This window comes from Castanea sativa, chromosome 7, assembly GCF_040712315.1.
Source record: "Castanea sativa cultivar Marrone di Chiusa Pesio chromosome 7, ASM4071231v1".
In the NCBI taxonomy this organism is placed as follows: domain Eukaryota; kingdom Viridiplantae; phylum Streptophyta; class Magnoliopsida; order Fagales; family Fagaceae; genus Castanea; species Castanea sativa.
In genome coordinates, this window is record NC_134019.1 from 18,460,819 (window position 1) to 18,519,620 (window position 58,802).

The following is a 58,802-nucleotide window of genomic DNA, read 5'->3' on the forward strand; positions in this document are numbered from 1 at the left end:
AATAAATGGCTTAAAACCTATTTAAAAACTTTTATTTAATTTTTTTTTTTTATGTACACACGCACATGCATAAGTGAACAAGCATATTAATCTTAAGAAAAGTTAACAAATACCCACATTGGTTTATATAATATTTTTAAAAACTTTTTATGAAAAAAAAAAAAAAAAACTAATTTTTTAACAACTTTTTATATTTTTCATAAAAATAATATTAAACTTTATTTAAAATAGTTCATTAAAAAATGTCTTAAAGGCACCAGTTAACCGGAGTTACTGGATCCTTAATCTTAAATTACAAATTTTTTTCTTTTTGTTTTTTGATCGGTTGGTTTTAATCTAGGACATATTAAATTTCTCTCACCCCTACCCTTATGTTATAGCCCGACAGACACCCTGAGATTAGTTAAAACATTTAAATCTGTATGTCATAAACAAATATTAAGTCAAAAGCTCTTCAATTAACGTGACAAGGTATTAAAAATTTTAAAATTAAATTCTCAAGATGATGAACACTCGTGGTGAATCGCTTAAAATTGAGCATGTACTTCGAAGTTGGAAATTATGGTCATCACTAGACTACTCGCTAGTTGGTTCTCTTCTCCTCTTTTTTGTCTAGTCAGTCTGTTTGTCTTGGTGGGTCCTACTTGTAATCTTAGGTGGCAAAAATTTACTGGTCACTGGCTCATATTGATCAGATTAATATTATAGAGTTTGAGTGGATAGGACTCGGGAGCTGCACCCTCTTCAACTACCAAAGTTCACACTCTCTTCCCATTACAGAGTTACAGTTACCTTTGCTTGTCTTCCCAAAGAGACCCAAGTAACTGTCACTCTTATCTCTTAGGCTCATCACATATACAAAGCAAAAGCAAGAGTGAGAGTGAGAGAAAGAGTCTCAGAAGTATGTCACTTTTCCAGGTGAGACGCTAACCCTGCAAGCTACTTCTCTTTCTTGAACCGCACAAACTCTTATATATATTCTTCCTTACTGCTGTTATTTTTTGTCATTTTTTTTAGCTCCCAACTTTGGTTATTTTATTTTATTTGAATTTGTGTATCTATAGAATGTTAAAAGATTATGTTACCATTGTCTTTGAAATGAAACCATTCCATTGTATTCTTTTAGGAAACGAGTGTAACATGTCATGATATAGACTTATTTTTAGTGTTTATTGGAAGATGATAAACTGAATAATTATGCCAAAGAAAAAAGAGAGAGAAAGAAATGAGTGTAACATGTCACGGGATAGACTTATTCAGTGCTTAGCAAAGTTCTCAGTGAAGGATGAAATTATCAAATTTAAGCTCATTAAGATTGCCTGGCTTGGTTTTCATTTTTCAAATATCTGTATTGACGGTTATTTTTGTTCTCAAATTTGTATTGATAACTACATTTTAAGTGGTATTGTCTATTAAAATGACAATTTTGTTTGTAATTACATTTTTTTTTAATTAATGTAAATAGTAGTGAAACCAGAGTTCAAGCGTAAATGAGTCCGGATGGTAGAGGTTTAACCATGGCAGAAAGGGAAACCAAAAGTTCTGATGATCTGGATTTTACTAAAAAAGTAGGCATTTGTGGGTTCAATGCGAAAATTGTTCTGGGTTATATATTGATTGATGACTTGGTGCTTATGTTGCTATGTAATGTATGAATGGGGTCATTTGGACATAAGAACAGGGCGAAAATGTGTAATTTGTCCATCTTCAAGTAGCATTCATCATTGAAGTGGACATTATTGTTACTACAATTTCTAATCTGGTGTTTTTTTTGAATTGTCAGTGTTAGTGGGACACATAGCTGAATGGGATTAAATGTATTCCTCCTTGTTTCTAGACAATATTGGAATGCATAGATACCAATGGCCACCATATATTGTAACCTAAACACAGGGTCTGGTCTGAAGAAACTCAATGAATACCTTCTGCATCGGAGTTACTCAACAAGGCAAGTTTCATCTTCTTCTTTTTTTTGTTTAAATCCCAAACATTCTGTAATTGTTCTTATGAGACATTGATTTGTGTGGTATTTCTATTATGTTCTTTGTCCTTAACGATTCAAACTACAAGATATCAATGATGAGATAGTTCATTTGTTATACTTCTGAGCTTCCAAACTTCAAATGATGATGTTTCTGCCGCAACTGAAAAAACAAAAAAGAGGGGGGTCTTATTAAGTGATGACATGAAATACAAAAAGGAAATAGTCATGTATATATTCTGGAAAGTCCTTAGGCACTAAATTTAAAATTGGAAAAAAGGTGTAAGTGTAACACACTAACACTAAGAAAGAAGCCAAAAGCTGACTGTTTTATTTCATTATAAAGCTAACCAATCATAAAAGGATGCTATGGCGTTGTTCATAAGGATAACGTACAGTTTCTAAAATTTTCAAAATGCCATAAGCATAAAGCATCAGAAAGAAAAACAAAATATGGTGAATCATGCAAAAAGGAACTTAAATGAAACAAATTTTTGTAGTACATGGGAATAAAAACGAACTGTTTGCAAAAACATTGACTAAAATGAAACATTGTATATGACATTTATCTTAAATGTCATTTGAAGATGCCAAGAAGTTATCTATGAGTTCTTGAATAGCATCTAAGAAAATTGAGTTCTTTCTTATTCTTCAAAGTGTTGAATATAGTTTAAAACATTGTAGTTGAAGTTTGAAGATACTTTTAATTTGTGTAGAACTCATCCAATATGGCCTATTGTACAATAAAAGTACAAGGTGTAATGCTTATGATCTAATTTTTTGAAACTTATTATTCTTTTGCTGGCATGCCTGAATCTTCCTGATTATTATTTGATTTTTATACTCCAATTTACTTTTTGGTGGAAGAGTGAGAGGGGAAAGTGAGCTCATTTCTAATTTTTCTGCATTCACTGACATTTCTCATTTTTTAGGTATCATCTAAACTCCAAAAGATCATCAAGCCTCTTCTGTAACAGTAAAAAGCATATCCATACCACTTACAGAAGAAAATTTAAAATAGAAAAAGGACACCAATCTCAACAGGTACTTTCAGAGAGAAATGCAGACTATTCTAGCACGACTACTGAAGAAGAAAAAGAAAATGATGTTTCTAAGGCAATTTTGATATGGAGGGCAGTTAAATTACCAATATATTCTGTTGCTTTGGTTCCTCTCACTGTGAGTTCTCTGACACTTTGCATTCTAATCATTTTAGAGTGTAGTTGTTAGCATTACAGCAATTTTATTTTATCAAGTGAATGTGTTGTTTTTCCCCTGTTAATTTTAATTTTAATTTTCAAATTCTTATGATGTGATTATAGAAAATATTACAGAAAAATAAGCACATGAATTTTTTAAGGATGACTATAATGGAAAACAGAAAAACCAACCCCATAATAATTTATGACGAGTAATACGAATTGAAATTTAAATTAGGGAAAGTCATTAAAGATGGTTTGGACATAACAGAGGCTTGAGAATAAACCAGTGTGATATTGTGATTATATTAATGTGAAAGGAACAAAAGGAAAAGGGAGACAGATAATTATGTGGGTAGAAGTTAGAAGGAAGGAAATGGATGTTAAAAGAGTAAATAGGGGTATGACCTTGTAAAAGGCTGAGGTGGCATAAAAGGATCCATGTAGCTGACTCCAATTAGTTAGAGGATTAAGAGTTAATTGAGTTGGGTTAAATATATTTGTATAAATTTATTAAAATACCCAGTATCCTTCCTTCTTATGGTGAATCCTAAATCAAGGGTTTTGCTAGCAAAAGGACAGTTTTAAAGTTGGTGGGAATTTAGGAAGATGACTATTGAGATATGGAGGGACTGAGCCTGTAAATTCTTCTTTTTTCTACACACTGCAAATATACTATTATTTGTCTCTTTCTGAGAAATATGAAAGAGATATTACTTAAGGCCTTCAATTTCCAGTGCTGATTTGGTGAAACATTCTTTATCAGACCCTTCAAATTTTGTTTGTTGCACACTCCCACACTAAAGCAATGAATTCTAATTGTGTTATAGACATTGGAATCAAAATTTCAGTAATGCACTCGTCTATCTTGGTGTTTTTCCCTGCAGTTTAATTGTATGCACTTTGTGTCTTACTCTATTTTGTGTCCACAAACAGGTAGGTAGTGCAGCTGCTTATTTTCAAACAGGCATATTCTCCGCTAGGCGTTATTTTGTTCTCCTGGCTTCCTCAGTTCTTATTATCACATGGCTTAATTTAAGGTGAGTGATATTTACTATTTCAGGTAGTGAGTTGATTATGACTTGAATCTGAGCAAGCTTAACTGTGAGAGAAACTGCTCATCTAGTAGGGCTTGGAAGATGATATTATCTTTCTTTTTGTTTTTAATCATTTTTTTCTTGCTTTTACATACATTTATAGTGTGAGGACACATACATATGGAGTATGTGATGTTTTCTTAGCAACCATAATGAGTCCTTTAGTTTTTGTCTTGCCAAAAGCAGCTGTGCTTCAGTCTGCTGTTGGTCTTTGAGCTTCTTGCATTTAGGTCGAGTCCAATGCTGTTTGCAAACCCAAAATAGCTTTATCTATTCTGCACCTTTCAAAGCTCAACATTCCAGAATTTATGAGATATGGATGACTGAAAAAGAGTATGAATTAGGCTCAGCTTCTTGGAAAGGGATGTACTTAGATCTTAGCAAAACTCTTTTTGCTGTAAGAAATCTCTGGTTTGAAGCTAACTCTTTCTTTGTGACAATGAAAAGATGATGGGGTGCTCACTAATTAATTAACTATAGTGCCAAAGTGTACTACATGATACTAGTTCACCCTATTTCCAGCTTTCCTTTCTGCTTTTCAATACTTCTTGAGTATTTTATCTCCCAACAACAGTCTGGCTATATTATCCTAATTGAGTACCTTACTATAAGCTTCAACCAAGTCTCAGGCCTCCTATATATGAGCATTAATAACATGGAGGGCTCCATCCACAATTCCTGATAGTCCATTACAAGCTAAATTAGAGTCTTTTTCTATTCTTAAATGATAGGATGGCCTATATCTATGTTTCCTAATGATCTCTTAATAATCTGTACATGCTAATTAAGTCTTTTACAATTCTCAAGCTATAGGTCTCAAGTCTCAACAAATGGCCAACTTTGTAGCTAATTGTTATATCCTGGACAGTTTGACTTCCTGTAAAACTCCCATTTGACTTATACCTCACCTTCAGAACCTTTTCCAAATCCACACTTCCCCCCAAAATTTAAAAAAATAATAATAATAATAGTATACATAATTATTGCAACTTTTAAAGGTTTAGCCTAAAAAATATGGGGGTTTGGCCCCCTCAAATGTTTAAGTTAATCCAGTGGTGCTCTTAAATTTGTAGGAGTTGCCCCCACCCCCCCATATTAACTTTAAAAAAATTAGGGCAGCCACCTACTGTGTGTGTAGTTCCACCCCTATCCTCTTCAATCTCTTCATCCTTATGAATTATTGATCCAGGGGTATTTTACGATCACACAAGGCCCCTAATGTGCTTATCTGTTTCATTGACTCTGCTCTTGTCCTATAATTCACATCCTCTTCAATTTCTTCATCCTTATGAATTATTGATCCAAATTATTAGTATCTCTGGCCCATCAAGTATTGCAACTCTTACATCATTTTTTTGCTACTTTTACTATAATTGCGTTTCATGTACTATGTTTTAGTCCAAATTAGTCCAACACTTCCAAATTCTGAAGCATCTATCCAAATTTCTAACTTGACATTAACTCCATGTCTAGTTTCATCCATTGAAACTATATCAAGAGAAAAATACTGCATTAGTTTGTAGAGTCCATCTAGTTGGTTTAAGTCAAAATGCCAACACAACCCGTTATCTTCATGACTGAAATTTGTTGACTCCTTAGTACTAATTATCTTTGTGATAGAACTTTGTTAACTACTATCCTTTGGCCTCTTCAGCAATGATGTTTATGATTTCGACACAGGAGCAGATAAAAACAAAAGAGAATCAGTTGTAAACCTCACTGGAAGGTAAGAGTTATTTTGTTTTCGGATTTTTTTTTTTTTCTTCGTTTTAATGTACAATAACAATTGCCTAATTATGCTCTATAATGCATTTGGGAAGCCGTACAGTAACATTACTTGCTGCTTATTCATTTCTTGTTCTTGGCTTTGTGGGGCTGACATGGACATCCGTAGAGGCAGGAAATATGCGTTCAATAATATCTCTGGCATGTGCGATTATTTGTGGTTATATATATCAGGTATAGACATGCCTATTGCATTTTTCAAAGAAAAAAATAATCCCACATTTTAGTTGCAGGAACTGATAGTTTAAATGTCCCATTCCCCCTCCCATTGGAGCCAATACTCTATAATCCAAAAAAAAATTTCAAGAACTGAGGTTCAAATCAAACTCCTGGCTTTTGAGGTATTTGCTTCACAACTGCTAATGCCTCCCCCACAATACATAGGAAAACCAGAATTCCACATATGTTTCCCAAATGGTTGGGATCAATTTGTGGCGGTCTTAAGTTCAAATCTTATGAGAAATGAGAAACAAAGGTTTTCACATCCGTTCCATATCATCTCTTTTGCAGTGCCCTCCATTTCGGTTAAGCTACCAAGGATTGGGAGAGCCCCTGTGCTTTGCAGCATTTGGGCCATTTGCTAGTACTGCTTTTTACCTCTTACAAGGCAGCACAAGGTTATTTGACCTATATAGTCACAGGCCATACCTTTAGATTTTTGTTTTGCACAGTTAAAATAATGAATTCAGGTGGTTTTGACAGTCAGATGAACTATCTTCCCTTAAGTGGTACAATTCTTTCTGCTTCAATCCTTGTTGGCTTCACAACATCCCTAATTCTTTTCTGTAGTCACTTTCATCAGGTATTTTACTTCTATAACAGTTTATTCTGCATTTAACCCTCCTTGATTGACTGTGTCAGCTGACATGAATTACCAATGTTTTAGGTGGAAGAAGATAAGGCAGTTGGAAAAATGTCCCCTCTGGTGAATATTTTTCTAGCTAACCTGTTAACGTTTTAGAAATTTTGACAGAGAAACAAATAATGGCATTTTATCTGTATTACAATTTATATGCAGGTAAGGCTTGGCACCGAAAGAGGTTCGGGCATAGTGAAGGTTGCTGTCATAGCACTTTACTTCTTGTTGTTTGCCTTTGGTCTAATCAGGGCCCTTCCTTTTACTTGTATTGTAAGTCCTTCAAATTGGTAAAGTATACAAATTTAACTTTGGCAGATTGGCAATTTATTTCATTTTATTTCCTCTACCTCTTACTTTCTGCCTGAATGATTACTCATTTTAACGATATTCTCATCGTTGTTTTGCTAAATCATGGTTTTTCCCAGCTTCTCTGTGCTCTGACATTGCCCATGGGAAAACTGGTAATTAGATATGTTGAAGATAACCACAAGGTCAGTAGTAAACTTCTAAGATGCTTGAGGTTTCAAACCTCTTGTTCTGATCTAACCATAATCTGGTTTCACAATCATGTCTTGCCACTGGGATAAGAGGAACATAGTGGTTTAATCGAAGATGCAAATTTTCCTTAAAACTACAGTCCACTAGCCTCTCAATCATATATTTTTGGTTGAGCTATGACTAAGAAGCATATGGCTGGTGACAGATCTGGAAGCAAAGGAGATAAATATTCTATTCTTTATCCTTTGTCATACTAACTTCAATTGGGCTTTGACTTCAGTTAATAAAATTTTCTCTTACAGGACAAACTGAAGATCTTCATGGCTAAGTACTACTGTGTGAGATTGCATGCTTTATTTGGAGCTGCATTGGCCGCTGGACTAGTGGTGGCTAGAGCAGTCACTAAATAATATGTTCCAAGGCCTATATTCTCTTGAGATTTTTTCCATGCCTTCAATTTCAAAATCATGATAAAGCAAAGATCCTATTGAGGGTTATGAGATATAAAAATTTGTTGTCAAATAACCAGTCTCATGCATGCTAGACAGTTTGCTGGACTTACAGTGTTTTGGGCTGTCTTACAGTGTTTTTATAGTGATTTTAGGGTAGAAACCTTTTTGTTTCTCTCTAAAGTCTCGAGTCAAATCTGGCACCAACAAACATGTGACAAAGTTGTGTCATCCAATTTTTAGCCATTCTTTGTTGGAGTTCATTTTGCAACATTAAATTACCAGAAGAGCAACTTTTAGTACATGTTTCACATCTTAACAAACTGTATGATAATATAACCCTAAAGATGACATTACCAGAAAAACATGAAACTTAAGGGTATAAATTGGATGCCCGAAAATATAGCATTTGGATGACCAAAAAATAGTGTAAAGAAACACTAAATTTAAGGGTAGCAATTTAGTCTTTTATTTTATTATCAATTTATTACACACTTGATTTAAGTCAAATTTGACAGAGAGGCAGTTGAGTAAATTTTTTACATGGACTATGTAGACAGAAAAAAATCGTGACACCTTTTAGTTTTCTAATTTGGGCAGTCATAACACCTTTTAGTTTTCTAATAAGTTGTGGTAATTGCTTAACTTTGCCAAGGAATGACCGTATCCGCTAGCTAGGTTGTGGATTTCCTTTCCCCTTCAACTGAACAAAATCCCAACTACCCCCTAGATCATCTGAAAACTCATACTAGGTTCGAAAAGCACCTTATGGAATGAATTCCTAATATTTTGGTTGGAAAATGCCTTGGCCTTGATACAAAGTTTATAATGAAGGGAAAAAAAATCAAATAACATATCAAGTTGTGATTCGTGAAATATAAAGTAGAACACAAAAAGTGAAACAGAAAAATAATGCAAACAATTAGGAGAGTCATACCCTCATTAACTGGTTTAAACAAATCAATGACTAGTAATATGGATTATGGACATGCTCTCCTTTTCAGTTCACAAAGTTATGTTTTCTGTCTTATGCCACCTTTGTTGTCTAGTGGTCTGTATTATAAAGCTAAACTTTGCTTCTATTTATAGGTGGAGATTTAAGGGGAAGCTTGATCCAACCTTAAAGGATCTGATGATACATGTCATCATATCATTCACCTCATAAACCCTACCTTAATCCACATTCGTCCTCAATGAGCTAAGCCTCAAATGGTATATGGTGTAAAGAGTGATAGGTTCATCTTGGACCACCTTGATCCAAATCTTTTGTCACACACTAACTCATTATTGGCATGATATTGTCCACTTTGGGTTATCTCTCATGGTTCTAAAAGGCCTTATACCAATTAGAGTCCAAGGCCTCTGTATAAGGCGTAGACCTCCCCCTATTTATGAGCTTAAACATATTATGGCTCAAGTGGCCCAAACTTATTATAACCCATGTATTTGTAGAACAAGTAACTTAACATTGGGTAGGTTAGTCTAGAGTTATTAAAGTATTATCTAGTATATAAACTCTACAAAAACTTTAAAATAAGCGATGTGGGACTTAGCCGAAATTTGGTTCTCCCTCACCTCACCCCACTTAATAGGTCTTTTGGCCTTCTGAGTCCCCTTAATCCACCCCACCTTAAGGTCCACTTGTCCCCATGTGGGACTTACCCATCATCCCGTCACGTAGGTCTTCATATAAGGCCCAAGACCTCCCCTACCTAAGGGATGTGGGACTTAGTCCAATGCCAATGATACAATTTGTCACGACTCAAAGAAAAGTGTTTGTTACATATGCGCTTATACCCCAAAACAACTAGCCTAGTCACAATTGAAAGTCCTTATAAAATCAATTGAAAGTCCTTATAAAATCTAAGGCATCACATCTTTCATCCAACGAGTCTCAAAGGGTGTATGGTGGAATAAAACAAGAAAGCCGCTTCTAAGTATACAGTCAACCCGGCTTGTGATTTCTTGTTGGAATCTTATGTCCAAAGTGAAACTGGTAAAATTTATTTACAAACCCCATTTGTTTTAGCGAAAAACATTTTTCTATAAATTGTTATTCTCATTTTCAAGAACTTAGGACAGCTTGAAATCGTTTTTTTATTGTAGAGAGAAAACACCACTTATTGAGTCTCAAAATGTTTTACGCTATGCTCTTTAAAGAGCGTAAAACAATTTTACCTCCAAAGAGAACAAAACCCTACTATTGTTTCCCCCCCCCCCCCCCTCTCCCCCCAAAAAAATAAATAAATAAATAAAAATCCACCCCTAAACCTACATAATCAAGAAAATAAACTTAAAACCTCCAAAATGACCAAAATATCTTTGAAACCTCTAATATTACTGAAATACCCCCTTAAACCACTAATATTACTAAGAGACCCCCAAAATCATCACAATAACAATAATTGCGAAATCTCCAAAATGACCGTGACATGCCCTCAAAACTTCAGAAATCTCCAGTTAAAGTTCAAATTCCTTTTGTAATGCCAACTGGATCCTTAATAGTTAATATATTTAATTTGAACAAAAACAAACAAAACAAAACAAAACAAAAAAATTGATGCCAAATTTTCAAATCTTATTTAGCCGTACCAGTTGCATCAATCCATGTGTTTCTTATACTCAAGAAAAAGTCAAGTATTCGTTTCTTATCATCTAAAAATAATAATGAGAATAATAATACTAAACCAAAGAATGGGTTTTAAGTTCCATTAAATTTTACCGTCTTGAATCCTAAAACAAAATTATAAATGATCCATCAAACGCTGAGGATGTAGTAAAAATTTTCAGATCAATATTAATTTCTTTCGGACATAGCTTCCTTGAAGCTATCTACTGCTATGGTAAAGGAGCTTTATATTAACAACACTACAAACAACATATTTCACAAATTTTTTCACAACTTCTTGGTGTGAGAAATTGTGATTAGTTCAACATCACTTTTATTGGAACCAGTGGTATCACTTTTGCTTTACATCAACAATATCATACAACCAAATTTGAATAAAATTGGAAGGTCCGCTTATAGAGATTTCAACAATATCATAGAAGAGAGTTTGCTCTTCCATTCCTATCCATCAATAATTATCTTCTATATCCACATATACATCATCTCTCTCACAGCATGTGAACCTCGCATGTGAGAGAAATGATTCAATTAGTTGGATGTATAACAAACCTTCTCCACCCTAAAGTCTAAACGTTGGTAGGAGCAAAGAAGTGCATCATAATGATATTCTTGGCCAAATGGTTAGGTGTGAAATTTGTGGGAATTAATTATTTCTCCTAGTTATTGATCTCAAAAGAGGTTTGAATTCAATTTGTAAGGTTGTTTAAGTTGAAACACTATTAATAGACGTTCTTCATACAAACTAGATATGCACACCAATTGATTCCAATAGCCAGTTATTATCCCAGATTGTATGGATTTAATTGGATTTAATTGTATAAGTTGTATTGTGAGGACATATACTAAACCCCATAATGGATGTCTACTAAATATATTGTGACCAGATAAAAAATTATGCGTTGTAATTGTAACTTGACTAGTTCTTTTTGAATATGGCACATATATGGGTATGTTTCCTCGTGTCGTGACAAATTATGTCAATTCCATATGTTTCCTCACGTCGTGACAAATTATGTCAATTCCCTTTCCAATTATTTGCCTTCATCGATTCAAGACCAAGATACACTTGAATGTACAAAATTACGTGAAATGTTTACCCCATAATAACCTGGAATTAGCCAGGTGAGTAAGTAGCACCAATTGATATTGCAGTATTAATTGTTTATACTACATACTAAACCTTGAACAATAAAATTCCGAACATTCTCCTGTCGAGTCAGGATGTTATTCCAACGGGACTCACTTTATTAAACAATGCATGGACGAGCATTCACAGTCTCAGACAAATTAACCATGACTTACATAAACAAGAACAAAAAACACACAATCAACCCTGCTAAACATCTGGAAAATTAACCATGAAAACTACTTAAGGATGCAAAGCCTGAAAGTACAGACTATTTGCCAAATATAATTCTTTATGAAAAATCAATCTACAAAGCTATTTGCCATCCACAAGAAGCCCCTGGGAATTATAAATTTCATAGATTCAATCTTCCCATGATCTCAGTCACCAGTGTATTGCCCCTTTAAATAATTAAATCTCATACAATTATATAGAGTGATCAGACCATGAAGGTGAAACTGAGCAAACAGCCACTTTATTCTTTTGTACTAATGTAAACAGTGGTGATTGCAGCAGTTATTGGTCTATATATACGATCATCCTATCATATGCAGCATCACATACTCAGATGACTGCCAGGGTTCTTAGCCCTTCAGATTCGGCAGTAATATACTGCTGAAAGATCATAAAATCTAACCCAAGTAACAACTCTTTTGATGGTGAGAAATTTTACCTTCTGATCACTCAGGCATTCACAACTCACCATTACATTGTAGTATGTCACATATGTCACATCTATCTAGATTTTGTTTCTTTAAACCTTTTTAGTTCAATGACCATACCCATAATCTTTATCTCCACAGAATTAAGAGTCATGAAGATTTGAAGAGTGACGATATCCTAAAAACAATGCTGAGATCACTCAATTCACACAAAGCTAGAAGAGCAAAACCAGTTTTTGAAAAAATTTATATTTAGATTGGTTTCAGATTCATACTCCTATATATATATATATTCTCCATGAATTATTGCATTTCAATATAAATGTACTGTAGCCAACCAAATAAACTTTGTTTTGAATCACTGAAAAAAAAAAAAAAAACCCTGAAGTCATAAGGTTACCAAGTTACATTAGCTTATATCAAAAATGTATTTTTTAGATTGAATGTTGAAATGATTCTTTCACAACAATCATTACCCAAAGTCAAGCATCTGCAGCTCCAAAAGCAAACTCATGAGCAACTTAACCTGTTAACCATATGCTTCATGAGTGCAATTCACATTCTTTACTTGTCAAATAAATCCTCTACTAAAGAAAGCCCTGTGTGACCCAAGTCCATCAAATATATGAAGCGAAACAGCTTCCTATAGATCCCATACTTAATCCAAGTGTGTGTAAATGGAAGTATAACAAGAATGTAGGCATTAACACATACAGAAAACCCTTAAAGGGATTTCTCCCACAAAATTTATTTTTATGTGTTCCACATCCCACTTCAATTTTTATACTGACTTAAGATCATAATTTTGTTATCCATCACATAAAGGCATTCCATGAAGATTATAACTGGAAATCCACAGAATATTCAAGACCATAAACAATATATAGCCAGGGAATTTGCTGTTTTATAACACTTTAAGTTTATCCACCGACTGAAGTAACACCAAAGAGAGGAATCAGTAGCATCAGCTTCAATTTGTACATAATGAGTCCATAAAGTCTTCCTTTTCAATTATTAATGAAGTTCCAAACACATTGTTTTCATATTTCCTCTAAATATTTTATCACTGAAGACCCCATCCTCAAAGCTTTCAGTCTTAATACCAATTCCTTAATTAACTCCAGAGTACATATGACCAATTGGCGAAGTCAAACTCTCCTCTGGAGGTCTTCAATTAATGAGAAGTCTTTCCGTTAACAACAAACTCGTCTTGGTAATGGATGAAGCAGTAACTCATGACATCCACTATATCAACCTCCAAAGGAGCACTCCTAATTGAGAGGCCAGCTTATGTATGCAAGATGTACTATTTGATACACATTCACAAAAGGTCTTGGAATGACCACAAGCAAACTCACCTTAGTAATATGAGCTTGAACCCCTACCACTTGGGTAGTCGTCATTCAGGCGACGAGTAGAGTAATCAGCTGGGTATGAATCTTCACCTAGCTGCAAATTTGATCATGTTACCCACATAAGAAAATTTCTAAACCAAGATATCAAGACAAGTATATACAATAACACAACACAAACTGTACATCTGATCGAGACGACACATAATCTCTGGATATGTAATCCCTTTCATAACTGGAATAGACTCTTTCTGCATCCCTCCTACTAATCTCATCTGCAAGAAGTGAAATAACGAACAACATTCAATATATAGCTATCGATGGGAAAATAATATACTTGTAGACATGTGAGTTTGTGTGAGTATTTTCAGGTACCTCTTCTGTACCCCATTGTTGATGGTTTAGTCTCATATGGTACATGAGAATGCCCTTCAGATCTCCGACCACCTTCATCGTAACCATGACGAGACCCACGACCCAGCCTAACATAATAGCAATAAAATCAGCCATAAAAATAGCATTGCGATGTCTCAAAATAAGTGTACCGTTCAAAAAAAGTCAGCATTTAAGGAGACATAAATCAACATTTTCACACTACTAAATGAATCATATCTTCCATATTTTACCACTATTTTTGTTGAACTCCAAAATGTTTGCTATTGGCAGTAAAATTAAATGATTGGAACCAATGTTTTTGAAATTAGATTATATTACATAAAGGGCTATTAAGGGAACTGAGATAAGTATAGCATTCAGCTTTCAAAATTAAGTTAATTAACATTTCCAAAGGGAAAACCTTACATAAGTTTCTTCGAGACATTGGGAATAATAATTATAAAGTAATAACAACAATGACAATTTTTTGTTGCAAGTAACAATGACAAAATTAAAATAATAAGAGAAGAAGGGTAAAACTCCCAAGCAACAAACAACCTTGTAGAGTTGCTTCCATAAGAATTATCACCATAAGGCAAGTCAAAACTGCTTCCCCCATAGTCAAAACGAGCTCGTGATTGCCTAGCTGAAGGTTCAGCATAACGAGGATGATCTTCCTCCTATAAAAGTAAAAGGGTTAGACTAGGGTAAAAGGGGGAAAAACCGCAGCAACTGTACAAAAATTTTCAAAAAGATCACTCACAATGGCAGAATGGGGACGCTTTGAGGTGGGAATAGAACTGTAATCACTGATACGACTGTCATGATAGTTTGAGGGTTGTTCCATGTATCTGTCATAGCCATAATCATCATAAGGGACAGGCCTACGGGCAACAGCACGAGAACCACTCCTTGAAGGACCTCCCAAGTACCCAGATCCACGTGAAGGGTATGCATCTCTATAAGAGTGACTATCCATAGTAACTTTACCAAAATCAGATGGCCTAGAAAATAGTTCATCTTCTTGAATGTAGTCCCTTTTTGAGCTGGTCTTTCCATAAGTTTGAACTGTCAAAAAGAGAGTCAGGGAGAGAAGAAAAAATAAATAAATAAATAGAGGGAAAAAATGCTAGTATTGTTATTATTACAAATAGTAATTATATACCAGTGGACCTTCTACCATATGATCTCTCTGGTGAAGAAAATCGCCGTCCACTCCCAACTCCATGTGATACAACATTTCTGTCCCTTGGACCATATGCTCGATTAAGACCACCATCAATTGCACCACGACTTTGAATGCTTCTCCCAACACGATCTATAGACTTGTGAGGATCAAAGCGAGAGCTGCTAGAGCCCCAAGGACCCCTGCTACCACGATCACTGCCATGTGCAATGACATAACCTCCCCGAGCCTGTCTAGCAGACTTACCTCTCTGCCGTGGCCTAGACAACCTTGCCCTAATCTTTATCTGGAAAAATTGCAATTATTTTAATGAGCCTATGATACTTGCATAAGTTTTAAAAAGAGTCTAGCTTGCCACTGCATTTTCCTAAATTACAGCGCCATCAAGTCCAGGCTGTCCAGCAAGTTATACTCATGACAAATGACATTAAGGAAATGTTAAAACATTTAGAAGTAAAATAAAAACATAAGATTAGATGTAAAAGACTCAAAAGTTACAGCGATTTAACTGTGTACCTCGTGATCTTTTACCTCTTTCTAAGCAATTTAAGTTATTTATGTAGTTCTTTATCTTGACTCACCCTCCAGTTATCACATCCACTGCATGTGCCCCACCAATAACATTAAGATCCCAACTCTTCTAACATTTCAAAGTTCACCTTTTTGTAGATATTTGATTTTCTTCAAAACTATGGTAAAGTTCAGTAAAGGTTCTGATTTTGTTGCACAAGCTTGATTCAAGGCAGTATTATAGAAGCATGAAACAAATCATGTTAATTTCTCCTACGTTATTTTTCCCCTAAAAAGGTATTTTCTACCTTCTATCAGTGGATAGTTTATTATTTTCATTTTACATTATTAAATAAAATAAACATTTATGAAGTTTCTACAACATGAATGTTGAATAAGAAAAAAACATTTTCCACAATGATGCTTAAAGATTGTGCAAAATACATAGGATTAAACAATAAACAGCAGCATACCTTCCTATCTCCATCACCAACCTCAGCAGTATTAACACCATCCACGCAAGCCACTGCAGCATCATGCGAATCGAATGTTATAAAACCAAAATCGGTCCTTTTAGCAGCTGGCATATTTCGAGCAAGTTCCACCTTTTCAATCTTCCCAAACTTTTTGAGAATGTTTTTGACACGATCCTCATCCCAAGCAGGAGGCAAACCATCCAGGAATACTGTCTTTACCTGGAAAAGGAGAGAGAAAAAAACCTATTAAAGCCACTGCTTAAAGGTTCAACAAAATCAAATTAGTATAGAAATCACATTTCTAGTTTCAAATTATAACAACAACAGGTTGAAAGTTATCATTGTTCATCTGAGTAAACTATTGTCACTAACAAGGGATTAGCCTAAATTTGGAACAACTTGCATTGTACTGGCATTATAGTGAGTTGAGTGAGTACAAAAATATTTTTAAACTACATCAAGAAAGGCCTCAAATTCCTTAGTGAAAACTTACAGCATATATGTATGAAACCTTAATGTTAGAAAAGAAAAACTAGCTTAAACATAATAGAAGAAAATCTAACTTATTGTAAGTACTAGGATGACCTCCAAAATAGGTGGAAGATAAAATCTCCCCAAATTCAAAGCATTCTTCCATTCAAAGAATACACCACAATTCTTCCTGTATATGAAGTAGCCATTCAACTTTGACTTGTTTCACAAACTATAAGCACACTTACACCACAATTCTTCCTGTATATGAAGTAAACCATTCAACTTTGACTTGTTTCACAACCTATAAGCACACTTATATTTAAGCAATAATTTTCAATGTCTAAACAGGAGTAACAAAAAACAAACAGAATACAACAACTTGCTTGAAGAGGAAAAAAAATGCTCAAAGAAGTTCGTGGAGTCAAAAACTAACTAAGGCATGCCAATTTCCTGTATTTGTGGCTAGCCATGAATCCAACATATTCAAACAAAAACAAGCACACACACATAAAAATACATATGTAAATTTTAGTTTTAAGAGAAGCAGCTTCCAATTTTGTAACTAACTCCTAGTGTGCACAAGAACCTACACAAATGAGGGATTAAGACAAGAAACAAGTACATACATGAGACATAATTGCATCATCAGGTTCAATGAAGGTGTCTGCAAATGCGACCCTTGCCGTTCTATCTATACCAAACACAACATCCCTCCTTTGCAATCGCTTGCAAGCGTCCAAGGCATCTGCCCTGCATGGGAAATCTAAAAAAGCAAAGCCCCGATTCAACCCCTCATTTTTCATGTCCTCAACTAGTGTCAAGTCTTCAAATTTATCAACTCCATATTGTGCAAGCTGTTCTTTCAACTGAAATAAAAGGACAAAAACCAAACATACTCAATTCACACAACCTAATTGCTAAGTGAAAAGTATGGCTTCAAAGACACAAAGGTAAGAAGAACATAGATTACTCACAACATCCTTTGTCCATGTCTTGCATATGTTACCAACAAAAAGAGTGTCACTATCTTGACTTGGAGCCACCCCACATTGCTTCCCATTAACCTGACAGTTGAAATTTCATAGTCATACATGATCAACTTGTTGATAATCACCAAGGCTCCCTTATATTAATTATCAAGAAAAAGAAACACATTCTATTGAATATAATATATAGTCTTAACACAAAGAATGTTATTGTACTAAGTATCTCCATAATATGCTATGATTTTTTTTTAAGGAAATAAATAAATAAATAGGTCATTCATGGTGTCCAATGGATGAGACCTATTATACCAAGAACCACCATTCTCAAAAATAGAAAATTTCGCAAATAATACAAGTCTTAAAAAATAATTGCAGGATAAGTTTCCTAGAAACATTCAAACAAATTTACATTTGATAGCACCTCAAGTATATTGAATAACAAGGAAAAATGAAATAGAAAAGATACCACTGGATGCTTAAGTTCATGGATAGCTCGTCTAGCCTGCTCAATGGTTGCAAACCGCAAGAAAGCAAAGCCCTTGTTCTTTTGAGTTACTGGGTTCTTCAAAAGTCTCACTTCAGTGATCTCACCAACCTGACTAAAAACCTTTCTAAGATCCTCCTCAGTAGCATCTCGATCCAATCCCCCCACAAACACCTCGAATTCCTTACGCTTCCTCCTCTCATTAACCACATTATGGTGCTCTTCCTCATAGTCCACTTCTTCCACAAGCTCATCTCCAACATCGTCCTCAAACACCTCTTCCTCCACCTCCTCTTCTTCCTCCACCTCTTCTTCGATCATGTAATCTCCACGAATTCCCGCTACCCCATCTTGCTCATCCCCACCATCCATCCTCACAACCCCTTCCCGCCCACCACTATTCTCGTCTTCTTCATACCGCCGATCATTATCTTCAAGCTCCAATCTTTCTGATCTCTTGTCCTCTGATACAACAAGGTAATAATACACCACCCTTTGTCACAAACCAAATTTTACACACTTACATATAATACATACCAAAAGTTACAAAATTTGATCACAAATCCAAATATTAACAACTACAATTATAAATGCATTCCCACTCAAGCAAAGAAAATGAAGTATACTTTATAGTTTATACATTCATTCATAAAATATATATGTAAAATAACACTAATCTTGATATAAATTCAACAAAAAGGTTGCTAAGACTAAAAATATTGAAACTTTAATCAATAAACCTCAAATGGGTATCTATATAATAGAAATTTGGACAAAGAATACCCTTAATTAGTACTCCTCAAGCAATAATAAAAACAAATAAGTTGACTGTGTAGTGAAATAATGAAAATTAATCAATTGGGTCAGAGTGGAAAGTGGTACCTTGAGTAGGAGGAGGAGGAGAAGAGGGTTGCCGTGAAGCCGGGTCGTTGCGCCGCGGCGGCAGAGGCTCTTTCTTGACAATATTGGTGGTGGCTGTGGCTGTGGCCGTGGTGGGTCGTTTCAGTGTCCGTGGAGGCATTTTTTTTTTTTATGCTTTTTTTGTGGTTTTGGGTTTTGGTTTTTGAAGTAAAAAAACAGTGACACAAATTAAGGAAACAAGAGAAACGGCTTTGATAATTATGAAGCAGAACTGGGTAAAAGAAGTCTTGCTTTGTTTTGTCTTGTTGGATTGATATGAACTCAAAGTATATTGTCTGATTTTTCTGGGAAAGTGTTGAGGAAGAGGAACAAAAGGGCAGGGAGTGAAGGGTCCGTTAGACTTGACTTTTGTAGATTTTTTTTAGTGCTATTGAAAGCGCTGGGACACTTCGCGGTTTTATAATTAAATTCCAAGAGGACTTTGCTCTGTGTCTTTCTGTATGTTTTATTGAAAGACTTGGGGTTGACTAGATTGCGTGAATCTGAAGCCCAATTTCGAAAGTACATGGATGTAAGCATTGGATTCTCTTCACCATTTGAGCTTAAAAATAAATTTAAACAAATAAATAGAGCTAAGAAATAAAAGAGGAAAGTTAGAAAAATGTTATCTCGCCCACTAGTTGTTACTTGCTGTTATTGGTGGTATATAAGTAAGGAAGTTATTTAAGGGATGAGTTCAAATTATAATCAATAACTACTAACCACTTGTGTCTACAACATTTTCATAACAATTCCAACGTGACAAGTTGCTATTAGCTATTATTGGTGGGTAAAAATGTAATTTTAATGGTCAGTTCAAATTAGAACCAATAAGAACTTACTACCTAAGATTTGTTATGAAAATGTTATGGTTCTCTTTTGAAAAAGCAGTAAATTATATTATTTAAAATAAAATAAGGCAAAATGTAGTGTGAAATTTGCAAACTGTGCATAAAAGAAGTAAAAAACTAGCTTATAATTTAGTGCCAAAAAATGCACACTAGAGTCATTTGGATTTAAGTATTTTCCTAAGCTTATGAACACGACAAAGAGCCTTGTAGCTAGGAATGTGCATTAATCCCCTCAATCTATTCAAAGCATCTAACCCGCTTTGACTATAAGGATATGAATGTGATTTTCAAGCGGGTTAGATGGGTTCAACTATTAAAGCCACTAATCGAATTGGTGGTGGTTTGAGTTTTTTTAATACTACCAAGACCCAACCTGACCCTTCAATACATAATACATATATTAACCTCTTTTTAATATGTATCTCATATTAATATTAGTTTTTTCTTGACTCTAGAATTTACACATGTTTATATGAAAATGACGATACTTTTCCAACAACGTTGATAAGAGTAAAGACTCTGTATGGTTCTAGTGGTTAGAGTAATGCTGATTTGGCAGTGATTAGCTATCAAGTTAGTTGATGTGCAGTTAGTTGTTGTGCTGAGGCAAGTTAGTTACTGGTAGTTAAGATTGGGAATGTATTGTAATTAGCTAGTACCTATAAAAGAGGAAAACAAGAATGTAGAGTCAGCTTTTGGAATATAGAATTAAAATTAATATCCTCTCCCTAATTCTCTTCTCTCCTAATCTCTCTATTCTTCCTTATCTCTGGAAACTTTGTTCTTCTTTTCTTAATTCTCTTAAGAACTTGTCAATTCCTATCAATTTGGTATCAGAGCCAATTCTGTCACTATGGTAGAAACTCAATCTTCTGCTTTTCTTAATGAAAAAATCAGAGCTTTGTCATTGACAATAGAGCAACACGACCAAGAATTTTGTATAGTTCATTAGAAGCTAGATGCAGTCACAAGTATGTTGCAGACCCTATCAGAAACTGTGCGAGGAATTTCGGAAGTTGGTAATGGTTGGCAACAAAGGGCTACATCTCCTCCAAGAACTTCATCTCCAATGATGGTAAATCATCAAGATTCTACTCTGGCAACTATTCCTAAAACTGTGAGATTGGAGTTTCCGAGGCTTAAGGGTGAGAATCCATCAGGTTAGATTTACAAGGCCAACCAATTTTTCCAATTGTATAATACCCTAGTCAGCCAAAAGATTCTCTTAGGCTGCGTTTGGTTCGACGGTAAACACTTTCAGGAAATTATTTTACACGTTTGCGGGTGTTTGGCAACACCTAAAATTTTGGTCAAACTGAAAATCAGTATCATTGACCGTAAAATAATCCCTCCCTACCCGTAAATCATTTTCCATCTCTATTTTACCTTCAAATAGAAATTTTCTAGAAAATCCAGAGAGACAGCACGAAGAGAGAGAGAGAGAGAGAGAGCACGAAGAGAGAGTAGAGAGAGCGAGATCGCGCCCCAACCCGCACCGGCGAGTCGCGCCCTAACCCGTGCCGGTGAGATCACGCCTTCACCTCTCTCTTCGTCGAACCCAGTCGCCAAACCCAGTCGAACCCAGTCTGATCGTCGAACCCAATCGCCGCTCTCTTCGTTCTTCTCTGACCGGATTTGAGCAGTTTTTTTTTTTTGGGTTTTGTTGTTCTGTATTGAGAAATCTCTCTTCGTTCTTCTCTAACCGAATTTGGGTTTTGTTGGTCTGTATTGAGAAAATTTAATGAGTTTTTCTTTTTTGGGTTTTGTTGTTCTTGATAAAATTTGATGATTTTTTTTTTTTTTTTGGGTTTTGTTGTTCTGTATTGAGAAATGATATTTGTTTGGAAGCTGAGAAAATGTGAGCAACAAGTAAAAAATGTATTTTCTATAATATTTTTAAGATCACAACCAAACACCTAAAAATATTTTTCAAAGTATTTTTTAAAATGCTACCAAACACCTAAAAATATTTTCTTTTTCCGAAAATATTTTCAGCTGAAATCATTTTACTCTCAGAAAATATTTTACACCCAACCAAACGCACCCTTAGCTTCATATCATATGGAAGATAAGGCTTTGATTTAGTTCCAAGATGCAGAGAACGCTAGCCAATTCACTAGTTGGAAGGCTTTTGTTAAAGCATTGCATGTGAGGTTTGGATCTTCTACCTATGATGATCCTATGGAAACTCTAACGAAATTGAAGCAAGTAGGGTCTGTATCTACTTACAAAGGACAATTTGAAGCATTGTCTAATCGAATTAAGGAACTATCTGAGAAACACAGACTTGGTTGCTTCTTGAGTGGATTAAAGTATGAAATTCGATTGCTAATTAGACTGTTGAATCCCCAAAATCTAAATTATGCTTTTGGCCTTGCCAAAATACAAGAAGAATATCTTTTTGCTTGCAAGAAGAATGTCAGACCATGGGGTGAAGTGTCCAAACCTTCAATTTTGGGTCTCTCATCAATCAAGAATGACATGAGGACTACCAAACTCCCTATCTAGAAGCTTACTTCTATGCAGGTTGAGGATCGAAAGAAGGGGCTATGCTTCTATTGTAAGGATAAATGGCATGTGGGACACCAATGTAAGGCTCCAAAGATCTTCCTTATTGATGGGTTTCAGCTGTATAATTAGGGAAGTGATCAAGAAGTGTCTTTGGAAGATGGGTCAGTAGAGGAAGATGCTTCAACGAAATTGCAGCAACAGATGGCAGGTTCTATAGAAATCACTCTCTATTCCCTACTTGGAAGCCCCTCTCCAGGTACAATGAGAGTATAGGGGCGAATTAATCATCAAGATGTGATCATCTTGATTGACAGTGGTAGTACTCACAATTTCTTGGATGCTTCTTCATGGTTATCCTTGAAATTGCCATTGTCTACTCAAGACAGTTTCACTGTAAAGGTTGCTAACGGTGATATGCTCAGAACATAGGGTGCTTGCCATGATGTTAACCTCAAAATTCAGGGTCAAGACTTTTAGGTTGATTTGAATGTCTTATCCCTAGGTGACTGTGATGCGGTTCTTGGTACTCAATAGTTATATACTCTTGGGCCCATACAATAGGATTTCAAGAAATTAACAATGGAGTTTAATATTGGAGGAAAAGGGATTTTTCTTACAGGATTACAACCGTCAGGCCTCACTCTTCAAAATGCTGATCAATTCTTTAAACTAGTTATCAAGAAGGGATTATTGCTGCAAATCATATCCTGTCCTACTTCACAACACCAGTGCAACCACATGGGATCATTATTGATTTACTACAAGAATTCAACAAGGTTTTTGCAGTACCTACTGTTCTACCTCCTCTTTGAGGCCATAAGCACCAGATTGTCATAAAGGAAGATACTGAACCTATCTGTGAAAGGCCCTACAAGTATCCCTTTTATCAAAAAACTGAAATTGAGAAAATTGCACATGACTTACTTGAAGCAGGCTATATTAGAATTAGCCATAGCCCTTTTTCATCACCTGTATTCTTAGTAAGGAAAGCTGATGGGAGTTGGCGTATGTGTATTAACTATAGATCCTTGAATAAGGCCACTATTAAGGATGAATACCCTATTCCTATTGTAGATGAATTACTTGATATATTGTGTGGTGCTATTATCTTTTCTAAGCTAGATCTCAGATTTGGTTGCCATCAAATCATAATGAAGGAATGTGATATCCATAAGACTGCTTTTAGGACACATGAAGGGCACTATGAGTTCTTAGTCATGTCATTTGGCTTAACTAATGCACCATCCACCTTTTAGTCACTAATGAATAAAGTGTTCAAACCTTATTTAAGGAAATTTGTTTTGGTATTCTTTGATGATATATTGGTGTTTAGTAGTTCTATAAAGGAGCATGTTTCTCGTTTGAGGGTGGTATTGATTGTGTTGCTTGACAACCAATTGTAGGACAAAGTTTAGCTACAAAACCAATCGTAGCTTAAGGCTACAAACTGCTCTAGTAAACTGACATGTGTAAAAAATAGCATGTGCATTGCACATGCTTACTTACGTAAACTTAACCCAACTAACCTAGTTAACTACACCACCTATTAAAAAATAAAAAATAAATAAAAACTAAAAACCTAAAAAGGAAAAAATGTATAATCGTTCTCTATCTCTCTCTCTCATCAAAGAAACTCAACTCCCAAAACTAGAGACCCAAACCCTCCTGTCTCTACCGTCGGCCGGCCAACCCAAACCCTGTCTCCACCACCGGCCAACACAATAAAGTTGTTAATAAAAATAATAATGACAAGATGGGACTTTCACTAGAAAATGCTTCCCAATCCAAATCCAAAATTGCAATCAGAACTGAGACCAAATAAAGGATGGCAATTTATGTATTCACGAGTCGTCAATCACATTTACCCTTCATGAATTCTAATGGCAATGTGAGTCCAATTTCAACCACTTAAGTTTCCTTATCATGAAGAACAAGAACATTATCCTAGAGGTGAGATAACCTGCAGTACATTCTAATCACATACTTCACCTAAGTACCTTAATTCGAACTCTATGTTCAGTAACTACAAATCCAACTCATGTAGATGTGAGGATCTGTGCTATTCCAAAACTACATCATAAAAAAATCACTTTTGTCAACTAAGCTTCGGAGTCCTTAGTTCTCCACTATTAAGGTTCAGGAAAGAAAAACAAAAAAGAACTTTGACAAATCTTCAACTTCTCGTCACTTACACAAACAAGGCCGAAGAAAGATAGAAAGATTCTATTATTTATTCTAAGGTGTCTACAAAAACAAAAGGATCTCAAACTAATTTGAAGTTGGCCGGCGGTGGAAATAAAGGGTTTGGGTTGGCTAGCTGGCGGTGGAGACAGGAGGGTTTGGGTCTTTGGTTTGGGAGCTAGCCGGGTTTCTTCAATGAGAGAGAGAGAGATAATACATTTGGTCCTTTTTTAGGTTTTTAGTTTTTATTTTTTGTTTTTTTAATAGGTGGTGTAGTTAACTAGGGTTAGTTGGGTTAAGTTTACTTAAGTAATCATGTGCAAAGCACATGCCATTTTTTACACATGTCAATTTATTAGAATAGTTTGTAGCCTTAGGCTATAATTGGTTTTGTAGCTAAACTTTGTCCCCAAATATTGTATGCTAAACAAAGCAAATGTGTGTTTAGGTGTGGAGAGCTGGAGTATTTGAGGCATTTGATTTCAGGTCAAAGGGTTAAAACTAACCCTAAGCAAACTAAAGCCATGCAAAATTGGCCTATTCCTACCCCAGTGAAAGCCTTGAGAGGGTTTTTGGGTTTGACTGGGTTTTATAGGAAGTTCATCAAGGACTATAGGCTTATTGCAGCTCCCTTAACTACATTACTTAAGAAAGAAGCTTTTCAGTGGTCTCCACAGGCTGAATTGGCCTTCATAGCTCTCAAGGTGGTTGTGTCTACTCCACTTGTGTTGGCATTACCTAATTTTACTAAGGCGTTTGTGGTAGAATGTGATGTCTCAGGTATGGGGTTTACAAACCCAAATTAAGAACACAAACCCAGAAATTTAAAAAAAAAAAAAAAAAATCTCATCCAGCGCCACATTATATCCCTCCACCTCAGAAGAATCATTTTTCACAATCAAATTCAATATCTGCTTAAACAACAACAAACCCTTGTTCGACGCCATATTATTCAATGTCCCTTCAGATATATCCGGCAACGATTTTCTCTTCACGCATTTAACGTGATCGCCCACCACATACACCTTGAAAATCACTCCGCCGTGGTTTACAAATTCTTGCATCACAAATGGTTTTTTCAATTTCAATTTCTTCAACCCGTTCTCTTTGAACACCAAGAACACCTTGTGTGACTTGGCACTGCCGTCAACCGACACTATTTTTGCTATGAACGGAAACTTGAACCCTTTTTCTCCAAACGAATCCACAAGATTCTCAGACTCTTCCAATACTCTTTGATTTGGAACCCCAAAGGTTTGGTTCCCTTGAGGGATTTTCAAGCTGGTGACCACATCAAGCATGGAGACACGGTTGTGGAGATGGTCGATTGCTTCCGGCGGGTCGATTACGATGACGTTTGGGTAATGGAGAGAGAGTTGCTACACTTGGTTGTTCTAATTGGAGCTGTAGATTTTGTGAATGATGCAATCGAACGGTCCCTGCTGAGCTAAGGGTTTGGTGGGTCGATTTCGATGAGATCGATACTGCGTTGTTTGGAGAGATTGATTAAAGAGTTTTGGATGAAGCGTTGGCCATCCTTAGGGGAAAGAGCGTAGCCTATGCAGTACATTGGAGAAGAAGATGGAGTTGGAGAAGACATTTTTTTTATTTAATTTGTGTTTGGGAGGAGAGAAAGTAAGAGAGGGAAATTTCAATTCGTAAGAGTTGATTGAGAGCTCAGTTTCAGTTTAATTTGTGTTGGTTTTTTTTTTTTAATTTCTGGGTTTGTGTTTTTGTTTAAGACACACTTAGATCTTAATTTACACTTAGATCTTAATTCATGTGATTTTTGGTTTTTAATTCTGTTTTTAATTTTTTTTATTTAGTTAAAATTAATTAATTAATTATTTTTAATTTAGATGCTAACATGACATTTTTTAATGCCAAAATAAATTTTTTTATTATTATTTTAATAGTTTCGTCTGCCAACTAAGATTTTGCCGTTAGGGCACTGACAGAAAGGACTTAAATGGACGGCGTTTTTCTAAATAGGGACTAAAAGCGGTAAAAATAAAATCTAGGGACTAAAACGAGAATCGCCTAAAAATGTAGGGACAAAAATGTGATTTTTGCCTAAAAAAAATTTGTATGAACACTTTAATTTTTTTTATTTATTTATAAAATAAGAAAATGCTAAAAGGATATTAAAAGAAATTAAAAACAAACGAAAAGAACCAACATGTATTGTGCAAAATTTTATCCACAAAAAAAAAAAAACAAAAAACAAAACCAAAACCAAAACCAAAACCAAGCCAACGTGAACGTATGGTGCAAACCAAAAGAAATTTTATTTAGGCAGAAAAAAAAATGGAAAGACAAAAAGTAGATGAGAGAGGTAGGTGGGTGCAATAAAGGTAAGGATATTTGTATAATTTATTACCCATATCATCTTTTCTCGTTAGTTGTTCTCTCAAATTGGGAGGACAAAATTATGTGGGCCCAGAAGGATTATTTTTCACACTATTTTCTTTCTCTCTTGTTTTCTCTCCTAAATCAAACAAGAGCAAATTTCATTTTTCACCTTATTTTTTCCTCCTTCTTTTCCATCTTCCCTGTTTTTACCCCAACCAAATAGGCCTTTATTGTTATAGCCAATCATTCAAACTCTTTAACTTGCCCAAACCAAAGAATAAAAACAAGTATGGGTAAGAGTTTCTTGGATTAATGAAAAGAGGGTCAAACCATTCCCGATTTTTCTAAAATGGTGGCCCACTTCTCTAGTTGAATAGAGTCCATGACTCACTACTCGAGCTAAAGAGCTAGGGACAAGATCGTTATCTTCTCATAATACCAATATTTTCCTTCTTCTTTTTTTATTTTTTTTTTAATTTTTAATTTTCGTCATTAAGGTCATTCTACAACTAGATGAGCCCATGATGAGGTGCATACTCATTTAAAATTGTAAACATCATTGCCCTCTGTATCTATTTAGAAAGTTGTTGATCTTTGTTTTGATGCAAGAATTTAGTTTTAAAGTTTAAACTATAAACTCAAACCTTGGGTAGAATGATATACATTGATAATGCCGAAAATCGTCAGTAAGTCACACAGTCTTCACGTGCTCCCGATATAGAACCTACACAACACAAAAGCTTAAGACCTTAAGAGGAGTATCGGTGTAGTAACGGCCAAATATCTTCCAACGGTCAAGTTAGAGAAATCTCTTGTTCACAACTCTAGAGTGCCAAAGCTGGGAATGAATTATGTGTACCTTGATTTATGAGGGTTTTGGGGTATTTATAGTAGTGTGGAGTTGACATCCGTGCCTTGGCTAAAAAGTTCTTTTCTTTCAAGGAAGAACCTCTTGGATTTTGTGTATCTCCTAAAGTTCATTTCCTTATAGGAGTCTTCTTGATTAGGGTTAAGCGTGTGGTGCAAGAACTCTCCTTATACACGTATGCGTAGAGATCAAGTAAGGCTATAGATGGAGGTTCGTTTACCTTCTTCAGCTTGTTCTCGTTAGTTTACCACATCGTCCCTTTATTAGGGTCGTCAGCTTATGGCATCGTCACTTTATTAGAGTCGTCACTTGGTTAGGGTCGTCAGCTTCGTTATGAAGCTAAAGACTTCATGATGCAATCACTTGTGGCAAGCGATGCCAACGGGATCATTGGGTTTGTCGCTTTTTTTCCTTGCCATGGTTTAACTACAAAATTATCCTTATCATATGGTAATATATAAGTTGTCCTTTCAACATGTGCACAATCATTTCAATAACCATTAATTTTCAATACTGACGTGTAGTCTATTTTGCTTTTTCATTATAGAACTTACATGCAAAGTAATAGCTCTTTGAAATAGGTTCATTGTGTATAATAAAAGTTTCGCTATATCAAAAAAACAAAGTTCTTCAATCTAATTCGTTCCAAATATTATGATGTTTTTTATTTTTTATTTTTTTTACGTACTTCTTATGACCATTGTGATTACATAATGAATTGCTACAATATATATATATATATATATATATATATATATATATATATAACTTTTCATGAAAATAAATAGGCATTACATGATTCCTTTGAAATAACTTACAATATGAATCAAGAATCATAATTAACTTTAATAGAAAGTCACTTAAAAGTCATCATATTTGGTCCAAAGTTGAGCATTTAAAGAGCCCTATGTTCGAACCAATGCTAATTGTTTTAACATTAAAAAAAAAAAACTAAATCATATGGTTGAATCAATTTTTCAAAATAAAAAATTTGCTTTTTTAATAATTCGTGCATGATTCAATGCATGATTCAAAAGGGGTGACGATCGCTGATGATACTATTCATTATTTTTATGCAACTTATAGTGGAATGCTAGGGATCAAGGTATGAGAAAACATGTAATGGTAACTGTGCTGACAATCTTCATCATGCTTGTACTAGGTCTAGTGTAATGTGATGAGGATAGTTACTTATTAGTTTGTGTCAAACGGTGTGATCGTAACTGCAGAAGATGGCGATATCACCTCGAGGAATACATGATGTGTATTGCTAGATGTATGCCAAAAATGCATTCTCCGTTTATCAAAATTCAAATTATGAAGCCATGCATGATCACCAAGTTTGGATCTTGTACAAGTTATTAGTCATTCTGTGAAAGTTTCCATTAAACACTTTTTTTTGCCTCTAGACTTATCTTTCTTTAATGGGGTATGTGGGGATGTTGAAGATGAAACCTACCCGAGGGCAATCAAAGCCGTGTCATAGACCGGTCACCGGAGAGAGCACCACCTCGGCGAAGCTGACCATCTTGGGCAAGAACGAGCAACACCAAAGAGAGAGTGAGTCTGAGGAAGTATATTAATTACGGAGATTAAACGTTATCCTTGGGAATATGTATGGGGGTATATGGGTTGTGATTTACCATAAATAAAGAGAAATTTTTAATTGAATTATTTTTTTTCTTTATTGTATTTAACCCACCACAGGCATGGTGGGATATTTATGGAAGAAGAAGAAAACTTCTTCTTTGGAGCCTGTCTTATTTGATTGATGCGAATGATAGCAAAGTAAATCTAGCTCTAGATCACTTTGAGTTGAAAGTGTTATAGTTTAATATTGTGTAGATTATGATATTGAAGAAAAGAAATAGGTTTCTGTTTTAAAACTTGCTCCATTTAGAAAGTATACAAAACTTTTGTTGGTATATAAATTAGGGTAAAATGAAAATTGCATCTTCTAAGTTTGATTGGGAATTCATTTCAGTTTTCTAACTTTATTTTCGTTCAATTGAATTATCTAAATTTCAAATTTATTCAATTCAAGCATTTCTTCCAATTTCGTTAAAAATAGCCATTAAGTATGCAATTAACTAATAAAAATAGTTTTTTTTTTTAAATTCTCACATGAAAATCTATAATAAAAAAAATATTAATTTTATAGATTTTTTTTCATACAAGAAAATTATTTTTTTAATGGCAATTTTTTAACGAAATTGGATGGAATTTTTATATTGAATAAATATGAAACTTAATACACTCAATTGAATGAAAGTAAAGTTAAAGTATTGAAATAAATTTCAATTAAACTTAAAGGGTGCAATTTGCATTTTAAACTATAAATTAACACAAACTTAAAAAATAATAATTTAAAATTAATTTAGAGAATGTAATATATATGTGGTTAATATTGGAGGCTTTAGGGGCTATATTAATCAACGGTGAGCACTTAAATAATGACAATACCTAAACACCTTGTAACTGAATTGTCACCTCACTATAGTTCGAGTTGTGGAATTAGCAACACATTGTAATTATCTCTATATAAAAAAAAATTAAAAAGAATAATAACCGTAGGTTAGTAGGTAGGAGAAGGGGTTGTCTTGGTTGTTTTAAGGGTTGAGTTGCTTTCCAACCGCTGAGATTGCTTTGAAAGATTTTCAGTGACACATTGGAGGACCAAAGAATTAAGAGCATTGGCATCACCAAAACCCATATCTGGCTAAATCTACCTTCAAGCTCGCACCACCAAGCACCACCTTAACCACTAAATCCACCAAACCGAATCACCAATCAGTAGCCACCATTAAAAACCAATCCACCACCATAAATTAGCCGTTTACTGCCATAGCAAACCCAAAAAAGCCAGCCGATCAGTCTTAGTCATTTTACAACCTAAAGAGAGAGACGAGAGAGTGAGAGAAAGGAGGGAGGCAAGAGATATTGAGAAAGAGAAGTGGGTTTAGTTCATGGATTTGCAACTTTGCTTTTCTTTTCTTTTCTCTTTTGTTAATTGTATTTTTAATACAGATGTGGATTTTTTTAGATTATTTTAATGTTGTCTAATGTTAAAATAGAACAGAGGACTCTTGTAAAATGATGTGTTAGAATTTAAAATGATACTAACTTTGGTGGCAGGACAAAAAAAAAAAAAAAAAACAAAGAGATTTTCTTGAGTTCTAACAAGGAATCAAGATTGTTAACCTGCTCCATGGTTAAATGAATGGATTTTGAAAGATTTATAGCTTGTCCTGACCAGCTGGTATATTTTTCAAGGCTAGTGACGATGGATTCAGCAATATTTTGTGGTTTTACTGAAGATGAAGATGAAAGATCATCTTGCATATTGCATATCAATCATAGATGCAATATTGCATCTATGACCGAGGATTGATTTCCTGCTTTGTTACCATAGTTATAGGCTTCGTACATTTAAATAAATCACCTTTACAAGAATAGAGTTTCAACATCACTTGTGCTCCGAAGAAGATTCAATGGATGTTCTGAAATATCAACTGCTTTCTTGTATTTCAAACAATTGATCATATTGAATTTCTTCATCCCTATAACTTCGTCATCACTTGAATTATCTAATAAGCTTAACAAATTTTTTTTATTCCTTTACAATTAGATCTACAATGTCCAACTTTTCGACACTTTTAACATATTGCTGATTTCTTCTTCGTCTTTTTTATTGTATTTCTATAGGGTTCTTTTATCATTTTGACTTTGATGCATAATCAAGTCATACCCATCTCCATAGTCCATACTGAATCTTGGGAATCCTTAAAATCATCTAAGGCATGCACATCCCTTATCAGTGGAGATAAAAAAGTTCAGGAGTAATCAACAAAGTTGCAAAAGCATACTATTTTAAAGGATGTGTGAATGAAAAACTATGACCACCATACATTACCAAATATTTACTTTGACGAGCAAATTCCAAAGGAAGAAAAAAAAAAGCACATCCACAATAAATGCAAGAACTAGGAGTCAAACACTTTTTAATGAATTGAAATGACAAACATGCATGAAATATCAAACCAACTCTGACAAAATGCATCAGTATTACCAGAAAACAAACATTATCATGTAAAACTACCAAAAACTTAGAACTGAAGACCTTCACCAAATTTCATATCCTGCCTATCCAGCAGAAGATGGCTTAGAAGCAGCAGAAAGCTTGGATCTCCTTTCTGCTAAGTTCCCACTACGATGGCAAGAAGTTCTGATAGTCAGCTGCAACTGCTTTGGACTTTGCGATTCTCTTCTTCTTCTCTGTAATCCTACTACGCTCCAACCTCTGTATCTTTGGAGCTTTACTGACTTCCTTCCCTGCCAAACAAATCAATAGTTATAGTTATTTACAGTCAAATCAACTTTGAGTCTAACTACCAACCCTCAGCCACCTTCTCAACTCCTCTCCACTCCTAACTTCCATCCCTTAGCAACTTTAACAAGAATGTTGGTATATTAGTCAAGAAAACTTTCCGATAGCACAATGACTATTGCAACCAATCATTTCTCACAATAATCAAGTAGATTTCAAGGTGACTAACTATTTATCCCTACGTAAGGGAGAACTAATTTCCATTGGGAAAATAAATAGGCAAGGCTTCATTATTTAACGTGTTATTTAGGCTTAAGGCAATATACAACTCACTAAAAAGAGACATCAAAATCATTTCCCAGGGCCAAAATACTTAATTTATAATTAAAAAAATAAAATAAAATAAGATTTCTTCAGACTAAAATCATCTGCACATGTCTAGCATTGGTTAGATTAATTTTTGGGTTAAAGGCCTAAAATATCAAATAAAAAATAAAATAAAGCAGCAACTAAGCCAAAGAAATATTAATTAATTAATATATACATATATATATATATATGTATGTATATTTAAAATTAGGCAAGCCACTGTACCAGCTTTTGTTGTGAAGGTTCGACGGTAGGTGTTCACATATTTCCGCACATCATCCTCCTTGGAGCGGTTGAAAAGCTTGCGAATCTTGGGTCCCCTCTTTGGACCCCTCATCCTTGGTTTTTCAGTATCAGTTAATCCAGGCAGATCATTCTCACCCTTCTTCACAATAACCAAGTTCAAATGCATCTGCAAACTAACTTCCTCCTCTCTCCATTGCATCTTCCATAACCACAGAAGCACGGGGTGCCTGTATAAATAAAAGGCAATGTGATAAATCCTTTGTGCGAAAGTGAAATGGCAATACAAGCTAAGCCAACAGAAAGTTGAGCTAATAAGGCTTCTAAAGGCCCATATGGAGACAAACAAATGAGGGAGCAATAAGAGACCAATTACAAGACATCAATCCTTTCAAATTTACAACCCAATTCAAGGCAAAGTCATGTCATTAAACAATAAAATCATCACATAAAATAAAAAAGAAAGGTCGCAACCAAAAGATAAGTGAACAATAGCTCAGAAATGAATCTGTTATGGCAGGAGGGATGTTGAATACACATTTCAAAAGCCATAATATATAAAAATGAGAATTAGATGCTATGCAAGACCATGAAACATTTCACCCACCCCTATGAAGCAAGAGACAAACACGAATGGGACAGGACTCCCTGCTTCATTGGGAATCCTTGCTTGTCGCAACCTCCCATGATTTTGAAACATAGCCCTTGAACTCCTGTCAAACAAAACATGTCTATTAAGGTGAATATATCAAAGATCTGTGCCACTGTGAGGTACAAATACTAATCCAACAGGGTTAGGAAGAGCTTACCTCACCCAAAGAATCTCCACTGACCTCCTTTGAGATCCTCTTGTCAAAATATGCTCGGCTGTTAAAGAGTTTTACATAAGCAACCATAATCTTTCAGAAAGCATTCAATCACTTTTGAAGATATCTTGAGAGAGAAATGAATTTCTACATACATCAAGTTCATTACTTCATATTACATGTCATTACACAAAGGTGGCAATATTTTTGTCATTCATATGATGAAACCAAATAGTGATATTGAATTCAACAGTCAAGAATTATCATGTCTTTCACTTTGTAATAATAATGTTGACACAGATCCACTAATGATATAAAGATACAATATTGTCTTAGTTTTCTTTCCCACTATTTGCAAAGAAAAGGCATTACATGCGATAGGTAGGGGAAAAGGACCCTGTGTGAGACAAGTTGGCAAAGCCATTCCTGGCACTTCCACATATCACAGAGAACTTGTTTAACCCAGCATGACTCAAATACATAATAAAAGGCTCAAAAAATACAACCCAACAAAGAATCTCAACCTCCAACTATTCACCAATTCGGAAAAATGAGGTCTATATCATATAAAAATTGAAGTTCTTGAAGAAAAAGACTCTTAACTGCATAATTAATGTTACAATATATCACAAGCGCCCATCAGTGACAAAGGTGGGGTCTTCCTTTATTGAATTATAAAATAAAAAGATTTCGTACATGTGAATTCATTGCTTAAAGCAAATGGAACTCAAACATTATGCATGCAAGCAGATCAAACTAAATAATTTCCCAGCAAAAAGAACGGGGAAAAACAAAGATTCTCCTAACAAAACAGTGTCAATAAATATAGGGTTTCAAATTTCAATATAATATTTTGGATTATCATCTAACATTCTGAAATTCCCCACCTGCTGAACTTACAAGAACCATTTGATATGAACTAAAAAATTTGAGACACAATTGAAATGGCTAGAAATTAAAATAAAATATATAACAGATTTGGAATTCATAGAAATTTCGTAGAAAATTAATAATTTTCAATCCAACTCATTATTCACCTCAAATATATACAAATATTTCACAAATATTTAACCAATGAAAAAATAAACAAGATATCTACATAGAATGATAGAATACAAAATTGATAAGGAGAGATCCTCGCCATCACTCACTATCCCTGGGTGCAATCAGTTTGAGGCAAACACCAAAAGTCTCCACTAGTATATCTGAATCTGGTGCCATGTTACCAACATGTGCATCTGTGAAATTCTGATTCCTCTAAAGTACTCAAAAGCCTAAAAAGGATATTTTCATTGCCATTGATTTGGGAAGGCTTCTCGGTAATTTGCATCTTCACCCAATGTGAGCTGTCTTGTTGTTGAATCCTTTGCCCATGAATTCAAAAGCCTCTGAGCTATCCTATCTTTTGGTGTCACTTTCTTGTGCAGCATGGATGAGAGTGTTTCCTTCTTGTTTCTAGCTGACGGTTTCTCACCATCAGTCACCCCCATATCTTCTCCAACAGATGCAGATCTTGAAGTTGATGTCAAGGCAGCATCCCTTAGAGCTGTTTCATTGTGCTCCCGAATTCTTGCAAGTTTTGCATGCTTCAGTGACTTTTTATCAATTTCTCTCTTATTTGCTACTTCTTTATCTCTCTCACGAACATTCTTCACAGCTTGTTTTGCTAACTGCTCAATGGAATCAATCCCCAAATCAAGAGATATCTCTTCTTTTAAAGAGTTCTGATTGAGTGGCTTTCCTTCATCATCTCGAGGTATAATAGGTCCATGAAATGGCCAAACTCTCAGGTCTCTTCTCTGACAAAGCCCCCCTTTGCTCAAAGGAGCCCTGCAGGGTTGAATGTCAGTTTGCTGCTCTTCATAAAGAGTTGCATGTACATTCAGTTCGGGCATTTTCTCAGCTAGAATAACCGCGTCATAATCCACCCTACCCCAGTGACTTTCAAGCTCCAATCCCCGCTGGTTAGCCAAAACCTTCCTGTTTGAACCCCAGTTATCCAAGAAAGAGCCCCACTTCATCACAGGAGCTTCAGCCAGAAGCTTACTTCTTAAAGGGTCCAAATTGGTTTCACCGCCTTCAGGACTGAGAATCTCATTGTCATTACAATCTTTTTTACTGCTTTCAGGAGTTCTATTTTTGAACTTATTAGATGTTACTTTCATGGAAAAATCTTCATCTTGCTTATTGGGCACAGTAGATCTCTCGCTCTCAAGTGAACCAATCTTACCCTCCTCCCAGAAATCATCTTCTTCTTCATCACGATTTGCAGTGTTTGGAAGAGCACAACCTGATTCTTCACACTTCTTCTTCACCGATTTGAGACGATTTTGGATATCAATTAACTCCTTTAAAGCGGAATCTCTGAACCTGTTGTCTGCCACTTCAACCCTTAGAAGAAAAGAGATCCATTCTTGAACTGAAACCAAATGCTTTGTCTCTAGAAGCTTGTACAGCTCCCTTAATGCATCAAAAACCACTTTATTGTCACTGTTCTCGTGAACCTTTTCCCCTTCTTTTAAAGTATTGAGACGGATTTGCAGCAGTTCAGAAGAACGAAACTCTTCGAAATATTCATCATCTGCAGGAGGCAGAGGCGTAAACTCCTCATTTGTACGGACTATGTCTAAGCATTCCCCAATCTCGTCAATGGTAGACATGATCTCTTCCTTAATAGATGAGAAATTGTCCTTGAACATTTCAAATTTCTTTAGCAAAATCTCTCTTGACCGCCTTTCCCGTTCTGCTCTCTCCTGCTGAATCCGAGCTGCATTGGCCTGTAGATTAGGAAACTGCAACTTGAGGGTGTTTTTAAGGTAATCAAACCCTAATCTGAGCTGCCTGTAATGAATCCCAAAGGAAGAGTTCCACTTCTCCAAGAATTCAATTGCCTTAGAGCGCAAAATGGAAGCGACAGCAGGAGGAGCAGGGAGAGGCAGAGTTCTTCTGAATCCAACACTCAAACTCAGCACCTGATCCAAGTTGTCAACAAGAATGCTTCTGAAAAGCTTCGAACGCATGAACAGTTCATCAATTATCAGGAGTGTCAGGTACCTTACCTGTACCAATCAAATATTGAAATTCAATTCATTACCAAAATGTTATACTAAAACCCACTAATAAACCAACAAATCACCCCCTGCCCTAATAATCATCGTAAAAACAAAAGTGAAAAAAAACCCACAACATTAACAACAACAACCAAAAAGCTTTAGCCCCAAATTTTAAGGGTCAACTATGGATCATCAACAAATTGGTAAGGATTGGCCACATATATTATCTTCATTAATAGATTATATATCTAATCTATTCTTTTCCTTAACAGATTATATAGCATGGTTAGCCTAATCAGGGATGATACCTCACCTCAACATAAGTAAATATCAGAATTCAGAAAAATAATTTAAATCTATCTTAATTAAATTAAAACAGCATAATCAAATAAAAACATACCTGAGAGTGGTCGCGCTTCATGAGATCCAAAAGGGTATTGGCGGCAAGTTGGAGTTCCGTATCCAAATAGCAGACTACGGATTTGATGGCCTTAAGGAGACGTGGGTCCACCTCAGCAGCTGTGGAGTTGGTCGCCTTCTCTATCAGACTCAACACCTTCCCTCCTTCTCTCTCTCTCCCCTCTTCCATTTCATTTACTAGCCTAATACCCATACTATGCACGGGGTACCCTTCTATTCAAAGAAACCATCTCTAGATAGAAGCTAAGATTTGAAAATATTTGACCCAACACACTGACATATTCCATAAAATTTCAATTCCTATGAAAATCAAATGCCTTTATCTAAAATCTGAAATTCTCAGAAAGAGAGACAAAGGATAGATACAGCCAGTTTATGGTATATTAATAAAAGTTCAGTTCCATACAAACCAAGAAAAGAAGACATACTGGACTTCAGCCAAAAGGTTCTCTCCATTCAGCATTGCAGTTAGTGGGGCTGCCAGAATATAGAAAATAAAAGTTAAAAGGTGAAAGATGAACTTCAAGCAAACTTTAGGGATGAAAATAATATATCTTTGCCTTTTTCCCAAAAATTTTGAAAATTCAATATAAAACAAACAATTAGATCAAAAAGATTTCTTGAAATTTATTTCTTTTCCCTTGTTATCAGTAAAAAAAGACGCAAACAAAAAGAATTAATAAGTCATTCAGAGGAAGAAAAAAAATCCAAAAAATGACATATAAACACTAAAAGAAACTTCATCTAACTTTCGACATGTAACAATAAAAAATCTATTCAAAATTTTTATGAAATCATAAAATTAAACATGATTATGGTGTTTTTCAACCCACATGTTGATACTAATCACATCAACTTCACATGTAGAATGTTGGATGCTCCTTTCCTTCTTCCACCTTCTGTCTTTGCATTATGGTCTCCATAGAAACCCCAACATATAGTGTTTGTTTGGCTAGCTTATTTTTTGCCAACTTATTTTACTATTTAGCTTATTTTTGCTACTATTTATAGATCTCACTGCACTTTTTGGTACTATTCATAGGTATCACTGTACTGTTTCAACTAACATTTACCTTTATCTACAGTATTTCAATTTCAGTAAACTAAGCGGATCTCAAACAGACTCATAGTAGGGATAAGACAGTCGGACAATTTTAGAAAGTAAAAGCAAAAATACTAACACTATATATTAATATTTTACAACATAACTAAGCTCAACCATGAAGAGCATCTCCTCCAATGCCTCAAGCCCTGTCTTCCCTATCTTCAGCACTACCAGACACTACAATAATAACCACCAGATTGATAACCTCTTAACAACTGCTCTCTCCATGACCACCCCAAATCTCTTTCAAACCATGCTGCCAGCACTGCAATGACATCCACCACCCCTAACTCTATCACCAAAGCTATTATCATTAATGTAACGCTTCTCTTATTTACATATGTGCTGACTAACTATGATTTGTTTTACACATTAAAACAAAAGGCAAACAAATAAATATTTGAAGTAATAATAAAAAACTTTCAAAAGGGTTAACTAATTGGTGCCTTCACACAAAATCTTGCCTCTGTGTTGCAAAATAAACAGTAAGTGCAACAGCAACACAGAGGACTAATATATATTATCCCAAGTTCTAATTACGATTCTAATATCATAACATGATTGAGAGTACTAACAGAACATACCCCAATTTGTAAAATTAAACCTAGAGCGACTCCGGTAGTCTGATAGTGGGCGGAGGCCGTGACGGTGATGGCAGAGCTTGTGGTGGCGCCCCTCAGACTGTCTCTCACATCACATCTATCTAACGGTTATTCGGACTTACCGTCTCTCTATCTATTGTCCTCTCTCCTTCTCTATCGGCTTATTCTAAATATTTGATCATGCCTTAAATTTGTTTACATGGTCAACCTGATACTTGCTTGTTTTTTTTTTTTTTTTCAACCCTTCTATGAATGACCAACCATACTAGGCTTCGATTCTTCAAAAAAAAAAAAAAAAAAAAAGCATACTTGGCTTCATTTCACTAGGAGGACTAGTCTTATTATAAGTTTGTCATCACTATTTTAAAAATAGACAATTGAAAATAGAAAACATCAATTTTTTTAAAAATTTCTTATAAACATGATTGCACAATTATTCTTGATTGACGGTGATGACGCACAAAAATTGTCAGTAAGCTGATTGTCCTTAATTGCTACAATGGATACCTGAAGAACAAGAAACCAAGAACCTAACAGAGAGCACTAGTGTGGTACTGGTTAAAGACCTTCCGAAAGTCAAGTTAGTAAATGAGAAATCTCTAAGAATTCTATAGTGAGAAAGCTAGGGATTTTCTACATACTTGGTAGAAAATGAGACTTGATGCTTATATAGTGGTGAGTAATGAGCCAAGATCCATTGGATGTGGGGGACCTTTCCATGTAGAGAAGATCTAGGATTAGGGTTTTCGAGATTTTGGGGTGTTTTTCCATATGAGGAGGATATGGACGTGTAGTAAGGTCTTTGGATGTAATGTGCAAGATATTTCCTTATGAGAACCTATGCGTGGAGATTACGTAAAGAATTGTAGAACCCATCACCTCTGTCTATCGGCTTGGTCATCTGTCCGTCTATATGTAGATAAGGAGATGAGGATTCGTCTGTCTATCGGTTCCTATTCGTCACGTGCTCTCCCTTCCATTAACATGACGAATCAAAGGGACCGTGCGACGACGGACACATAGATGGGACCGTCGGCCCCTAAGGTTATTTAGCTAGACGGACAGAGAGGGGGTCATTGGGAACACTTAGGACAGATGAGTAATAAAATTTCCCGCTAGACGAAAATACCCTTATCAGACAAGTTTTATAACTTGAAAACAAAAACACCCATACCAAACATGTTTGTAATTTTTTTTGTTCAAAAATAATTGTTTTTTTTTTTTCGAACAACGAAATCTGAAATAGCTTGAAATTACATATTGAAAATAAAATTTCAAAAGTTTATATATTTTCATAATTAGTTTCAAACAATTAAAATTTTGGTATTAAGAGATAAATTTCCTCTAAGGGGGAGAAGGTGATGGCTTTGGAGTTTGTGACAGTGAAGTCATTGTTGGAGGAAGTCCTTTTGGAGAAAATGATTATTCCCCCTTTCATTTCCTTTGTCACCACCACTAGGCAAAGCATTATTAGCAATGAACGTAGGGATATTGTTTGCTCCAAGATTGGTAGTGCCATGAGCTCTCTATTGGAGGTTGTAGCATGATGGAGTGAGTTTGATTGGGATTGTGCGTGAGTTTGTCCAATTGTAGGGGTTGTTTGAGAGGGGGTTTGTTGTAGATTTGGTTGTGGTGAGTTTATTAAAGGGTGGTTAATGTGTATTTTAATTTTGGGTAGTTTAGGTATTGATATATGTAAGTGTGCTCATGATTTTTGGTAATTTAATTTGTTTTCTCCTCTCATTTATTTTATTTTTCTAAATTTGTTTTCATTTACGTATAATTTTTAATGAACTATTTTAGGAGGATTATATATGCACAAGGTTTTGCCATGTAACACAATGTTAGAGCAATTTTTTTATTTAGCCTCTCACCTCATTTTTTAATAGTGCCACTTGTCACTCTTCATTTGAAAAGAAATTGATACCATTCATTTAACATTCCACCTAAGCAAAAATTGAATGACTTGATTCATTAAACCTTCCCTATTGTTAGGAGCTTTATGAGTCGCTGACTATAGTATGGGGAATTGGAGTGTTCCCTTGATAATTATGTTCTAAGTGTTCCTGCAGTGTGTGTGTGGTGTTTTGGCTAAGACTAAGTCAGAGACTTAGTGCCATCACAGGCAGAAAATTTAAAAGAAAAATTGACCCTGTGACACCTATAAATGCCCTGCCAACATATAAATGTCAAGTATGCAAACTAACGTATTGTCCAATATATATTATCCCAAGTTCCCAACTAACAATTTTGTTCCACATGTTTTATTCAAAGTTGTAATAGCCTAAATTTTTGTCATGTGTTTAATGAGGTATATGTTTTCATTTCTAAGTTTTTTATATATATATATATATAGGTGATTCACTTGCAATGGTCTTGGGGAGTAACCATAAAAGAGGTAGGATAGAATTTATTTTTGGCAATCTTTGGTTCTGAAGAACATTTGCAGGAGATCATTGATAAGAGTCCATGGTCTTTCGATAAAAGACTTATTTTGATGAAACGTTTTTGTGGTGATATTAGTCCAACTAAGGTTACCTTTACCCATTCCCTTTTTTGGATTCGTATTTTTAATATTCCAATTAAAAGTATGAATAAGGATATAGGAGCTCACATTGCTATCAAGATGGGTGAGCTTATTATGGTGGATGCTCCCAAAAGTGGTTTTGCTTAGGGACCCTTTCTGCAAATCAGAGTAAGGATTGATATCACTAAGCCTCTCATGCGTGGAAAAATGATCCAGATTGAGAACCTTGATGCAGATTGGGTTGTTTTTAAATATGAAAGACTTCCTATTTTTTGCTACCATTGTGGTCTTCTTGGGCATCAAGATCATGAGTGTCCTCAGTTGAAAACAGGGTGTTTTGCCACTAATGAGGATGATTTTTAGTATGGACCTTGGCTTCGCTATATGGCTCCACGGGGTGGACGGAAAAAAGATGCCGGTATCCCTCATTCAGTGGCACGGGAAATGGATGATGAGGATGTTTTATCAGTGTCTAAGGAACCTGAGGAGTCCCAACATATTGGAAGGCCAGCGAAGGAGCTTCCCATCGTGGTTGGGATCGGAAATCCAACTCTTACGGCAACTACACCAGGAAGCAGTACAACTATTGTAGCGCGGGAAAATCTTCTTTCTACGGTTACTCAGGAAGATTCAAATGTTCAAAAGGGCACAGTTGTTCTAAATTCGGTTCTAGCTTTTGATTCGAATTTGAAATTGATTATTCAGGATCAGATTCAAGATTTGGATCAATCCAAGATATCTCCCTAGGTAACTCCCTCATTAATTCTAGATTTTTTTTTTTATAGGAAACCAATACTTAACTTTCATTACTTAGGACAACTGTCCAATGCGGTAAAATCCATGTGAATTTGAGATACAATAGCACTGGGGGTATCTTCCACCCAGATCAAACACTCTTTTACATTAAAAGCTTCCTTAGCCATGAGATATGCAGCCATATTGCACTGTCTACGCACATGAGCAAAGCTCTATGAGCTGAAAGCAGATAGCCCCTTCCACGATTCTCTGTATTGAGCACGGTCCTGGGACAGTCCCTCCAACAGCCAACATTATCGTTTGAGCATCACTTTCCATACCAATATCCCTCAGTCCTAAGTTCCTAGCCAACTGAATTCCATCCTCCAACGCCATCGCTTTAACCTCCATGGCCCCAAGAGGGAAATGCACTTTTTTACTCATTGCCTCCATTAACAATCCTTCCTCATTTATGATGACTACCTCAATACCACAACACCCCACTTTCGCGAAGACCGCCCTATCCACATTTACCTTATACTTCCCCTTCGTCGGAGGTCTCCACTGGCTGTAGCCCGATGCCATTCCACGCGAGTTTGAGCTCTAATCTTCCTAAATTTCCTTCCCCAACTCACGGGCTTCTTTGGCAATTCTCTTCGCCTCTTTGGACTTCCCTTCATGTTTGAAACTATTTCTATTGTTCCAAATGAGCCACGTCGTGATAGCAAACAAATCCCAATCCAAATCCACCTTTCTTTCTTTCAATGCCCAAACCACATCCACCTTTCTTTCTTTCAATGCCCAAACCACATCCACAAAGTCCCTTATTGGCCGATACAACCCAGGCAGCCCAAGCCCTTTATTGGCTGATACAACCCAAGCAACCCAAGCTCAGTTTCCTTCAGGACCTCCTCTGCAAATTTGCAATTCCATAGGATGTGACCTGAAGACTCACAGCCACCACACAAGCCGCATCTGTCATTTGTACATACCTTCCTTGCAGCCAAACGATAATTAGTTGTTAGGATATCTCTACAAGCCCTCCAAAAGAAATGTTTTACTTTATTTGGGCAATTCAGCTTCCATATTCCTTGCCAAAACTGAGACCTTTTAGCTTTGTCCAACCCTTCTCCCCTTTCTAAAAAGGAACCCGCCCTCTGCAAGAGCTTTAAAGACACCCCATAAGCACTCCTAACCGTAAAAAGGCCATTTTTAGATCAAACCCACACCTCAATGTCCTCTAGCAGCCGAGGGCTCAACAGGATACTGAAGATTTTCTCTGCATCTATGGGAAGGAAAGTCTTCTTTATCAGGTTTGTTTTCCACCCCACAGACTCACTGCCAATGAGTTGATCCACCTTTTCCAGCTCCGTACCCAGTCCTTGAGGACTAGTCACTTTGAATGACTCCGGGGAATGCAGCCATCTATCTCGCCAAATCTTCACACTTCTCTCATTCCCCACAATCCACCTCGATCCAAACTTGATGGTTTCCATCGCAGCCATTATGCTTCTCCATACGTAAGATGGTTTCTTTCCTACCTGTGCTTCCATGAAAGAACACCCCGCAAAATACTTAGCTTTAAAAACTCTATGGGTGAGGGAATGTGGGTTTTGCTTAAGCCACTAACCTTGCTTTGCTAGAATTGCCATATTAAAGGCCCTTAGGTCTTTAAATCCCATTTCACCTTCTGATTTGGGTGTGCAAAGACTCTCCCAAGACATCCACGCCATCTTCCTTTCTTTGTCTCTTTGCCCCCACCAAAATTGGCTCACCATGGAGATTAATTCCTTGCACAAGGAGTCCGGAAGTTTAAAGCAGCTCATAGTGTATGTCGTAGTCGCTTGAGCCACCGCCTTAATAAGAATTTTTCTTCCCGTTATAGATAGCAATTTACCCTTCCACCCCGCTATTCGCCTCCCAACTTGATCCTTTATATGGTTAAAAGCCTTCTTTTTTCCCCTCCCCACTAGGGTAGGCAATCCTAAATGCCTTTCATGCTTATGAATAATTTGTGCCCCAAAGCTAGTTTTTATTTCCTCTTGGACATCACTGTATGTGTTCTTGCTGAAGAAGAGCACCGTATTTTCTCTATTCAATTTTTGCCTCGATTCCCTCTCATAGTTTGCTAGAACCTTTAGCACCCTATTGTCTTCCTTTACACTTGCCTCCCCAAAAATTATATAATCATTAGCGAATAGGAGATGAGAGATCCTAGGTGCACCTCAACACACTGAGATTCCTCTTATCAGCCTTTCCGTTTACTCCCTTAAACCTTCGGCACACAACAGAAAAAGGTAGGGGGATATCGGATCCCCCTGTCGCAGCCCCCTAGTCGGAATAATATTGCCTTTTGGTTCCTTGTTGATTAACATCGAGTAGGAAACTGCGGAAACACACATCGTGATCAGCCTGATCCACCCCTCCTGAAAACCCAACCTCCTCATTATTGCCTCCAAAATGAGGTACCAACACCATTGGCTAGTTGGCTATCACACTGATTTTTCAGAGCCACCAAAAGTTCCCAAGAAATGTACCTTTTACTAGTGTCAGGATGGCCGTAAAAGCTCGTTGCCCTCCACGGGTTTACCCCTCCTTCACCTTGCACCACCACATCGATGTGGGTATTTAAGCAGCTCTTCAAGCACACTACCACACCCTCACCGCAGCATAGCCAGACCCCCGCTCCGCCCATCACTCGGTACCGTGATACCCTATGTTAACTCCAACTTTTGTTGTAGTCCTTTTATCCGATTCACCCCTGCTTTGGTTTCCATAAGGAAAACCAATATCGAGTTTTTTTACTTCACTTCGTTGGAGAGAAGCCGGACAACCAGAGATGACCTTAAACCCCAACAGTTCAATGATAACACCCTCATTGGGCTCGGTGGTGCTACACCACAGCTACCGCCTCACCGCCATCCGTTGCAAGTTTTTCACTTTGTGTTTTGTTTTGGACAGAGACTTTTGTTCTTTTCTGATTTTGGTTGTTTGGTTCCAGTTCTTGAATGGGTGTGGGGTTCTCTCTTTTCTTCGGCATTGGGCCCAATTCCTTCTCCGGATTGTCACCACGAACTACCCTTGGCAGCCTCTTCCAGTGGCCACTTGTTGGGCCCAAAGGTTCTGCAACACAGCCCATCTTCTCATCAAAGCATAATGCCATTGGGCTAGGCCCATATCCCACACTCCCAGCCTCGCCTGCTTTTACTTTTCCTTTCCCATTTGGCACCATCCTGAACTCGAAATGTTTTTCAATCCTTTGACACGTCTCTGTCACCCCCTGCATCCCTTCTTCTGACTTTTTTTGAGCCCCTCCAGCTTCTAATGTATCCTTACCTGAGAAAGGAAAGATCCCTTTGGACATCCCTCCACGACTACTGCCCATTCATTCTCATGATCACCCCTTTGCTCCTGACACTCCTGAACCCCTGTTTTTGTCTCATTCTTATTTACCCAATGCTCTGTGATTGTCGCCGTTGACTCGGACACATTTCCCACCTCCCTTCTTCCGTCTGGTGTTTCTTTCCGCGGCAATTGACCTCCCTCCGATTTGCGCATCGGACCACCCTTACTGAAACTCTCCTCCATAAGCCTAAACCTTGTGAAATCACCTCCACCTTTCCTCGATGCCTCACCCTGCAGCCACGCCCCATACTGGAAATTGTTAAGCTCCGTATTAGCACCCGAACCATTCTTATTCTTGCACTCCTTGATCCCGTGGCTGAGCAGACTGCATTTGTAACAAAAATTTGGTAACCTCTCGTATTTAAACGTTATCCACCTTTGCTCCCCTCCCTCAATGACTATCCTTTTCCCTCTCACTAGTTTTTTTGTTACGTCCATCAACACTCTTACCCATAAACACTTACCCCAATTAACCCCCAATTCCGATATGTCCACATCCATAACCTCACCCAAACTTGTCCCTATCACCTGCCCCGTTTCCCTTGTTCTACTTTTTAGCGGAAGGTTGTGTATCTGCACCCAAAACGGAGACTACCACAAAGAGATATCCTTTGGGACCTGCTCACCCTCAAACTCCTTAAGCAAGATCAGGGACTTCTCATACGTCCATGAGCGCATCTCTATAGTTCTTTTCTTATCCCCCCCATCCCCAAACTCCACTAGATATAGCTCGTCCTCCACCTCGTTTATCTGGACACTCTTACTTGGTTTCCAAACCATTCTGAGGTTCTTTCTAAGCGCCTCAATGTTTATGCTCTTTGGGGAGAGCACCTTCATCACAAGGCAATTTTTTCCTATCGCCTTAGCAACTTCTATAGAGCTACTTCCTAAAACTAAGCTTTCATCCTCCTCCTTAGTGAAGGATAACTTTTTCCAGAGCTCTTCTAATTCCTCAACCATATCACACAACCTCAGCTGGTCCTACGTACAAGAACAAGAACCACTTCACTTTTGCAAGGAAAACCTGGAAGACCCTCACTGCTTCCACATGCACTTAGGCACGAGAGCACACCGTTGGCTAGTTGGCTATATATTATATCTTTAATTTAGATTTTAAAGATACATATAAGGAGTCTCCTTATAATGCTCAAACATTTAGTGATAAGGCCATTAATTGTGGGGAGGTTATCAAAGAATCTTTTTCAAACTCTATGGTGTTACATCCTAATGGTCCAAATTTGGAGATAAGTGTTAAAGATTTTAAAAATTCTATTGAAGTGCTTGGAGATAATTATGAGGATATTGAAATGGAATCTTGTTCAGATGTCAACACCGAAAATATGGAGCAGAGAAAATATTCCCTTCGTAGTTGGAAGCGTGTTTTAAGAAATAAAGGGATTTCAAATTCAAAAATCTCTATCAATCCAACATTTCTCCTTTCCAAATGGCCTGCTGAAGTCTCTGATTTGAATACCCAGCTTGAACCACATCCTAAGCAGACAAAACTAGATTCGGCTTTTCCCATCATTGGGGTTGGTACTCAACCCCCCTTTATCTCCATGAAAAAATCTTAGTCCTAATTGCTTTCCAAGTTTCTCTCAACCAAAAAAAAAAAAAAAAGGAAATAAAAAAACACTCATCACTTTGATGTCCATGTAAATCAAGAAGGTGTCATTTGACATTTTTTTCAGATTTTCTGGGCATCCAAGTGAAGATTCACTTTTCTTATAGTAGTTTGGATTTTGAAGCTTTTTCTTTGTTTCTTTGTTTCTTTTCTTTCTTTTCTTTCTTTTATTTACGATGTAATCGTGCTACTCTAGCGTATGCTAGTGTTGCAAAAGAGAAAAAGGGGGTCATATGTCCCTCTTTTCTCTTCCTCAATGTATATCATATTTATCAATTAATAAAGTCTACTATTGTTTCCTCAAAAAAAAAAAAAAACATATAAAGGGAATTTATATAATTTTTTGTTTAGGTGCTCACAATAAGTTTGGAGGAATGATTTAAATTTGGGTTTTTCTAGGCAATGCCATTGAGGCACAAGCATCTTGATAATTTATATGTTTATTTTTCTGAAATATATAGTAAAAAACAACCGATTTGGAAATATAACATTATTGCTCAAATTTAATTGCTTTAGCAATAATTGAAACAAAAACCAACAGTTCTCCAAAAAAATAATATTACATGCAATAAAAAAATATAGAAAATAATCATGCAGTTAAGTTAGTAGAATAATTAAAAATTTGTGAGTTCATTCAAACAATATGTTCATATACTAAATTATATCAATTAAAGTATTTCACATTTCCTCTTTATTGAATGACATGTAATATTACTAATTAATTCTCAATAATAGTACCTAATAAGTATTATACATGAATTAAAAAGACAAGTTTTTACAAAACATTTTTATAATGTAATTATGCATTGCACTAATCACTAGTTCAGGTTAATTGGACAAAAAAACAATGATGTAGACGCTAGACACATGATTAGGTGCTAATTTAGCAACTAAATAGTCAATTTGGTGTGATTAGGTGCTAATTTAACACTTTAATAGCCAAGTCGGTGAGACGTAATGACTAATTTGAGTCAAACTTATGAGTTGAAAAGAAAAGTTTCAAACTTTTATATTTTCTTTTAAGGAAAAAGATAGAAAAAAGTTTAAAACTTTAGAAACCAAAATAAAAATAACCCCCAATTTAGCCGAATGAAACTCCAACTATAAGTTTAGTTAAAACGTTATTAAAAGCTATGTCTAACAAGGTAGATTGAATATGTTTACCGAAACTAACCAATGTGTTGATGCATTAACAAAGTTTGGATCGGATCTATAACTTTCTTATATCTTTTCATGAAATATTTGCCTATGATAGAGAACTTGTTGGCTTTTGACGTAGAACTTTTTTCTTTAAAATATATATTTATTAACTCTTGATATATCATCTTTTAACCAAAAAAAAAAAGAAAAAAAAGAAAAAGAAAAAGAAAAGTCGGCGAAGGTATTACTATTATAAAGTCTTCGAATGTAAAAAAAAAACACCACCTCATCCCTTTTTCCTTACTCATTTTTTGGAGCTTCTAGACTCTCATCATCTCGATCCTTCTTTCTCTTTTTTTCTCACTATCCCTAAACCCACAGAAAATCGAAACCAGAAAAATGTCAGACCTCGGCGGCGCAAGCATGGTCCGCCAAAACCCACGGCGGGTGACGGCGCCGGAGGAGGCGCTGGAGTTCGAGACCTCAAAGGAGGTCCAGGTAGTAACCAGCTTCGCAGACATGGGAATCAAAGACGACTTGCTCCGCGGCATCTACCAGTATGGCTTCGAGAAGCCCTCCGCGATTCAGCAGCGCGCCGTGGTTCCCATTCTCCAGGGCCGGGATGTCATCGCTCAGGCTCAGTCCGGTACCGGAAAAACCTCCATGATTGGCCTCACCGTTTGCCAGACCGTCGATACAACCAGCAGAGAGTGCGTCCTCTTAATCTCTTTTCCTTTTCTGTACTACTTTTTTCATTGTTTTCTTAATTATGGTTTTGTTTTGGTTGTGGAGTGTAGTTTAGGGTTTGAACTTTGTAAACTGAAACCCTAATTTTTTCTTTTTGGGGGAAAAAGGGTAATTTATTGTGTATTATATATAATGGGTTTTTAGTAAAAGAATAGTTATAGTTACCCATCTAATCACACATTCAATTTTACAACTTGTTCCTATAAATAAAAAAATTACAATTTGCTGACTTGTGGGAGTGATAGATACTTGCTGCTCACCACTATTCATTGACCGCTACAATCACACAAATCAACGAGTTATGAAAATGGGTGTCAGTAAAAGGGAGTTTTTTTTTTTTTTTTTTTTAAAGGTATATTACCCTATAGGGCAGTGCATTAGGTGAATTTAATTGTCCTAAGAAAAGATAACTCGTTTTTGTTTTATTGGTAGATTTAACTAGTTGTTTGAATTTATTGTTGGTGGACTTCAGAGCATTTGAGGTTTGTGGATTTTAGACTTCCTTGTTCGAGAGGTATGGTTTGAGTTCAGATACGGAACTGTACTTATGACAATTCAAGATAAATGTCCTCTTACGCAAGAAATAGGAATGGTCTTAGTTAACTTTTAACTTTCAGCCCTTATGAGTTGGAGGCTCTTAACCACCATTTTTTCTTAGACTGAAGGCCTCGTTTAGTGTCAGGAAATTCCCGAGCTTGAATGTTGTGAATAAAGTTTCCTTCAAGCATGATGATAGTCAGTCTTAAGTTTTTTAATATGTTATCTTTGTTAGTTTAAAGACTGGACTTTAAGAAGTACAATGGCCTGAAGTTGTTAGGGGAATAGTAGCAGGATGCCTTGCCTGCTGCCCCATCCTTCCTTGCTTCAATAGGCGTACTGACAAGGAGATCCTTGACTTGCCACTGGATTCATGTTCTAGTTCTCTAGAGACGGCCCTTTCATCGTTCATATGTAAAGATGATTATAGGTGTTATATTTTATGTCTTTTAAGAGTACCCATTATGGCACATTCAGTGCTCATTGACTAACTCTGTGAAAGATATTTGATACGAACATTATACATTGACAAACCTTGTGCTTTGAATTTTCCTACTTGCCGAATGGCCGATGCACTGGCAACTTTAACTGTTCAATTTTTAAATAAGAACCTTGTTGGGCTGAAGCTGATGTATTCAGTCAAAGGCATAGGTGAGATGATGTAGGTTGATTTTGTTTAATCTGATACTTGATGAAAACCAGAGTGCTTTAGCTTTGTCATGTTTGTGTGCTATAATCATAGTTGGTTGTGTTATGTACTGTCATTAAGTTTAGATTAGACCATTGAAAGGATTTACAATCTTTACTATTTTTAATCGATTAATGATTAGGACATGTGACTTCTTGAGGTAAACATAATATCACTTAATGGATCATTCTAGGCATTATCATGTGTTTCATGATGACTTACTTCTATAGCTAGGAGCTATTGGGATGCTTCTATCTTTTGGTTTCATTTTTCTGTTACAGCTGGTTTATGCTCATAATGGTTTATTATTTATTTTTTAAATGTCTGAAATTAAACAGGGTCCAGGCCTTGATCTTGTCACCAACAAGAGAATTGGCATCTCAGACAGAGAAGGTGATATTGGCAATGGGTAATTTCATAAGTATTAAAGTACATGCATGCATTGGAGGCAAGAGTGTGGGTGATGATATCAGAAAGCTAGAAAACGGTGTTCAGGTGGTGTCTGGAACTCCAGGCAGAGTTTGTGACATGATCAAAAGGAGAACACTGAAAACTACACACATCAAATTGTTAATTCTTGTAAGTTTATGTTTTGTGATCCCTAACCTTACTCTTTTAACTCTCTCTCTCTCTCTATAAGTAAATTCTCTCTTTATTAATCTGACGTTTTTAGTGTTGTGTGCGTGTGTGTGTGTGTGTGTAAGCTTGGTAGGGATTAATTTTTAATTTTTGTGATGCTCCAACAGGATGAATCTGATGAGATGTTGAGCAGAGGGTTCAAGGATCAGATTTATGATATATACAGATATCTGCCACCAGTGCTTCAGGTTCTCTCTCTCTCTCTCTCTCTCTCTCTCTCCCCACCATAAAAAGGGAAAAGAAAAAAAATAACAATTCTACCTAGCTAATTAAGTTTTTCCTGCGATGGAACTGCGTGTTGATTTGCTGTTGTCATTGGTTGAATAGTTATGGGTTGCTTTCTGTAACAAGTCCTGTAATTTTAGCTATTGTTACTTGTTAGTGACATTACCAAAAGAAAAAGTAGTTGATGTAGGTCAAGTTGTTTCAACACCACAGCTGATGCTCAATTCCTAGATTTTCAGCACATTGTGAGGATTTGTTGGTTGTGGTGTGATGTTAATTAGGTTCAGTAATTGCTAGGTTTAGTTTAGAATAATAGTCATTTTGGTGGGCAAATGAGCTCTAGCTCAAATGGCTTTCCTACCTACATAAAGAATTGGGTGGAGAGTGAGGTTGTGGTTTAAGTCATGGGATGCATGTATAACTTACAAATAAAAAATAATTGAAATTTTGATAGTAAGTAACGGATTATCATGTCCACTCTAGAATTTTAAAAACAAGCTAAAATGAAATATAACTAATGAAATCATGTCTAGGTTTCCTTAACAGTTACACATGTTTTAAGCAATTGCATTATAGAAGAACGAAATCATTCTCTGAAAGATACTTTAAAATCTGCAGAAAATTCTGTGTTCAAATTGATAAATTTAATTGACAGATCACATAGCTTCATGTTGGCTGTTTTGGAATGAACTACCAACTTCCTCTCTTTTGGGGGAAAAGGGGGAATGAAAATAGTTTGACTAGTAAAGTAAGTTGGAATCTTACTCAAAGCTACATCAACATGTAAATGATAAGCAGACTTATGGGCCATGACAACAGCACATTCCACTGAATCTGACACTAAACTAAAGGAAATGTCCATGAATTAATAGGATTTCAGAAAACATGAGTAAAGCCTGTGGGAAATCAACTTAGCAATAATAAATTGAGCCTTTAATAATTTTTTTTTGATACGTAAGGCTCTAATAAAAAAAATTACATGGCTAGGAAACCTTACAACAGCATAATGCATTATTCCTTTTGGCATCAAGTGTGCACTTGGTCTTTCTGATTGAAGTTGATTCGTCGTTTCCAATCATTTGGAAGATTTTCCTATGTTCCATTGCTAGTGTTCTTTTACAACATAAGTTTTGTTGTAAATTTCTCTTTAATCTATGTTGATGACTTGCTTTTGCAATTTTTGATGCCTACGCTATTAGGAATAAAGTAATAGTTTGTTGTCTCCTGTTATAAGTTCATGCAAGGTTCTGCAGAGACTGGCCATGTTGGTACTGAAATTGATAAGTTGTTGTAGGTTTGCTTGATTTCTGCTACCCTTCCTCATGAAATTTTGGAGATGACAAACAAGTTTATGACAGATCCTATACGGATACTTGTGAAACGTGATGAGTTGACTCTGGAGGTAAGTAATGTTTGTATGTTGTATCAGCTACCTTTGGATGTAGATCTGAATGCAAGTTTTTATGTCATTGTAAATCTGTAGTTTGATAATGGTTTTCTTTTTATCTTTTTATGATGACAGGGCATCAAACAATTTTTTGTTGCCGTGGAAAGGGAAGAGTGGAAGTTTGATACTTTATGCGATCTTTATGATACCCTTACGATCACCCAAGCTGTCATATTCTGCAACACAAAGAGAAAGGTAGTGCTGTCCTTGATCAAATTTTGGATTCAAGTTCTTGTAGTGTTATCTTGCCTAATATTGAGAATATAATGAAGAAAGCTTTCAAGTATCAGTCTATTGTTAGGTTCGTAGTTTACCAAGTAATATTCTTGGCCATATGGCTTCATGCAAGTGCAATAGTTAACATGAACACCAGTGAAGTAAAATAGAGACAAAGGAAAAGTTTTAGTATTGTCTTTTGCTTTCCAAGTGAGTAAGATGTTCTTTAAAGTTTCACAGGGTGTAGAATGATCCCTATTCCCCTTTTAGCTTAGCATATCTAGATTTCTTCCTATTTCACTGCCCTTTTTTTATTTGTTCCTTCTGGCTTTTATGTACTGGTTGATGAATATGATGTTATACTTAAATTAATCTTGGAACAGGTGGATTGGCTAACAGAAAAGATGCGTAGCAATAACTTCACTGTTTCATCAATGCATGGAGACATGCCTCAAAAGGAGAGAGATGCAATTATGGAAGAGTTTCGGGCTGGTCAAACCCGTGTCCTAATAACAACAGATGTTTGGGCCAGGGGGATTGATGTCCAACAGGCAAGTTGTTTGTCTCTTCTTTAATATATTATGTATTACTTTTCCACAGCAAGCTAAATTTGAAATGGAAAATGAGTAGGACCTTAAGTTGCGACCCCGTTAAAACACTGTCAGTGTCAGTGCCAATGAGAGCTAGCTCAAATGACACTTCATTCTCACACAAATGTGAGTGGAGGCAAACGTCACACAATGGTTGTGTAAGTGTAACTTTCAATCATTAGGAAAAAAAAAATTCAGTTGACTTTGGATTTAATGAGGTGGCAAACGACCAATACCTCCCCTACTGGACCAAGTTAATTGTTGAGAAAATTTGCTGACTTGCATTAGAATGACTGGTAATTCTTAATTCTGTGAGTTGATAAATGTATGGGACTTCTAGGTACTGTGACTAATGAACCTAGATGCCTATCAGTTTTTTTTTTTTTTTTTGTGGGGGGTGGGGGGGTTAGAACTTGCTGCCTGCTTGTGGTACAATAGTTAGGTGTGTTTCATGTTGTCAAGTGTTGATGTGTGCTTCTACTTGGATGTAATATATATAGGGAGGGTTTTGGAAAATGATCTATTAAAAATGGTCCATAAATTGTATATTCTGAGTTTTGTCCTCCATAGACAGGTTATAATTCTTTGCTGTCATTTTTCTCCTTAAGCTGTCTGTTTTACACATGAACAATCACATCCCTTTGTGCACTTGAAGTTAAATAATCATGGTATATATCCACTTGTATATTTTATGTGGAAGAACAACTCATGGTGTTTATACTTCTCCATTCATGTTTTCTTCATTTTTCTTTTGTCAGGTTTCTTTGGTGATCAATTATGACCTCCCAAACAATCGTGAGCTTTACATTCATCGTATTGGTCGCTCTGGTCGTTTTGGAAGAAAGGTATTTATTCTATTATGTATTGTGGATGAATTTTAATACTTGGCGGCCTGGCCTTCTGTGCAAGAAGTTGACTATCAATTTTTTTCTTCTCTATATGAAGGATATTCAAAACACATCATATTACTTCTAATGTGCAAAACTGAATAGATTTAAAACATTTTGTTTCCAACTGCAAAATTAAACAGAGTAAAACTACATGTTGCTTGTGAAGTGAAACAAATGGTAAACTTAAAAGTGCAATTAACTGCAAGCAGATGCCACTTAACCCGTTAGTGCAAACTCAATTACGCTTGATTTTGTAATTTGCTGCAGAAATATATGTGCATTTTTATTGTCTCATATTCTCTTTTTTCCATTTTTCTCATTCTTATTCATTTCTTGCTGACTAGCTGCTAGCTAATATTCTTGTTTTCCTTATCTCTCTCTCTTTCTCTTCTGGTTAATCTGGGCATTGTCTCTGAAAATGGCTATTTGATGTTTGCAGGGTGTTGCAATAAACTTTGTCAAAAGTGATGATATTAAAATCCTACGAGACATTGAGCAGTACTACAGTACTCAGATTGATGAAATGCCAATGAATGTTGCTGATCTAATATAAGTTTTGCTGGCCGTCTTGTGTGTTGATGCATCACAGTTGTGCGGTTGACGTAATTTTTAGTTTTGCTGGTAGAGGGTGAGATGACATTCTCCTGTGTTCTGTGACAACATTACATATGTTAAGAGTTGGATTCTCTCCATTAAGATTTATGTGATTGGGATTTCTCTGCATTGTGCTCACATTGTATGGGGGATGGGATGTATTTTAACGAAAGTTTAGTTTCTGTAATTTGCTAGGTTTTTTTTGTGAGGAGAATTTTGGACTTGCAGTCTCTCTCTGTTGGTTTGTTTCTCTCCCCTTGTCTTTTTATGTTTTTTGAGTTTTTACTTTACTGCTCTCCGTGCTTGCCATTTGAATGTGTCTTGTACATCTTATTATAACAGCCAAAAACCACCTAAACCAGTTGATGTTTTTGAACAGTGATAGTATCTCTGCATGTGCCCTGTGTTGAGTACTTTGCAACTTGTTTAAGCCCCTGGGCTGGCTCCTTTAATTGATTCAACAGAGAACTATTTTTTTTTTCCCCATCTGCTTGATGTAATGTAAACCAAAAGAAATCAACTATTACAGGTCCACAGCCATCCAAATTGAGGGATGCAATTAGAATGATTTTTATTAATATTTTCGAGGACATTCGAAGAAAAAGGGTAGTGGATGAAGTACATATAATATAGGATTATATATTTTGTCATAAAAATAAAAATAATATTAATAATAATTAAGCAAATTATTAAATTTTTTGTTGAGAAGGAGAAAAGAAAAGTAATCTAGTTCCTTCTCAAGGAATGCTTACATTACAAACATCTTGGGCTATTGCAAGCGTAGAATAAAACGTGTGAAATGAGATTATGGTAACTTGAAATAACGTATATTGGATTGGATTATTTGTCAATCATCAATATATTAGTTTACATATTTGGCATGAGGGAAGTGAAGTCATCTTCGGTCTCTTTTTCATGCTTAACTAGGTAAATATCTCCAATGCTCAATTTATAAAACGTCTCTCACAAGAGAAAAGATCTCCTGTGTCAGTCTCATGAGACTCATATCTCATTGACATGTGAGATCCATATGTTTGAGACATAGGTCTCGTGAGACTAGCGCATATAAAATCTTTCTCTCACAAGCTGTGAGTTGGGATCTATGAAACTCATATAATAAGCACTACATTTTCTAGTGACGTAAGGTTGTAGCTTAGGCCCTCCAAGATTTCAATTCAAAACTAAGTAGATCGGATTTTTTCTCAAGACCCAAGCTTGAATTCTATAAGGAGGTGTTTAGTATTGAGTAATGTGTCAAAATTCTTAGGAATGTCAAGAGATCCTCTAACACTCAAGTTTGGTTACAAATCACAAAAAAAAAAAAAAAAAAAAAAAATCAATCAATCAATCAATCAATCACATGTGTAGGTATCTAGATTCCCACTCAATCCCATTTTTGTAAGAATGTGGATTCCGCCAAAAAAAAAAGAGAGAGTAGGTATCCACATTCACGGGCCTAGAAAAACTAAAAAAGTTAATTTTATATATATAAATTGGCAATTTTATCCATTCTTCCCTATCTTTTAACCAATAGAAATAAAACTAAAGTTATGGTTAAGAAATAGAATTTTCCATCTCTTTTGATATTTCCTATTTGGGATTGAGTTAAATGCTAAAAGAAAATAATTTTTTTTTATTAACAAGACATGATTATAATGAAGAAAAATAATTTAGATAATTATTTTTGTATTGTAAATGTCATTAAGAAATGTTAGACTATAATTTTTTGTGAATTTGCCATGATTTATGTTTATACGTTGTTTCTCATTATTTATTCGGAGGAATATAACAAAAATGGCTTGATATTTTGCTTACAAATCTAATGAGAAAAATAAATAATTCCTAAAAGTAAACCAAACACAAGAATCTCATATTCAAATCTTATTAGATTCTTAATTAAATCAAACATAGATATAGTTATCTATGCTCTGTTTGTTTCGACATTAACATTTTATGGAAAATGAATAATTTTTCAAAAAGATTTTTCTAAAAAAACTATCTAATTTTCCTATGTATAGTAGAAACCTTAAAATGAGTTGGAAAATTATTTTTTAACTTCCCTTATATAGTTTTGCGTAAGATAAAGTTGTTTTTTAGAAAAATTTTAATAAAAAACAACTCTATCTCATGCTAAGTTAAATACGAGAAGTTAAAAGATAATCTTTTTCTGATTCATTTTTTTTTTCTAATACTACCAAATACAGGAAAATGTGAAAACTATATTCATATAAGATCCATTAAAACAAACTGAAAAAAATAGTTATATTCTCAAACATCATTATCAATGTCTCGCCCTAAATGGAATGACTCTCTTAGTTACACTACGCCTCAACCCAAGTCTCCATGTCTAGTCTTCTTTGCCCACAACCCAAGAAGTTGGCTTTGCTTACACAACATTGGGGAACACCCTTTCTAAATAACAATAATATTTTAACAATTTCGTTAGTTGGCTGGTTTTGAAAGAATATGTGAAACTAGCAACTCGAGTTTCTAAAAATCGAGATTTAATTAGAACTCGAGTTTCTAAAGCTCGAGTTTAATGTTTTTGTGCTACCTTACTTGGACAAAATTTTCACGTGGAGCCACATAGAAATCGAGTTTATAAGACTCGAAATCTAAATTGCCACGTAGAACTCGAGTTTCTAAAGCTCGAAATCTGCATTATAAAAACAAAATATTACAGGTCCACAGCCATCCAAATTGAGGGATGCAATTAGAATGATTTTTATTAATATTTTTTTAAGGACATTCGAAGAAAAAGGGAAGTGGATGAGGTACATATAATATAGGATTATATATTTTGTCATAAAAATAAAATTAATATTAATAATAATTAAACAAATTATTAAATTTTTTGTTGAGAAGGAGAAAAGAAAAGTAATCTAGTTCCTTCTCAAGGAATGCTTACATTACAAACATCTTGGGCTATTGCAAGCGTAGAATAAAACATGTGAAATGACATTATGGTAACTTGAAATAACGTATATTGGATTGGATTATTTGTCAATCTAAATTACCACTTCAAACGGCTCATTACAAAATCCTCAAAGTTCAAACACTGAGTACTTGAACACCCTTTTGCTCCGCCCTCTGAAACTCACTCTGAAACTCACTCACTCACTCACTCACTCATTCATAAAGCAGATTCGTAGCCCAGTGCTGAAGCAAAATCGTAGCCCATTGTCACGAAGGTAGTCTCTCAAGCAATCATAGCTCATTGTCAAAGCCGTTCGTAGCCCACCGTGCCGAAGGTAGTCTCTCTTTCTTCTCAATACTTTGTCGTTTTTGCTTCTCAGATTCCTCTATCTCTCTCTCTCTCTTTCTCCAATTTTAGATTTTGGAATTTCATGATGTGACCTAGGGTTTTTTGGATCTTTTTGGGTTTTTTTTGTTGGTGTTCTGAGAATATGGTTATGTTTTGGCAATATGAAGGCAAAATAACATAAACAGTGTGTTGAATATAGGACAAGTAAATAAATTCTTTTCTAATAACTTAAGTTTTTGGGATAATGGTAATTTTTCAGGGTGAAAAATAGATATTATATTAACAACCTCACTTAGATTCATGCAAACATTTTAAGACATTAGAGATGAATCAGCATAATTAGAAAATATGTGTTTATTAAAGTATGATACCTAGCTTGAGCCTTACTGAATGAAAAGGCATTTTACCATGAAACAAAGCAAGGGATTGAGGTCTGTGAATTAGGCAGATGTGTACTAGCGTAAGCCTTACTGAATGAAAAGGCATTTCACCATTATACAAAGCAGGGGAGTGAAGTTGGTGAATTAGGCAAATTTGTATTTTACTGTGCCTTTTTCATGGCGCACACCTGATGGAATTGTGGCTTAATATATTTGGCCACTTTGGTGTCCTAGACACTCCTTTCTCTAAAGCAAGTCACAAAGTGATTGTTACCTAAAATTTTGTTCACACCTCTCTAAAAGCGATCACATATTCAAGGCATATGCTAATACTTCATTCTTGCTAATACTTCATTCAAGGCATATGCTAATACTCCATCTCAAACATGATTTCTTGAACAAGGTAAGGCCTTTCAGACATGTATTTTTTTGTGATA

At 35.7% G+C, this 58,802-nt stretch overlaps 5 protein-coding genes and 2 pseudogenes across 9 annotated transcripts; 2 read left to right on the forward strand and 5 right to left on the reverse strand.

Annotated features, from left to right (window-relative positions):
• Nucleotides 1-728: 728 nt before the first annotated feature.
• On the forward strand, nucleotides 729-8,170 carry LOC142642628 (2-carboxy-1,4-naphthoquinone phytyltransferase, chloroplastic). The gene is made up of 12 exons (XM_075817026.1): nucleotides 729-918; nucleotides 1,784-1,948; nucleotides 2,914-3,160; nucleotides 4,117-4,220; nucleotides 5,932-6,003; nucleotides 6,098-6,236; nucleotides 6,573-6,679; nucleotides 6,765-6,864; nucleotides 6,949-6,987; nucleotides 7,081-7,191; nucleotides 7,347-7,412; nucleotides 7,722-8,170. Exons 2-12 carry the CDS (start codon nucleotides 1,863-1,865, stop codon nucleotides 7,827-7,829), a joined length of 1,179 nt encoding a protein of 392 aa, XP_075673141.1. The 5' UTR covers nucleotides 729-918; nucleotides 1,784-1,862; the 3' UTR covers nucleotides 7,830-8,170.
• LOC142642626 (uncharacterized) lies at nucleotides 2,043-19,367 on the reverse strand. Of its 3 annotated transcripts, none has more exons than XM_075817024.1 (12): nucleotides 19,011-19,367; nucleotides 18,111-18,592; nucleotides 17,633-17,722; nucleotides 17,285-17,524; nucleotides 16,182-16,403; nucleotides 15,178-15,484; nucleotides 14,776-15,080; nucleotides 14,571-14,692; nucleotides 14,013-14,119; nucleotides 13,824-13,912; nucleotides 13,644-13,734; nucleotides 2,043-2,144 (listed from the first exon to the last, which is right to left on the reverse strand). In XM_075817024.1, the coding sequence occupies exons 1-11, from the start codon at nucleotides 19,147-19,149 to the stop codon at nucleotides 13,645-13,647; spliced, it is 2,193 nt and encodes a 730-aa protein (XP_075673139.1). In that variant the 5' UTR covers nucleotides 19,150-19,367; the 3' UTR covers nucleotides 2,043-2,144; nucleotide 13,644. The 3 variants fall into 3 exon arrangements, with proteins under 3 accessions (XP_075673139.1, XP_075673140.1, XP_075673138.1); XM_075817023.1 differs by lacking the exon at nucleotides 2,043-2,144 and adding an exon at nucleotides 13,341-13,556; XM_075817025.1 differs by lacking the exon at nucleotides 2,043-2,144 and having other exon boundaries at nucleotides 13,147-13,734; nucleotides 15,193-15,484.
• Nucleotides 19,368-25,395: 6,028 nt separating this feature from the next.
• On the reverse strand, nucleotides 25,396-26,171 carry LOC142644082 (inositol-tetrakisphosphate 1-kinase 1-like; annotated as a pseudogene).
• A 5,499-nt stretch (nucleotides 26,172-31,670) lies between these two features.
• On the reverse strand, nucleotides 31,671-34,353 carry LOC142643831 (small ribosomal subunit protein eS6-like; annotated as a pseudogene).
• Nucleotides 34,354-34,513: 160 nt separating this feature from the next.
• Nucleotides 34,514-38,994, reverse strand: LOC142643830 (UV-stimulated scaffold protein A homolog). 3 transcript variants are annotated; one of them, XM_075818551.1, is made up of 3 exons: nucleotides 38,699-38,994; nucleotides 36,990-37,486; nucleotides 34,514-36,508 (listed from the first exon to the last, which is right to left on the reverse strand). In XM_075818551.1, the coding sequence occupies exons 2-3, from the start codon at nucleotides 37,200-37,202 to the stop codon at nucleotides 34,826-34,828; spliced, it is 1,896 nt and encodes a 631-aa protein (XP_075674666.1). In that variant the 5' UTR covers nucleotides 37,203-37,486; nucleotides 38,699-38,994; the 3' UTR covers nucleotides 34,514-34,825. The 3 variants fall into 3 exon arrangements, with proteins under 3 accessions (XP_075674666.1, XP_075674664.1, XP_075674665.1); XM_075818549.1 differs by having other exon boundaries at nucleotides 34,514-36,595; XM_075818550.1 differs by having other exon boundaries at nucleotides 34,514-36,595; nucleotides 38,719-38,986.
• A 3,197-nt stretch (nucleotides 38,995-42,191) lies between these two features.
• LOC142644083 (uncharacterized) lies at nucleotides 42,192-42,563 on the reverse strand. Its single transcript, XM_075818761.1, has one exon. It carries the CDS (start codon nucleotides 42,561-42,563, stop codon nucleotides 42,192-42,194), a length of 372 nt encoding a protein of 123 aa, XP_075674876.1.
• A 5,866-nt stretch (nucleotides 42,564-48,429) lies between these two features.
• Nucleotides 48,430-55,098, forward strand: LOC142643027 (eukaryotic initiation factor 4A-3). The gene is made up of 8 exons (XM_075817552.1): nucleotides 48,430-48,857; nucleotides 50,458-50,698; nucleotides 50,866-50,946; nucleotides 52,278-52,385; nucleotides 52,506-52,625; nucleotides 53,030-53,197; nucleotides 53,995-54,081; nucleotides 54,566-55,098. The coding sequence occupies exons 1-8, from the start codon at nucleotides 48,547-48,549 to the stop codon at nucleotides 54,677-54,679; spliced, it is 1,230 nt and encodes a 409-aa protein (XP_075673667.1). The 5' UTR covers nucleotides 48,430-48,546; the 3' UTR covers nucleotides 54,680-55,098.
• The last annotated feature ends 3,704 nt before the right edge of the window (nucleotides 55,099-58,802 follow it).

Excerpts from the sequence above, each read along its gene's own strand:
- LOC142642628 (XM_075817026.1), top strand. The coding sequence starts at position 1,863 with ATGGCCACCATATATTGTAACCTAAACACAGGGTCTGGTCTGAAGAAA. Across the intron at positions 6,988-7,080 it reads TTGGAAAAATGTCCCCTCTG|GTAAGGCTTGGCACCGAAAG; the intron begins GTGAATATTTTT and ends ATTTATATGCAG. Across the intron at positions 7,413-7,721 it reads ATGTTGAAGATAACCACAAG|GACAAACTGAAGATCTTCAT; the intron begins GTCAGTAGTAAA and ends TTTCTCTTACAG.
- LOC142642626 (XM_075817024.1), bottom strand. The coding sequence starts at position 19,149 with ATGCCTCCACGGACACTGAAACGACCCACCACGGCCACAGCCACAGCC. Across the intron at positions 16,404-17,284 it reads ATGATGCAATTATGTCTCAT|GTAAAGACAGTATTCCTGGA; the intron begins GTATGTACTTGT and ends CTCCTTTTCCAG. Across the intron at positions 15,485-16,181 it reads TTGGTGATGGAGATAGGAAG|ATAAAGATTAGGGCAAGGTT; the intron begins GTATGCTGCTGT and ends CAATTTTTCCAG.
- LOC142643830 (XM_075818549.1), bottom strand. The coding sequence starts at position 37,202 with ATGGGTATTAGGCTAGTAAATGAAATGGAAGAGGGGAGAGAGAGAGAA. Across the intron at positions 36,596-36,989 it reads TGAAGCGCGACCACTCTCAG|GTAAGGTACCTGACACTCCT; the intron begins GTATGTTTTTAT and ends TGATTGGTACAG.
- LOC142644083 (XM_075818761.1), bottom strand. The coding sequence starts at position 42,563 with ATGGCATCGGGCTACAGCCAGTGGAGACCTCCGACGAAGGGGAAGTAT.
- LOC142643027 (XM_075817552.1), top strand. The coding sequence starts at position 48,547 with ATGTCAGACCTCGGCGGCGCAAGCATGGTCCGCCAAAACCCACGGCGG. Across the intron at positions 53,198-53,994 it reads GGGGGATTGATGTCCAACAG|GTTTCTTTGGTGATCAATTA; the intron begins GCAAGTTGTTTG and ends TTCTTTTGTCAG. Across the intron at positions 54,082-54,565 it reads CTGGTCGTTTTGGAAGAAAG|GGTGTTGCAATAAACTTTGT; the intron begins GTATTTATTCTA and ends TGATGTTTGCAG.